This window comes from Heteronotia binoei, chromosome 1 (genome assembly GCF_032191835.1).
Source record: "Heteronotia binoei isolate CCM8104 ecotype False Entrance Well chromosome 1, APGP_CSIRO_Hbin_v1, whole genome shotgun sequence".
Classification (NCBI taxonomy): domain Eukaryota; kingdom Metazoa; phylum Chordata; class Lepidosauria; order Squamata; family Gekkonidae; genus Heteronotia; species Heteronotia binoei.
In genome coordinates this window covers 267,864,654-267,935,144 of record NC_083223.1, presented here as the reverse complement: position 1 = coordinate 267,935,144, position 70,491 = coordinate 267,864,654, and the positions used below count along the sequence as shown (strand labels likewise).

The 70,491-nt window shown below is 49.5% G+C and overlaps 2 protein-coding genes across 2 annotated transcripts in view; both read left to right on the top strand.

Annotated features, from left to right (window-relative positions):
* HAX1 (HCLS1 associated protein X-1) overlaps positions 1-15,174 on the top strand; it is a 20,663-nt gene extending 5,489 nt beyond the window's left edge. Inside the window, exons 3-8 of the mRNA XM_060255464.1 lie at positions 1,472-1,641; positions 3,244-3,298; positions 7,427-7,536; positions 13,361-13,478; positions 14,180-14,274; positions 15,032-15,174. Coding sequence (XP_060111447.1) covers positions 1,472-1,641; positions 3,244-3,298; positions 7,427-7,536; positions 13,361-13,478; positions 14,180-14,265 — 539 coding nt within the window. The 3' untranslated portion in view covers positions 14,266-14,274; positions 15,032-15,174. The remainder of the gene's footprint in view (positions 1-1,471; positions 1,642-3,243; positions 3,299-7,426; positions 7,537-13,360; positions 13,479-14,179; positions 14,275-15,031) is intronic.
* A 26,281-nt stretch (positions 15,175-41,455) lies between these two features.
* AQP10 (aquaporin 10) lies at positions 41,456-69,977 on the top strand. Its single transcript, XM_060253678.1, has 6 exons — positions 41,456-41,560; positions 54,312-54,438; positions 57,880-58,017; positions 63,200-63,318; positions 66,754-66,971; positions 69,692-69,977. Exons 1-6 carry the CDS (start codon positions 41,456-41,458, stop codon positions 69,975-69,977), a joined length of 993 nt encoding a protein of 330 aa, XP_060109661.1.
* Positions 69,978-70,491: the final 514 nt, after the last annotated feature.

The following is a 70,491-nucleotide window of genomic DNA, read 5'->3' as shown; positions in this document are numbered from 1 at the left end:
GAGTTCAATTGTGCTTGTCACACCCTTGCTCCTGACTCCACCTCCAATGTCTCCTGGCTCTACCCTTGAAGTCCCATAGAACCCACCCTTCAAAGCAGCCATTTTCTCCAGGGGAACTGATCTTGGTCATCCGTGATCACTTGTAATAGCAGGAGATCTCCAGGTGCTACCTGGAGGTTGGCAACTCTAGGGCTACAGACTTCCCACGCTTTTGGTTCCTGAGCTGCCGGTGCCAATAGGCTTTCAAGCTCTTTCTCTCAACAATGCGGACTAGAGACTTGACATCCTTTTGGGTTTGGACATTTTTGCAAGCCTTGGCAAGACGCTCGAATAAGCTAACAACCGCAAGGGCTAGAAACCTGCTGTTAAAAAAACAGAAAAGAAAAAAAAGAATACAGGGATTCTTCAGTTGCTTGAATTCCATGAAGCGGTACGATGTATTTTGTTCCCAGGGAACGGTGAGGATTCTTTAGGGGAACATTGGAGGGTGTGAATGAAGCTGCCACATTTTGAACATCCGAATTAATCCCGTACAGTTTTTCTCCCTCATATGTCTTGCTGTTTGACCTGCAATGGAGCCAAGTCTAAGAAACCCAGTATAAACATGGCAGTCTTTGCATAAATTGGCTTCCTAAATATAGTAAGACTTAAAACACCATCTTGTCATGCCAGGTTTTAAGGCTGGACAGCGGACTGAAATGGGTTGAAATTAAATCAAAAGAGTTTCTGGCTCAACATTAGGAAGAACTTCCTGATTGTTAGAGCGATTCCTCAGTGGAACAGGCTTCCTCAGGAGGTGGTGGGCTCTCCTTGCTTGAAGGTTTTTCAACAGAGGCTAGATGGCCATCTGATAGCGATGAAGATCCTGTGAATTTAGGGGGAGGTGTTTGTGAGTTTCCTGCCTTGTGCAGGGGGCTGGACTAGATGGCCCTGGAGGTCCCTTCCAACTCTAGGATTCTATGATTCTAAGTTTCCACAGGCTTCCTCGAGAGGTGGTGGGCTCTCCTCCCTTGGAGGTTTTTCAACAGAGGCTAGATGGCCATCTGACAGCGATGAAGATCCTGTGGATTTAGGGGGAGGTATCTGTGAGTTTCCTGCATTGTGCAGGGGGGGTGGACTAGATGATCCTGGAGGTCCCTTCCACGATTCTATGATTGATGACTTCTACTCTGTAATATCCGGGCATCCCTCTTAATCTACTGGATCCCTCCATCAGCTGGTTTTTCCCCCCAACTGTTTGCAGAGACGCTGCCTGGCAAAGGCCTCCTCAGTCACTCAGCAAGCTCGGTCAGGGAAGTCAAATTGATAATACCGTCGTTCAAGGGACATCAGCGAAGCCGGAACTGGTCACAGCAGAGGCCCAAACAAGAGCTTTATGGGGTGGGGGAGGAGGATTCGGTCCCCCAAGTGAGGGAGGCGGTAGGCCCAGATGTAGGAGAGTTGGCACTGATTTTTCCATCTCTGCCCACAGAGTTCCCTGGCGTAGAGGCGCCACCACCTGCCAGCCGCTCCCACGAAAAGAGGCAAACGCTGCGGGACTCGATGCTCAAATACCCAGACAGCCACAGGCCCGAACGAGCACTGGAGGGTGATTTGGGTCCCACGATCCCAGAGAGGCGGCCTTGGCACCCGTTCCAGGGGGTAGGTGCTCATACAAAGCCAGCTCTGACGATGCCTGACTTGTTCAAAGGGAAAAAGGAAAGGAAAGGTCCCCTGTGCAAGCACCAGTCGTTTCCGACTCTGGGGTGACGCTGCTTTCACAACGTTTTCACGGCAGACTTTTGACGGGGTGGTTTGCCATTGCCTTCCCCAGTCATCTACACTTCCCCTCCAGCAAGCTGGGGACTCATTTTACCGACCTCGGAAGGATGGAAGGCTGAGTCAACCTCAAGCCAGGTACCTGAAAACCCAGCTTCTGCCAGGGGTCGAACTCAGGTCGTGAGCAGAGCTTAGGACTGCAGTACTGCAGTTTTAACACTCTGCGCCACGGGGCTCTTGACTTCAAAGAACAGCGACAAAAGAAGAAGACTGCAGATTTATACCCCACCCTTCTCTGTGACTCAGAGCGGCTTACAATCTCCTATATCTTCTCCCCCCACAACAGACACCCTGTGAGGTGGGTGGGGCTGAGAGGGCTCTGAGAGAAGCTGCCCTTTCAAGGACAACTCCTGCGAGAGCGATGGCTGACCCAAGGCCATTGCAGCAGCTGCAAGTGGAGGAGTGGGGAATCAAACCCAGTTCTCCCAGATAAGAGTCTGCACACTTAACCACAACACCAAAACCACAGCTGGAAAGGGAGGTTACATGACCTTGGCTTATTCTTGCCATAAGCAGAAAGAATGGGGCATGTGTAGACAATATTCTGCAACACACCATTTCAGAGTACAGATCGGGTTGGCAACGTAACTTGCCGGATTTCCTTTATATACAGTTGAAATATTTATTAATGTTTATTGATAACTATGGTTTTATCTGTTTTTATCTGTTTTAAATGCTGATCCCTTTATATGTTTAAATATTGTAATTTTGCTGGATCTACTACTGGAAGCTGCCCTGAGCCACTCGTGGGAAGGGCGGGATATAAATCTTAAATAAATAAATAAAAATAAATAAATAAAAAGCTCTGTGTGAAACAATGGTGGTGTCAGGGGGTGTGGCCTAATATGCAAATGAGTTCCTGCTGGGCTTTTCCCTACAAAAAGCTCTGTGTGAAACAATGGTGGTGTCAGGGGGTGTGGCCTAATGTACAAATGAGCTCCTGCTGGACTTTTCCCTACAAAAAGCTCTGTGTGAAACAATGGTGATGTCAGGGGGTGTGGCCTAATATACAAATGAATTCCTGCTGGGCTTTTCCCTACAAAAAGCTCTGTGTGAAACAATGGTGGTGTCAGGGGGTGTGGCCTAATATACAAATGAATTCCTGCTGGGCTTTTCCCTACAAAAAGCTCTGTGTGAAACAATGGTGGTGTCAGGGGGTGTGGCCTAATATACAAATGAATTCCTGCTGGGCTTTTCCCTACAAAAAGCTCTGTGTGAAACAATGGTGGTGTCAGGGGGTGTGGCCTAATATACAAATGAATTCCTGCTGGGCTTTTCCCTACAAAAAGCTCTGTGTGAAACAATGGTGATGTCAGGGGGTGTGGCCTAATATACAAATGAGCTCCTGCTGGGCTTTTTCTACAAAAAAAAGCCTTGAGTCCAAGTTTGCTTTCTAACTTTTCCCCCTCTTCTTGGTTTTTGCAGCTGGAAGACAGGCCGGCCCCCACCGACCCACAAGACACACCTAAGGAGGACAGAGGTCAGCGGGTGATTGACAGGATGGGCTGGGAGGAAAATGTATACACTGAAATATCTATTTGGGGATTTTGAAATCATTTCAGGTCTTTGCATTGTGTGGGATGTGGGCAGGTCTCCTCCGCTGTCAAGGGCGGAATTTGCTGCGTTGCGCCGAATTCAATCGCTTAAGAGCCTTCCCTTTCTCACAAGACAAAACAAGTGTCTAGTTCCTATGGCTCTAAACATTTCCTTTCTCTGGAATGTCTTCTTTCCCAGATATCTGAGCTGGAAGCTCAGTTTCTAACTGTGTGTGTTTGGTGTAGTGGTTAAGTGCACAGACTATTAACTAGGAGAACCGGGTTTGATTCCCCACTCCTCCACATACACCTGCTGATGTGATCTTGGGGCAGCCACAAGTTCTTTCAAGGCTGTTCTGCTCAAGAGCAGTTCTGGCAGAGCTCTCTCAGCCCCACCTACCCCGCAGGGTGTCTGTTGTGGGGAGGGGAAGGGAAAGGAGATTGTAAGCTGCTCTGAGACTCTTTTGGCTAGCAAAGGGTGGGGTATAAATCATCTCATCTTCTACTACTACTTCTTTTTCTTCTTCTGTGTGTCAAGTACTCTCAAGTCACCGCCAACTTACGGTGACCCTGTATAGGGTAAAGACAAACAGAGGTGGCTTGCCATTGCTTGCCTCTGCGTAGCAGCCCTGGACTTTCTTGGTGGCCTCCGATCCAAATACTGACCCGGGCCGACCCTGCTTAGCTTCTGAGATCTGATGAGATCGGGCTAGCCTGGGCCATCCCAAGTCAAGGCAAGAGATTAACAGAGGTGCTTTGCCGTTGCCTTCCTCTGCGTAGCAACCCTGGACATCCTTGGTGGTCTCCCAACCAAATACTGACCGAGGCTGACCCTGCCTGGCTTCTGAGATCTGACGAGATCAGACTAGCCTGGGCCATCCAAGTCAAGGCAAGAGATGTACAGAGGTAGATCAGGGGTGGCCAAACTGCAGTTCAGGAGCCGCACATGGCTCTTTCACACGTATTGTGTGGCTCTCGAAGCCCCACTACCCCATTGGCCAGCTTGGAGAAGGCATTTCTGTCTTTAAATCACTTCTCCAAGCCAAGCCAGCGGGTGGTTTAGAGAATGCATTTAAAGTTAAAAGTTGCTTTCTTTCCACCTCTCCCTACCTCCTCCCTCCCCCATCTATTTTCCTTCCTTCCTTGCTTCCTTCCTTCCTTCCCTCCTTCCTTCCATTCTTCCTTCCTTCCTTCCTTCCTTCCTTCCTTCCTTCCTTCCATTCTTCCTTCCTGCCTGCCTGGCTCCCTCCCTCCCTCCCTTCCTCCCTCCCTCCCTCCCTCCCTCCCTTCCTTCCTTCCTTCCTTCCTTCCTTCCTTCCTTCCTTCCTTCCTTCCTTCCTTCCTTCCTTCCTTCCTTCCTTCCTTCCTTCCTCCCTCCCTCCCTCCCTCCCTCCCTCCTTCCTTCCTTCCTTCCCTCCCTCCTTCCTTCCCTCCCTCCTTCCTCCCTTCCTTCCTTCCTCCTTCCTTCCTTCCTTCCCTCCCTCCTTCCTTCCCTCCTTCCTCCCTTCCTTCCTTCCTTCCTTCCTCCCTCCCTCCCTCTCTCCTTCCTTCCATTCTTCCTTCCTTCCTTCCTTCCTCCCTCCCTCCCTTCCATTCTTCCTCCCTCCCTCCCTTCCTTCCTTCCTTTCCTTCCTTCCCTCCCTCCTTCCTTCCTTCCTTCCCTCCCTCCCTCCTTCCTCCCTCCCTCCCTCCTTCCTTCCATCCTTCCTTCCTTCCTTCCTTCCTTCCTTCCTTCCTTCCTTCCTTCCTTCCTTCCTTCCTTCCTTCCTTCCTTCCTTCCTTCCTCCCTCCCTCCCTCCCTCCCTCCCTCCCTCCTCTCAAACATCTGACATTTATGTCTTGCAGCTCTCACACGATGTACATTCTATGTGGCTCTTACGTTAAGCAAGTTTGGCCAGCCCTGATATAGACATTGTGGGCATTTCAGAAACTTGGGTGGGACGAGGAAAACCGGTGGGAAATGCAGTGTTTCTTGGATATAAACTATATCAGAAGGATAGGGAGGGAAGGGTCGGAGGTGGGGTGGCTCTACGTGTCAGAGGGCATGCAGTTCAGTAAGATGGAAAATGTCAGAGAAATAGATTCGCTTACAGAAGCACCGGGGGCGGAAATAGTGTGCCCGAAAGGAAAGCTTAACTCTGCGAGTTTGTTATCGCTCACCAGATCAGCACCTCTGAATGTCTCTTGCCTTGACCTGGATGGCCCAGGCTAGCCCAGTCTCATCAGATCTTGGAAGCTAAGCAGGGTCAGCCCTGGTTAGGATTTGGATGGGAGACCACCAAAGAAGTCCCAGGTTGCTACGCAGAGGCAGCCAATGGCCAACCACCTCTGTCTCTTGCCTAGACCTTGATGGCCCAAGCTAGCCTGATTCTGAAAGATAAGAAGAGCCATCCCTGGTTAGGACTTGGATAAGAGGCCACCAAGGAAGTGCCGGGTTGCTACGCAGAGGCAGCCAATGGCCAACCACCTCTGTTTGTCTCTTGCCTTGACCTTGATGGCCCAAGCTAGCCTGATTCTGAAAGATAAGCAGAGCCATCCCTGGTTAGGACTTGGATAAGAGGCCACCAAGGAAGTCACGGGTTGCTGTGCAGAGGCAGGCAATGGCAAAACGCTTCTGAACGTCTCTTGCCTTGACCTTTTTGGCCCAAGCTAGCCTGATTATGGAAGCTAAGCGTGGTCATCCCTGGTTAGGACTTGGATGGGAGACCTCCAAGGAAGTCCAGGGTTGCTACGCAGAGGCAGCCAATGGCCAACCACCTCTGTTTGTCTCTTGCCTCAACCTTGATGGCCCAAGGTAGCCTGATTATGGAAGCTAAGCAGGGTCAGCCCTGGTTAGGATTTGGATGGGAGACCACCAAAGAAGTCCCAGGTTGCTACGCAGAGGCAGCCAATGGCCAACCACCTCTGTCTCTTGCCTAGACCTTGATGGCCCAAGCTAGCCTGATTCTGAAAGATAAGCAGAGCCATCCCTGGTTAGGACTTGGATAAGAGGCCACCAAGGAAGTCCAGGGTTGCTACGCAGAGGCAGGCAATGGCAAAATGCTTCTGAACGTCTCTTGCCTTGACCTTTTTGGCCCAAGCTAGCCTGATTATGGAAGCTAAGCGTGGTCATCCCTAGTTAGGACTTGGATGGGAGACCTCCAAGGAAGTCCAGGGTTGCTACACAGAGGCAGGCAAGGGCCAACCACCTCTGTTTGTCTCTTGCCTTGACCTTGATGGCCCAAGCTAATGTGATCATGGAAACTAAGCAGGGTCAGCCCTGGTTAGGACTTGGATGGGAGACCACCAAAGAAGTCCCAGGTTGCTACGCAGAGGCAGCCAATGGCCAACCACCCCTGTTTGTCTCTTGCCTCAACCTTGATGGCCCAAGGTAGCCTGATTCTGAAAGATAAGCAGGGCCATCCCTGGTTAGGACTTGGATAAGAGGCCACCAAGGAAGTCCAGGGTTGCTACGCAGAGGCAGGCAATGGCAGAACACTTCTGAACGTCTCTTGCCTTGACTTGGATGGCCCAGAGTAGCCTGATCTCATCAGATCTTGGAAGCTAAGCAGGGTCAGCCCTGGTTAATCCTTGGATTGGAGACCTCCAAAGAAGTCAGGGGTCGCTATGCAGAGGAAGGCAATGGCAAAACCATCTCTGTCCATCTCTTGTCTTATCAGGGGTCTTCATAAGCTGGCAGCAGCTTAATGGTGCTTAATGGTGAGAGCCAGTTTGGTGTCGTGGTTAAGTGTGCGGGCTCTTATCTGAGAGAACCGGGTTTGATTCCCCCACTCCTCCACTTGCAGCTGCCGGAATGGCCTTGGGTCGGCCATAGCTCTCGCAGAGTTCTCCTTGAAAGGGCAGCTTCTGGGAGAGCTCTCTCAGCCCCACCTACCTCACAGGGTGTCTGTTGTGGGTGGAGGGGGGGGGGAGGTAAAGGGGATTGTGACCACTCCGAGACTCATTGTGTAGGGCGGGGTATAAATTCAGTATCTTCTTCATAAGTTGGCAGCAGCTTAATGGTGCTTTCCACCACCAAAAGGAAGCGAAGAGGATAACTTTCTCCTGGTAATATTGAATTGCCTTCCCCATAGATCTGGACTCGCGCGTCACCTCTGAGGGACTGGAGACAATTCTCCCGCCAGCTCAGCCTCGGTCTTATTTCAAGAGCATCTCGGTCACAAAAGTGGTGGCCCCGGATGGGGTGAGTACAGAGGCTTTGCCAAGGCAAGGGGGGATGTGTGCACTCCAGTCAGTGTTCGGTTTACAGGAGACAGAGGGTTGAATCTTGAATTGCAGGCTCTGGGTTGGGAAATCACTGGAGATTGGGGGGTGGGGGAGGGCCTGGGGAGGGGGTGGTTTTTGGGGAGGGACCCCAAGAAAGTATAATGAAGAAGACTGCAGATTTATACCCCCCCTGTCTCTCTGAATCAGGGACTCAGAGCGGCTTAAAAAGGTAAAGGTAGTCCCCTGTGCAAGCACTCACGGCAGACTTTTTTACGGGGTGGTTTGCCATTGCCTTCCCCAGTCATCTGCACTTTCCCCCCAGCATGCTGGGTACTCCTTTGACCGACCTTGGAAGGATGGAAGGCTGAGTCAACCTCCAGCCGGCTACCTGAGCCCAGCTTCTGCCGGGATCAGGTCGTGAGCAGAGAGCTCGGACTGCAGTACTGCAGCTTTAACACTCTATGCCACTGGGCTCCTTCAGAGAAGCTTACAATCTCCTCTATCTTCTCCCCCAACAGAAACCCTGTGAGGTGGGTGGGGCTGAGAGGACTCCCACAGCTATGGCTGACCCAAGGCCATTCCAGCAGCTGCAAGTGGAGGAGTGGGGAATCAAACCCGGTTCTCCCAGATAAGAGTCCGCACGCTTAACCACTACACCAAACTGGCTCCAAATGCTATGTGGAGAAACACCATTTTGGGCCCATGTTTGTCCGGGAGTGGTTGAAGGAGTCTGTCAAACTCTAGGCAGGCTTTGGGGCCTAGTCTGTTCCTCCTTCCCCCTCCAGAGCCAGTTTGGTGTAGTGGTTAAGTGTGCGGACTCTTATCTGGGAGAACCGGGTTTGATTCCCCACTCCTCCACTTGCACCTGCTGGAATGGCCTTGGGTCAGCCATAGCTCTGGCAGAGGTTGTCCTTAAAAGGGCAGCTGCTGTGAGAGCCCTCTCCAGCCCCACCCACCTCACAGGGTGTCTGTTGTGGGGGAGGAAGGTAAAGGAGATTGTGAGCCGCTCTGAGACTCTTCGGAGTGGAGGGCGGGATATAAATCCAATATCATCATCATCATCATCATCATCATCATCATCATCATCATCATCATCATCATCATCATCATCATCATCATCATCATCTTCTTCTTCTTCTTCTTCTTCTTCTTCTTCTTCTTCTTCTTCTTCTTCTTCTTCTTCTCCTTCTCCTTCTCCTTCTCCTTCTCCTTCTCCTTCTCCTTCTCCTTCTCCTTCTCCTTCTCCTTCTCCTTCTCCTTCTCCTTCTCCTTCTCCTTCTCCTTCTCCTTCTCCTTCTCCTCCTCCTCCTCCTCCTCCTCCTCCTCCTCCTCCTCCTCCTCCTCCTGGTCTCCCCCCCTCCAGTCTGGAAGCAGCACTTCTGAGGAAGCCTCCTAAAGAGACAGGAAGTCTTTCAGGCTGGTCTCCCAGAAGGCTGCAGAAGGGAAAGGGTTTTATATTAGTGATTTTTGGCAGGAAGCCTTCAGTTTGAATTGGACTTCATTCAGTTGGGTTGGCGAGTCTGTCTGTGCTGGATGGTATGGTCAGGGCAAGTACTGGATAATAGGGAAAGAAGGAGCGTTTTTCTCTAGTTTGATCTATTTCTTCCGTTCACTATTTTAAAATGCCTGCATATAGTTGTAAATTGTAAATAAATGTTGTGTCTTTTTAAATGGCAGTCCCTCTGTACCACATAGTTTCCCCAACCACCTTAGACCACACTACTGCAAGAGGGGAGTCCAGGGAAGGGGGAAGGCATACAGTTGTCAAGGATGCCAATCCTCCAGGGGTCTCCCAAAGAAGGACTGTCATAACCAGGTGCTGGGTTGGCAGAGGACCTTGAGGCCAGGCCTCCGAACTGGCAGGAAGGGGAATTGGGAGTCCTGTTCCTCTCAGTCTGGAACCCCTACATTGAGCAGGTGGCGGCAGCGTGCCCTAGTGGCGGGAAGAAGATTAGCTCCCTTCAGGAGTTGGCAACTCAGAAGGGAGATGACGGGACCGGGTCTGAAGGCAGAATCTGGGCGGTTCCGTCACACGCTATGCAACTCATGCTCCAAAGGAGCTGCCGTCTCCTGGGTAACTGATTGCTGTTGTCTGGCAATCAGCTGCAGTTCAAGGAAATCTCCAGGCCCCATCTGTAGGTTTAAGGCCAATACAGAGGCAGGAGATGCGATGAAGAAGATTAAAAAGTGCTATACCGAAAAAGCCAAAGGCTGTCGCATACGCCAGTTATTAAGAACCTTATCAGAAAGTTGAAATCACTGACACTCTGTTTGAAACCACTAACACTCTATGTTAATCTGACATGTACACTCTGATAACAGTCAGTCAAGATTTATTGCGGCATTGAGCCGTTTACAGAAATATAAAATACTGGGAGAATATGAAGTACAAAATTAAACATATATGGGAGAATATGAAGTACAAACAAACATTTCAGAACCAATATACTGTACTGTATTAATACAGCACCATGGAATGTTTGAAATAATTTAAGTATGTAATTATGTTTTATATGTTTTATTGTTTTTTTAATGGAAGTGATGTGATGTTGTGAGCCGCCCTGAGTCCGCTTGCGGAGAGGGCGGGATATAAGCTTAACGTAATAAATAAATAAATAAATACACACACACACACACACACACACACACAAGGGTCGTTTTGGAGAAAAATAGGTGGTGGAGTTCATCCAGGGATTGTTATGCAGCTGCAATACTATTCGATGGTCAAGGAGGTGGAACTCTCAGAAGGGTTCAGGAGCTGTGCTCCTGTGAGCTCCCACTGAATCCGAGGCCTGTACACACACACACACTTGGGTCTCTTGTAAGGATCTCAATTACATAAAAACTACATTAAAATCCACTTAAATAGGAGAGAGAAGATAAAACCATAACCCAAGTTGTTATTACAGAACTAACTGACTTTTCCTGATGCTGTAACACTCAAAGAGAGAGCCAGTTTGGTGTCGTGGTGAAGTGCGCGGACTCTTATCTGGGAGAACCGGGTTTGATTCCCCACTCCTCCACTTGCACCTGCTGGCATGGCCTTGGGTCAGCCGTAGCTCTGGCAGAGGTTGTCCTTGGAAGGGCAGCTGCTGTGAGAGCCCTCTCAGCCCCACCCACCTCACAGGGTGCCTGTTGTGGGGGAGGGAGATAAAGGAGATTGTGAGCCGCTCTGGGACTCTTGAGTGGAGGGCGGAATATAAATCCAACGTCGTCGTCTTCTAATAATAATAATAATACAGACAACTGTAATTCAATTTGTTGTATATATCACCTATGCAAGCATTTTCCAAAATGTTTACAAAGGGAAATAAAGTCCTGATTAATACTAACAGTCCATGATATACTGTGGCAATACTCCTGTAAGCATCAACGGAAATAGTCCCTCTTTAGCAAGGTATGCCTCTCTTTACATAGCTTTGTAAAGGCTGATGGATTCTCTTGCTGTATTGGCTTACAAGGGTGAGCCACTCTCCAAAACTGCTGCATAAGGTGTGTATTACCTGTGCGCAGTATGTATTATCTTGCTCTCGCTACACCATTAGTGTAATTCTATCTTTTGCTATTGTTATCGCACCTACTGCTCCGTTTTCAGATTTCTGTAATGCTAGTCCTATTACGACGTTTACCAGATGTTTTATTCTGTTAACTGCATTGACTCACACCATAAGAAGAACATAAGAGAAGCCATGTTGGATCAGGCCAACGGCCCATCAAGTCCAACACTCTGTGTCACACAGTGGCAAAAAATTTTATATACACACATACACTGTGGCTAATAGCCACTGATGGACCTGTGCTCCATATTTTTATCTAAACCCTTCTTGAAGGTGGCTATACTTGTGGCCGCCACCACCTCCTGTGGCAGTGAATTCCACATGTTAATCACCCTTTGGGTGAAGAAGGACTTCCTTTTATCCGTTTTAACCTGTCTGCTCAGCAATTTCATCGAATGCCCACGAGTTCTTGTATTGTGAGAAAGGGAGAAAAGTACTTCTTTCTCTGCTTTCTCCATCCCATGCATTATCTTGTAAACCTCTATCATGTCACCCCGCAGTCGACGTTTCTCCAAGCTAAAGAGTCCCAAGCGTTTCAACCTTTCTTCATAGGGAAAGTGCTTCAGCCCTTTAATCATTCTAGTTGCCCTTCTCTGCACTTTCTCCAATGCTATAATATCCTTTTTGAGGTGCGGCGACCAGAACTGCACACAGTACTCCAAATGAGACCAGAGACTTCCCGTGTGATGCTTGTGGCACCTTTCCTGGCACCTGCCAAGCGGGGTTAGAAAGTGGGCAGGGCCAGGTGGAGCTTTCGCTCAGCAAGGCTCCTGATTGACCATTGGAGATTTAATTGGCTGTGCACGGAGCTTTTTTTTAAAGCAGGAACGCAGTTCTGGCTGGCTTGGTGCCAGTGGGTGTGGCTTAATATGCAAATGAGCTCCTACTTTGCTTTTTCTGAAAAAAAAAGCCCTGTGTGAAACACTGGCAACACCAGGGTGTGTGGCCTAATATGCAAATGAGTTCCTGCTGGGCTTTTTCCTACCAAAAAAGCCCTGGCTATGCAGATTTTTTAAAATGATGCTTCGGCGGCAGCTGCACGAGGATCTTCGCTGTATAACTGAAGGGAGGCTACGGCAGCCATTTTATGGCTGGCTCCGCCTTCTGCAGTAGCCATCTTGTGACTCCGCCCATCATGTTGTGTCGGAATTCCTCCCCCCCCCCCCCAAATGGCATAAGCTTATTATTGTTACAGTTTTTTCAACAGACAAAACCAAACCGAACAACAGAGAGACAGCAATATTTCCATATAGGGGGCAGCAAGATCAGTCCAGAAGCATAAAAGTAATTACAAGATAAATTGGAAATATAGCGTGGTAGTCGTAAGGCAGATATGTACAAACAGTCAATATTGCAAACCAGCTTACATTGTTTTTAACTGTGACGAGCAGGCATTCCCAGAAAGACATAACTACTCAGTGCTTATGGACATCAAGCAAATCAAAAGTAAATAAGATTATGATAAAATTTGATTTTGGGGAGAACATTTTTTTTAGTCAGATACCTGTGTCAGAATTCCAACGGTGCCCACAGCCTCAAAAAGGTGATCCCCCTTGAGTCTCAAGGAAGGCGGACTGTAAATCATTAAAATAAAAGCAATAAAGTAATTGTTTAATTAATAATTAATAAATTAATAAACAGATGCAGTTCCCAACAGCAGAAGCTTCTAGCTTAGTTTTTCCAAACGGAAGAGTCCATGAGTGCAGCTTTTTAAGAAGAAGACCGCAGATTTCTACCACGCCCTTCTCTCTGAATCAGAGACTCAGAGCGGCTCACAATCTCCTATATCTTCCTCCCCCACCACAGACACCCTGGGAGGTGGGTGAGGCTGAGAGAGCTCTGACAGCAGCTGCCCATTCAAGGACAACTCCTGCGAGAGCTATGGCTGACCCAAGGCCATCCCATCAGCTGCAAGCGGAGGAGTGGGAAATCAAACCTGGTTCTCCCACATAAGAGTCCATGCACTTAACCACTACACCAAACCGGCTCTTTTTTGTCACTATTTTGTCAGCAATAGAGCTTGTTGTCCCAAGTGATTTCTCCTAAGGCAGAAATTTAAGACAAAACACATCAGAAACAAAGGATCAGCCCAGAGGCCTGTCAGTCGCTGCTTGCAGGAATCCTAAAAGTGTACCACTACGGACCATCACTCCATTCTAATCCTCTGGAAGTCCTGTGTAGTTATCTTTTTGCTACTGCCAGACCTCTTCTCTATAAAAGTGTCTCTCTACATTGTTGCTTTAGACCATGGAAGAACGCCGGACGGTCCGGGACAGCCATGGCCATGAAGAGACCGTTGTCACCCGGCAGGGCAGGGGGGAGCCGTACCAAGGTCTTGAAGGAGGCCAGCAAGGCGGGTCAGGTGAGTTACAGGAGGGAGAGCCCATCAGGGGGCGTGTTCTGGGGAGGGGCCTTGGAAACTAATAACCCCAAGAGGTTCTGCCCCACAGGCACTGATCAGCTGGCCAGCAGGGGGACTTTCCAGTAGCCTGGGCCACGTTGCTGGCGTCTCACAGGAAGTGACATCATCAAGCCAGCGACTTCTGGGTGACTCTTGGGTATTTGGGCAAAAGCTCTGTGGTAGAAGCTGCTTTTACCATAGAGTTTTTGCCCAGATTCCAGAGTATCGGCCAGAAGTCACTGGCGAGATGGCGTCGCTTCCTGCGAGACTCTGACAACGTGGCCTAGGCCAGGGGTGGCCAAACTTGTTTAATGTAAGAGCTGCATAGAATGAACATCAGATGTTTGAGAGCCACAATTCATGAACGTCAGATATTTGAGAGAAGGAAGGAAGGAAGGAAGGAAGGAAGGAAGGAAGGAAGGAAGGAAGGAAGGAAGGAAGGAAGGAAGGAAGGCAAATAGATTGAAGAGGGAGCATTTTTTTTAAATTGCAGAATCTAATTTAAATTTAAATTTGACAAATGGTGCAGGTTGCAGAATGCCAAGGTTTTGTTTTTGGGGTTTTTTGTCCCCTTGGGCCATGATCTTGGGAGAAGAAAATGATCAGTGCTTTCATCAGACCACTGGTCTCCCTTCCTGCTAATCAAGATATTTCTTCCCTAGGTGACTTGGCCCGCCCAGGAGAAAACATGGACGACTCCTCTTCCATCTTGAATGCTTTCTTCCGCCGCTGGTTCCAGGGTCGGTAGTTCATCCTGGTGAGTAGGATAGGGGTAGGGGGGAAATATGAGAAGGCAGGAGGTCCTTTTAGAATTAGGCCATCCTTTTAGAACTGGGGTGTCGAACATGCGGCCAGGGGGCTAAATCAGGCCCCAAGCAACTGGCTGTCATCTGCTTCCTTCTCCCTCTCTCTTGCTCCTTTCTGCATCACAGCTTGCTTCGCCAGGCTTGCTCAATCGCACAGGAGCTACAGAGCGAAACCTCTATTTTCTCCATTGGCTGAGGCTTCTCCCTTGGGGAGGAAGGGGGGAAAGCAGAGCTTGCTTTGCCAGACTCTCTCAGTCGCACAGCAGAGCTACTGAGCCAAGCCTCTCTTTCTCCTGTTGGCTGAGGCTCCTCCCCCTCCTGGTCCCCTGGGGAAGGAAAGAAAGTTTCCTGGGTCCCATGAGAGAAATATAAAGAAAGCATCTTTAAGACCGACAAGCGCTAATGATTTAAACGTGTTATTTTAAGGTTTTTTTTTAAATCTTTCATTGAGTTTGTGTCTGTTCTTTATAAAGTTTATATCTGTGCTACCTAATCTTAAATAGGATCACACACGGCCCAGCCTGTCACGGACCAACCCGACAAGGTCTAATTTATGTCAGATCTGCCCCTCATAACAAATGAATTTGACACCCCTGTTTTAGAACAATGGTTTCCAGCCTCTCCACATAGAGAGCAGAGCAGAGAAGCAAAAGGCGTGTGTCTGTGGGATTTCCTCTTTCCTTCATGGCCCTATGATTGTTTTTCTAGGTTTGCACGGAGTTTCCACGCAGGAGATAAACTGTAGCTGTGCCTCCCTGCCCCTTCTTAGAGGTCACTCGCTTCCTACCCTTCCGTGTGCTGGGGAAGACCTCACAGCCCAAAAGGATATAATAAAGTCTCTATTTATGCTTGAGGTTTGTCCGTGTGATCTTCTGATAGCCAAAGCTTTCTTCAGGAGTATGAGGAACTCAGCTTCCAGACCTTATTCTCTTCCCCTCCCTCTGCACCCCCTTGGCTCCTTCAATATCTGCAGTCCTGCTTCCTGCATCCTTTTTTATTATACTTTTAATAATAGCAAGACAATCTGGGTGGATGATGTTTCTCTGGTTTGTACAATGCATTCTTGAATGGAGCCTAACCCACCTCACAGGGTGGTTGTGAGGATCAAGAAAAGAGGAGAACGAGAGGCTGCTTTGGTTCCCCTTTGGGGAAAAAGGCAGGGTGTAAATGAAGAGGAAGAGATGGATTTATACCCTGCCCTTCACTACCCAAAGGAGTCTCAGAGCAGCTTAAAATCTCCTTTCCCTTCCCTTTCCCACAACAGACACCCTGTGAGCAATACTCCCTCTAAACTGTGGAGTCTTGTGAGCAAAAATTCTACTTTGTGATCTACTGGCATTGAAGTTGTGAGCAACTGCATCAGTTAATTTGCTCTGGGGCCATTCTTTCTGAGCTAAAACAAAAATGTGTGAGCTGGAAGCTAAAAAACTGTGAGCTAGGCACACTAACTCAGCTTAGAGCTGGGGTGTCAAACCTTTGGCCCATGGGCCGGATCCAGCCTGCAGAGGGTTCCAATCAGGCCCTCCAGCAACTGGCTATTGTCTGCTTCATTCTCCCTTCCCTGCTGTGTCCAGTCACCATTTTGTATTTCTCCCCAGCGATCAGCCTGCCAGCAAAGCAGCCTTTATTTGCTCCATCTCTCTCCCCTCTCCCTTTTCCCAAAGGGAGGAGGAGAGAGGAGGAGCCTTAGCCAGTGAAAGAGCCTGGCTCTATAGCTCTGCTGGGTGATTAAGTTTGCTAGACTCAACTAATCACCCTGCAGAGCTACTGAGCCCAGTCTCCCTTCCTTCCTGGCTGAGGCTCCTCCCTCTCCTTGTGCCCTGGGGGAAGGAAGGAAAGAGCTCCAGCTTCATTTGCCTAGTCCTCACCATCAGAAGAAATACAAACAGCACTTTTAAGACTAGCAATGTTTTATTGAAGTTATGAGCTTTTCGCCTTGCTACAGAGAGAGAAAGAGGGAGGGAGATTTGTTGGGCTTGTTATGGGTGCAGCTGGGTTCCCCTCATCTTTTTCATTGGAGCTTTTTCATGCCCTCCAGTCTTTCTCAATAGGAAAGTATGTGAACTATTTAGAAGAGAAATAACAACAAGCTAGCATTGGGCTGAATGTGTGTGTGTGTCTAGCCCAGGTTTACCCAGGAAATTGGGGATTTTGAATTTAGACTTCCCAGATAGTAGGCTGATACTAATCATTGTACAGGGCTGTCTCTGTTCTTGTACTGCCACATAGGGGTTGTAGCTATTTTTCTGGAGAAGGCTATTGTTTTGCAGACAAGCACATAGCCCTCAGCCTGTGCCATGGCGCCTTCACATAACCTTGTCCAGCAGTTTATGCACAAAAGCTCACAATGCCCAGCTGCTTCATGTTTTCCTCTGGGTCTGAGGCTCAAAGCATTGACTATGAGATCTTTGTAATGAATGTCAATAAATCAAAAGTAGGTGTCCAACTTACAGATGTGCACACTTGAACAGCATATTCAAGATTGGTACAGCACAGACATTGTCTGCCGTTTTTGATGCAATAATTCGTAGCAAGAGATGACATTTATCAGACTGTAAAACAAAATATTGCAAGAGTGCTAATGTTTTAAGTAAAAAAAAAATGTGTTTGTCTGCGCCCCCTTTATACAGTTTATATGTCCGCTACCTGGAATACATTTTATGACCCACGTGGCCCGGCCCGACAAGGTTTCATTTATGTCAAATCCGGCCCTCATAACAAATGAGTTTGACACCTCTGGTTTAGAGGGAACACTGCCTATAAGGTAGGTTGGGCTGACAGCTCTCCCAGAACTGCTCTTGAAGGAAAATGAATGGAACTTCAAGAAAAAGACCAGATGAATTTATGAAGGAGAAAACATCTCTCTCCTGGCTATTATCTGTGATTGCTAAATGGTACCTCCATGTTCAGGGACAGTATACCTGAATACCAGATGCTGGAAACAACAAGGGAGAGTTGATAACTCAGCGGCTTCCTTGTATGCTTCCTGGTTGCAGCTGGCTGACCACTGGATGGATTAGAATGCAGGACAAATTGAACCTCTGGTAAGATCCTGCAGTGCTGCTCTTTAATGCAAAGTAGGGTTGCCAAATTGGGGTTGGGAAGTTACTGGCTATTTCAGAGTGGAGCCCGGGGATAGGGGTTTTGAGGAGGGAAGGGACCCAACAGCATATAACGCCGTAGCATCCACCCTCCAAAGCAGCCATTTTCTCCAGGGAGCTGATCGCTGTTGTTTGGAGATCAGTTCTAATTCTGGGAGATCTGCAGGTCCCACTTGGAGGCTGAGCAGCCACAGAAATAAACACGGTGTACGACTCGCTTATATCGGTATGTTCTTGCATTATTCTCAAATACACGCTCGGCAATAGTATATTCTACACAGAATTTAGCAATCCCAATTAGTTCAGTAAGCCCTTTAGAAAGCATCTCTAACAAAACAAGAAAAAAGCCCATCTCAGGTAGGGTTGTCAAGATGGCAGGTGTGTAATTTTTATGCTCCCAATGCCTCCCAACCTTTTGCCGGAGCCTCTATTTTCTATTCATCACGGCTCTCCAGAACCAAGGTACAAGTTCTACTGCCCCGGACTTTTCACTGACATTTTGGCTTGCCTATTGATCTCTAGTCGGGTTGACTAAAAAAAGGCGGGAAACTACATTTGGCAAAATGACGATGAAGGCAAATGCTGTGACTAAACAAGAACTGACAACCCTAAAATCAGAGCTTGTCTCTACAATTTAACAGGTGGAAAATGAAATCCTGACTAAAATGTCTTCTCTGTCGGACCCACTGACAGAACAACTGAAGGAAATTAAAGTTTCCCTGGGACAAGTAAATCAAAAGGCTGAGAGGGCTTTAAATGTGAGTATTGCTGTACAAGAGGAGACCCAATCATTACAAAAAGATATGTCTGAAACAAAGGAAAGGCTTTTACTCCTGGAGTCAGCAGTTAAACAAAGAAACCTGAAATTTCGTGGGATGGCTGAGGGAACATTTGAGCTAATCTTTGTGGGCACCTGGATTGCCTCAGAACTGTCACTGCAGCAAGCCCCTACCTCTCTGATAATGAAAGCTTATAGGCTGGGCAGCCCACACAATCCAAGGTGAATTATGCCCAGAGACATCGTGATCATGCTTTCTGACCTACGGCTGAGGGAAAAAATTCTGGATGCTGCCTGTCTGAATGGCTCCCTCAAGTTCAATGGTGCTGACATCCAGGTTTTCCCCGACATACCAGCAGGAGCTCTCATGATTCGCCACAGCCTTAAAGCCACTATTGCTTGTTTACAAGAAAGAAATCTATACAAATGGCTAGCATCAGGGAAACTCTCAGTCATGCACCAGGGTCGACAGCTCTTAGCCTGGGATGAGGACAGTGGCAGGCATCTCCCTCGTGTGCTGCATCTGGATCCTGAGCCACAGTGTGTATATAGAGTGTTGGACTTGATGGGCCACTGGCCTGATCCAACATGGCTTCTCTCATGTTCTTATGGCCACTGTGTGAGACAGAGTGTTGGACTGGAGGGGCCATTGGCCTGATCCAACATGGCTTCTCTTATGTTCTTATGGCCACTGTGTGACACAGAGTGTTGGACTGGATGGGCCACTGGCCTGCTCCAACATGGCTTCGCTTATGTTCTTATGGCCACTGTGTGACACAGAGTGTTGGACTGGATGGGCCACTGGCCTGCTCCAACATGGCTTCGCTTATGTTCTTATGGCCACTGTGTGACACAGAGTCTTGGACTGGAGGGGCCATTGGCCTGATCCAACATGGCTTCGCTTATGTTCTTATGGCCACTGTGTGAGACAGAGTGTTGGACTGGAGGGGCCATTGGCCTGACCCAACATGGCTTCTCTTATATTGTTATGGCCACTGTATGACACAGAGTGTTGGGCTGGATGGGCCACTGGCCTGCTCCAACATGGCTTCGCTTATGTTCTTATGGCCACTGTGTGACACAGAGTCTTGGACTGGATGGGCCATTGGCCTGATGCAACATGGCTTCTCTTATATTGTTATGGCCACTGTATGACACAGAGTGTTGGACTGGATGGGCCATTGGCCTGATCCAGCATGGGTTCTCTTATATTCTTAAGACACTAACTCTCTGTCTGGGGCAGTGATGCCCTGTTTTCTTAGTGATTGGGGGGGGGGGGCAACAGAGGGAGGGCTTCTAGTGTCCTGGCCCCACTGATGGACCTCCTGATGGCACCTGGGTTTTTTGGCCACTGTGTGACACAGAATGTTGGACTGGATGGGCCTAGGGTGGCCAGACCGTCCCGGGAGCCCGGGAATGTCCCGGTTCTGGCCCCCTATTCCCGCCTCCCGGGCTGGCTATACCGGGACCATTTAGAGGTCCCAGTTTAGCCAGCCCCGGAGGCGGTGGGCCGCGGGCGCCGGCGGGGAAGGCGGCGAGTGAGGGAGGGAGCGTCCCTGCGCCTGCGCAGGGCCCCTGCGCACGCGCAGGGACGCTCCCTCCCTCACTCGCCGCCTTCCCCGCCCGCGCGCGGGGCCGGCAGCGGTGGCGGAGGCCTCTCCGCGGCCTCCGCTGGTCGCTGGAAGCCCTCCAGAGTCTCTGGAGGGCCTCCAGGGACCAGCGGAGGCCGCGGAGAGGCCGCGGAGCAGCCGGCGCTGGTCCCGGAAGGCCTTCCAGAGACTCTGGAGGGCCTTCCGGGACCAGCGCCGACCAGCGAAGGCCTCTCCGCGGCCTTCGCTGGTCCCGGAAGGCCTTCCAGAGCCTCTGGAAGGCCTTCCGGGACCACCGCCGACCAGCGAAGGCCTGTCCGCGGCCTCCGCTGGTCCCTGGAGGCCCTCCAGAGTCTCTGGAGGGCCTCCAGGGACCAGTGGAGGCCGCGGAGAGGCCGCGGAGCAGCCGGCGCTGGTCCCGGAAGGCCTTCCAGAGACTCTGGAGGGCCTTCCGGGACCAGCGCCGACCAGCGAAGGCCTCTCCGCGGCCTCCGCTGGTCCCTGGAGGCCCTCCAGAGACTCTGGAGGGCCTCCAGCGACCAGCGGAGGCCGCGGAGAGGCCGCGGAGCAGCCGGCGCTGGTCCCGGAAGGCCTTCCAGAGCCTCTGGAAGGCCTTCCGGGACCACCGCCGACCAGCGAAGGCCTCTCCGCGGCCTCCGCTGGTCCCTGGAGGCCCTCCAGAGTCTCTGCAGGGCCTCCAGGGACCAGCGGAGGCCGCGGAGAGGCAGCGGAGCAGCCGGCGCTGCTCCCGGAAGGCCTTCCAGAGCCTCTGGAGGGCCTTCCGGGAGCAGCGCCGACCAGCGAAGGCCTCTCCGCGGCCTCCGCTGGTCGCTGGGGGCCTTCCAGAGTCTCTGGAGGGCCCCCAGCGACCAGCGGAGGCCGTGGAGAGGCCGCGGAGCAGCCGGCGCTGGTCCCTGGAGGCCTCCAGAGGCCAGCGCCGGTAGCAGAGAGGCCCGGCGCTGGTCCCTGGAGGCCTCCAGAGGCCAGCGCCGGCAGCTCCCTCCCTCGCCGCCTTCCCCGCCCGCGCGCGGGGCCCGGCGGAGGCCAGGGAAGCGTAGGAGAGGCCGCCGCCGCAGGACTCGCCGCCGCCGCCGCTGGACTCTCCGCCGCCCTGGAAGCAGGTAAGGGGGCCGAAAGCGGGGGGGGCGGGGGGCGGCCTTCCTTTCTTCCCTCCCTCCTCCCTCCCTCCCTTCCTTCCTTCCTTCCTTCCTTCCTTCCTTCCTTCCTTCCTTCCTTCCCTCACTCCCTTCCCTTCCTTCCTTCCCTCCCTTCCTTCCTTCCTTCCTTCCTTCCCTCACTCCCTTCCCTTCCTTCCTTCCCTCCCTCCTCCCTTCCTTCCTTCCTTTCTTTCTTTCTTCCTTCCCTCCCTCCCCCCCTTCCTTCCTTCCTTCCTTCCTTCCTTCCTTCCTTCCTTCCTTCCTTCCTTCCTTCCTTCCTTCCTTCCTTCCTTCCTTCCTTCCCTCCCTCCCTTCCCCTTCCTTCCCTCCCTCCCTCCCCCCTTCCTTCCTTCCTTCCCTTCCTTCCTCTCTTCCCTTCCCTCCCTCCTCCCTTCCTTCCCTCCTTATGTTCTTATGTGACACAGAGTGCTGGACTGGAGGGGCCACTGGCCTGATCCAACAGGGCTTCTCTTATGTTCTTATGTGACACAGAGTGTTGGACTGGAGGGGCCACTGGCCTGATCTAACAGGGCTTCTCTTATGTTCTTATGTGACCAGAGTGGTGGACTGGAGGGGCCACTGGCCTGATGCAACAGGGCTTCTCTTATATTCTTATGTTACACAGAGTGTTGGACTGGAGGGGCCACTGGCCTGATGCAACAGGGGTTCTCTTATATTCTTATGTTACACAGAGTGTTGGACTGGAGGGGCCACTGGCCTGATGCAACAGGGCTTCTCTTATGTTCTTATGTGACGCAGAGTGTTGGACTGGATGGGCCACTGGCCTGATCTAACAGGGCTTCTCTTATGTTCTTATGTGACCAGAGTGGTGGAGTGGATGAGCCATTGGTCTGATGCAACAGGGCTTCTCTTATATTTTTATGTGGCACAGAGTGTTGGACTGGAGGGGCCACTGGCCTGATGCAACAGGGCTTCTCTTATATTCTTATGTGGCACAGAGTGTTGGACTGGAGGGGCCACTGGCCTGATGCAACAGGGCTTCTCTTATGTTCTTATGTGACGCAGAGTGTTGGACTGGATGGGCCACTGGCCTGATCCAACAGGGCTTCTCTTATGTTCTTATGTGACAATACTGACTTTGGTGGACCCAAGCACTGATTCAGTGTAAGGGAGCTTTGTGTTTGTGACTGGAGTAGATAATACTGACTTTGGTGGACCCAAGCACTGATTCAGTGTAAGGGAGCTTTGTGTTTGTGTCTTCTGGTGCAATTTTGTTCTCAGATCCTGTATTTACTTCATCAGTATATGGGATAAGGCACTTTCTCAACTGTGCTGCATAATGCAGCCTATTTATTTTGTCCTTTTGGCTCTGTCTGCGCCACCTTCATCACTTTCGGGGTGTGGATCCCCCAGTGGGGTGGTCTCGTGACTCCCTCCGCCGGCTGTTTCTGATAGCCCTGCGCCCCCTCTTTCATTTGATATGTGTCCCGTGCGGGTGCCACCCTCCCGCCGGGAGATGCCGCAAAATGAGCCCCCTTGAGGCTTATGGCGGCAGGGCTCGGGGGAAGCGAGCTAGACTGCTGTTCTTTTGAGGGGTTATAGAGTGTTTCGAGCCCGTCCCTGTGGCATCGGTCCCATCGTTGTGGGGCCCAGGGGGCCGGCGCAGCGGCACGCTGAAGCAGCCTGTCGGTCACTTCCGGGTTCCTGTCCTGCATCTCGACCTGTGTTATTAGTGACAGGCTGCTTCGGCGTGCCGCTGCGCTGGCCCCCTGGGTCCCACAACGATGGGACAGATGCCACAGGGACGGGCTCGAAACACTCTATAACCCCTCAAAAGAACAGCAGTCTAGCTCGCTTCCCCCGAGCCCTGCCGCCATAAGCCTCAAGGGGGCTCATTTTGCGGCATCTCCCGGCGGGAGGGTGGCACCCGCACGGGACACATATCAAATGAAAGAGGGGGCGCAGGGCTATCAGAAACAGCCGGCGGAGGGAGTCGGGAGACCACCCCACTGGGGGATCCACACCCCGAAAGTGATGAAGGTGGCGCAGATAGAGCCAACAGAGCAAACAGGACAAAATAAATAGCCTGCATTATGCAGCACAGTTGAGAAAGTGCCTTATCCCATATACTGATGAAGTATATACAGGATTTCAGAACAAAATTGTTTCCGGCGGTGATATTTGGGGGATTTTTGGGGATGTCACAGGAAGTGCTGTGAAGTCACTTCCTGTTTCCGGCAGTGGCATTTGGGGGAAATGATGTCATTTGGGGGAAATGATGTCACGGGAAGTGATGTCACTTCCCATTTCCGGCAGGTGATGCGGGGAAGTGATGTCACAGGAAGTGATGTCACTTCCTGTTTCCTGTGGTGGCATGACGTCACCGGAAGTGACATCACTTCCTGTTTCCGGCGGCGCGTCCCCCCCCCAACGTGTCCCTGGCTGGCCTTCAGACATTATGGTCACCCTAGATGGGCCATTGGCCTGATCCAACGTGGCTTCTCTTATGTTCTTATGTCATCACCCACTTCTTCACAGAAGAAGAGCACAAAACAACATGTCAGATAGACTTGCCTTTGTACAACCTTCAGAATTTCTGGTCATGTTACTGAGTGACTTTGGAGAGTCTGTGTAGCTTTATTTCTAACTTCAGGTTTCATGCAATTCTGTTACTGAGTTGTTATTCATAGTTCAGGCTAGGCAGGGAGGGGGAGGGGTTATTGAGACTATAGCCTCTGTTAGTTTGTTGTGGGATTCTTACACTTTTACAAGTTGTAAGTGTTGGGTTTTGACTAGCTGATCACATACTTAGTGTTTTATTAGGAAAGCAACTGTTGATCCACAGCTGATTGTCAGTGCGTGGAGTAGAAGACGTGTCTGAATTTTGTTTCATTTAGATTTTTTTAAAAAAAAAATTAAAGGGTATAAGGGGATTGGTGTTTCTGTTGTGAATGGGGTGGGAGGGGGTGGTTTAACTGGATTGGGAGTTTAGAATCAATTTTCTACAATAATTACTGCTGTGGGTTAATTCTGTTGTCTAGGAAGCAACTATATAATTTAACTGATCTCTTTCTACGTGTAGGACACTTCTAATCCAGTATTATCTGCTTTGGTGACTCCACATTTTGGTTTTAGATTGACAGCTTTAACTCTGCCATTCTCCAGAACACTGCTAGTGGAACAGAAATCTTATATATTGGCCACTGTGTGACACTGTTTTTGGGCCACTGTGTGACTGTCAAACTGTTATACACTCTTATCTTAATCATGGACGCTGCTTTAAAAATAACTTCTCTGAATGTCCGTGGCCTCAATAACAAATTTAAGCAAAAACGAATGACCACACACATTTTGAAGTCTAAACCTGAAATATTATTTATACAAGAATCGCATATTAGATCTGAGTCAGTGCCAGTTCTCAAAAGTGCTTGGTACACAGCACAATATCAAGCTCCCGGCTCATCTAAAGCCCGGGGAGTTGCGATTTTAATTGCCAAAACAATACCCTTTTCTGCTTTGTGATAAAATACAGGATGACCATGGTAGGTTTCTATTTCTCAAAGGTTCTATTAATGGTCAGACTTTGACACTGGCATCAATCTATGCGCCTAACTCTGGTCAAATAAAATTCTTGATATCTTTGAAAACCTCAGCCAATTTCAAGAAGGGGTCCTTATCATAGGTGGTGATTTAAATCATCTGGTAGATTTACATTTGGACAGGTCAGGCAAACCAGTTCAGCAGCAGCAACACAAAACTGATGCCAAAACTAAACTGTATGCTCTGTTGGAAAAATATAGACTCTGTGATGTATGGAGGCATTCACACCAGAGAGACAGAGACTACACTTTTTTCTCTTCCTGCTTTAACACTCACACTAGGATTGACTATGTGCTGATCTCACAATCCTTGGTGGATAATCTGGTTTCCTCTGACATAGGAATCACTATGTGGTCTGACCATGCCCCTGTGAACTGCAAAATAATAGGATTGGGGACTCAGCAGTGTGAATACAATTGGGTATTTAATAAATCTATTTTATTTTATGAAACATACAAAAACAAACTCCACTACAATTTAAAATTATTGGGCTGATAATATTGATTATCAAGTTCCTCTACCGACAAAATGGGAGGCTCTAAAAGCCATCCTCCGAGGCATGTCAATTTCTTTGGCTTCTCATCTAAAACAGGATAGGGAGCAGAAAGTTAAATCCTTAACACAATCCATAAAGTCACTAGAGGAAGCTCACAAAAAGACTGGTAGCAAAAAAAAATAAAATAAAAGACTCTTAGCAGAACGCAAAGTTCTCAAGACACTTGAGATGTCTCACATTCAAAAGAACTTTGCTCTACATGAAACAACACTTTTAGCAAAACACTCCCAGGAACTTAAAGATACTCCTCTGGAGGGTGAAGGAAAAAAGATCCATGAGGCATATTCACCAACTAAAAGACAGCTCAGGGAAGCTGCAGACTGGAACAAATAAGATTGTTAAGGTTATTGCAGATTATTATAAATCCCTTTATACAGCTACACAAATAAGATGCCCAGTCCATTAAAAATTATCTCCTTTCATATGCAAGTTTCAAAACACTATCTGATTCGCACAAATCTTTTTTGGACCAACCTATAACTAAACAAGAAATTCAGGATACAATAAAGCAATTAAAATCTCACACTGCCCCAGGCAATGATGGGTTTGGTCCTGAATTTTATAAAGTTTTCAATTCTGAGTTGGCTGATTCAATGGCATCTTTATGCAATTACATTTTAGAATATAAAGAACTCCCTTTGACTTGGTCAGAGGCCTATCTGATACTGATCCCAAAAGAGCACAAGGACCTGACAAACCCATCATCCTATCGCCCAATAGCTTTATTAAATGCAGATACTAAAATCTTTAATCCTTGCCAGTAGACTAATAATCCCAGACTATGTCTGTTCGGATCAAACAGGTTTTATTCCTCAGAGATCACTAACTGATAATGTCAGAAGAACCTTAAATATGATTAATCATTGAAAAATCATAAAATGGAAGCTATGATACTAGCCTTGGACATCGAAAAAGCTTTTGACTCCCTTGATATCAGTTACCTGAAATCCCTTTTATCGCTGATGAAATTTGGCTCTTTCTAAATGCCATTGAGGCAATTTATGCTAACCCTTCGACCACAATAAAAACAAATGGCGCTTCCTCACATAAATTTGTTCTTCAAAAAGGCACTCAGCAGGTTCCCCCCTGTCGCCTCTGCTCTTTGCCCTAGTCATGGAGCCTCTTGCAGAGGCAATAAGGAGTAACTCCCTTATTAAGGGAGTCAAGATAGGTAATACTGTGCATAAGAGTCTATATGTAGGTGATCTTGTATTATATATTCTGAACCCTAAAGATTCTATTCCAGCTTTACTATCCACTGTATCTGACTTTTCAGAGATCTCAGGTCTACACATGAACCAAAGTAAAACAGAATTGTTTCCAGTTGGACTTTCTGATACTGTTGCTGGCATCCTTAAATCCCAATATAATTTTCATTGGATTACAAACTCCCAGGAGGGAAGGTGGCTTAGTGGTAGAGCATCAAGGTCCCAGGTTCAATCCCTGGCATCAACTAAAAAAGGTCCAGGCAAATAGGTGTGAAAAACCTCAGCTTGAGACCCTGGAGAGCCGCTGCCAATCTGAGTAGACAATACTGACTTTGATGGACCCATGGTCTGATTCAGTATAAGGCAGTTTCATATATTCATATATGTTCATACGGCGTCATTTAGGGGTCCAGGTTCCCTTAGATCTTTCTAAACTGATCCAATATAATTTTGAGAAGGTAACACAGAATGTGAAGGCGCAATTGGAAAAATGGTCTAAGATGAATTTCTCCTGGGCTGATAAGCTACACTTGATAAAAAATGTTTATCTTGCCCAAATATCTTTTTCTTTTTTGATCCCTTCCAGTGCACATCCCGAAATCTACAATGCTTTCATGACAGAAACTGATAGTAGATTTTTTCTGGGCCTATAGGAAACACAGAATTTCTGCTACCGCTCTGTATAAACCAGCAAAGAAGGGGGGGTTGGATATGCCTAATTTAATGCTATACTATGAGGCCTCCAATTCTGCAAACATTATACAAGGGTTTTCTAATGAGCCTCCAAATGGTTGGAGACAAATGGAGGGTACTTACACTTCCCTATACTTCTGGGAAGACTATTTTTGGAATGTTCCTAAGCACAGGCACAAACTGCCAATAGCCAAAGCTTTTTTGGAGTCCTCATTAAACATCTGGGACAAAAACCGGAGACTTTTACTTCCTGGAATTTCACAATTCTCGTCCTTTTTGAACCAAGCATGGTTCCCGCCAGGTAGAGAATTACAGGCTTTTGAGAATTGGCGTCAGAAAGGCATAACTAGATTTATAGATCTTTTAGACAAAGGGAAAGAAATGGAAAAATTGGGGGAACCAATCCCTTGGTTCCATTATTTCCAACTCAGGCATCTGGTAATCACAACGGTTCTTCATAAAAACTCAATCAGACCCTTTACAGCAGCTTTTGAAATCCTGCTAAAGAATCAAAAATCTAATGAATCAGGACTGGTGTCAAAACTGTATAAAATACCCCTGGGTGATACCAAAGGAAAAAATACCACATTATTTAACATGATGGCAAGAAGACTGTCAAAATAGAATAACAGAGGAGGATTGGGACCAACTTTGGAATACCTTCAGTTTCACTTCAAAAAATTTTAACATACGATTCCAGGTTCTAAAAATGGCTGCCTGTTGGTATTATACTCCTAAACAACTCTATAGCATGAAAGCTATTAGTAGCCCTTTCTGCTGGGAAGATTGTGGACAAGGTGGCGACTTCATACATCTGTGGTGGTCCTGCCCTAAACTTCATAATTTTGGGGTTCTTATATTAAAAGAAATTATGGAAATCACTGGAGAATCTCTCCCCTTTCATCCAGAGACTGTTCTGTTAGGCTGGTGGCCCTATGCACCATGAAACAAAATTTCTGTAGACAGGACTGCCCTCTTGCTGGAAGTAGCACGAGTGGAGGTTGCTGCACACTGGAAAGACAAGGCTCTGCCTTCAATACATGCTTGGAGAACCGACTGTGGGATTATTTCCTACTACGTAAAATCTCAATTTATAGTGCTGATGCTTCGACAGAACGTACTCAAGAGAAATTTACCGTGTTCTGGTTCCAAATAGTAAAATATTTCACCAAACATAATATTCTCCCCAAAAACCCGTTTTTATCATGATATGCTCTATTATGTTCTGGGCTCATTTTCTCTCCTCTGGTCTGAATACAAAAAACTATTAGCTCTAATTAGTTGAGTTTGATTACCTGGATTTTTTAATAGACTATTGGGACAGTTTGTACATTCCTACAGTCGAATCAGTCAATAGAATGTATTTTCACTGGATGCTCTTCAGTATGATTGTATGACCGCTCCTTGGTTCTCTATTTTATGGATTACTCTTTCTTTTTCTTGGTTTTTTTTTTAAACTTGTTTATTATATCCTCAGTAAGGCTGCATTATTTGAGGTGATAGATTACAGGGTTCTTTACTGTAAACTGAAACTCTGTTAATAAAAATCCGATTAAAAAAAAAGTAGGGTGGTCAAATCCCCTGCGTTCTCTGGCGGGGGACATTCGTGGTGCATGACGCAATGACGTCACCTGGTAGTGATGTCATTGCGCTGGCAATATCGCTCGCTGCCGCTCAGCATTTCCAGGAAAAAACAGGGTTGCGCTCTCCTGTAACTGTTGTTCATCGACGTCTTCTGTGCAGACACACATTAGTTCCTTTTTTGCGGCCGGCCTGCGCTTGCGCAGTCCCAATGTGGGGCTGCACAGCAAGACGGACGATGAACTATGGTTTTCCCGGACACTCTAGCCCTTTGGGAGGGGAAAAATCTATAGTACCTATTGTAGCATAGAGTTTTCCCTCCCAAATGGCTAGAGCATCTGGGAAAACCATAGAGTTTTCCCGGAAACGCCGAGTGGCCGGCATGATGACATCACTTCCAGGTGATGTCCTTGCACTAACGTCGGGGGTGGTTCCCCCTGCTGGCCCAATTGAGAGCAAGTCAACCACGTTGTGGCCTCCAAAATGGTTGCGTGGAAAGAAAAGAAGGCCTGGTAGCTGCCTGCCGGATTAACCTCTCGCTCTGTAATTTGGGGGGAGAATCCCAGAAGGAATCTTGCCCCCACCCTCCCAAAGGAGCCCCTTTCATTAAGGGATGGGATGGGGTGGGATCCTGGCCTGACCGCAGTGGCCGTCTTTGACGTGACTTTGGGGCCTAGCAAGATTGGAAGCGATTGAAAGGCCTACCTGGGCACCGCTAGGCCCCGTTGTCATGACAGCAGGGGGAGAACAAAATGAAAATACAGCTTCTCCACCTAAAGGCTTGGCTGGAGTTCAAGGAAAACCTTCCCAGCAATTTTTTTTTTCTGATGGGGGTGGGGGAGATCTAGCCAGGCCTCCTACAGTTGCCCTAGGGTTGCCAACATCCAGGTAAGACCTGGAGTTCCCCCAGAATTACAAGTAATCTGCAGACTTCAGAGCTCAGTTCCCCTGGAGAAAATGGCTGCTTTGGAGAGGGACTCTGTGGCAGTATACCTGCTGAGGTTCCCCAGCCTCCACCCCCAAATCTGCAAGAATTTCCCACCCTAGCAACCCTCGGGGGCATTACTGGCTTCCACTGGGGTATCCTCATATCTTTTCAGGCAGGATTCCTTTGACCGGGCAGAATTCCAACTGGCGTAGCTTTTTTACACCAGCCGTGCTCCATAGCAGGCAGTGGCTGAGGCGGCTGAATAGTTTGCAAGCTGAGCAGCTTCCTTTTGCCTTGCGGAAATCCAACAACTCGCCGAGCTGCATTCCTTTGGCCAGGCAGAAATCCAACTAGCGAAGCTTTCTTACACCAGCGGTGCTCCACAGCGGGCAGCGCTGAGGCAGCTGGAATTGTCTGCTTGCCGAGCAGCTTCTGAAAAGACAGCCCTGGCTTGTGGAGCCTGGCCAGGTAAGCTTCTGGGCATCTATTGGAAGATCTCCCCATCACCGTGCAGAGATTTCTACTGCTTTTCCTGGCCCCAGTCCATAAAAGATGCAGTGGGGGGGGGAAGCTTTTCCTAGCACAAAGAAAAGAAAAGCACAGAGATACATGGGCAGCTAAGATGTTATTGTTGTACGTGGCAGTTAAGAAGGATATAGACAAGCTGGAACATGAAGAAGGATGTAGACAAGCTGGAATGGGTCCAGAGGAGGGCGACGAGGATGGTGAGGGGTCTGGAGAAAGTCCTATGAGGAAAGGTTGAAGGAGCTGGGCATGTTTAGCCTGGAGAGGAGGAGGCTGAGAGGTGATATCACCATCTTCAAGTACTCGAAGGGCTGTCCTATAGACCACTGGCCCCCAACCTTTTTGGCACCAGGGACCGGTTTTGTGGAGGGCAATTTTTCCACGGACCGGTAGGCTTGCCAATCCCCAGGTCCCAGCGGGGGTTCTTCTGCTCTCCCAGGCTCCTTCCCGCCCCCAGTCAGCTGGCCGGCGGGGGGAAGCCCCGCCCCCACAGCCACCATGTGACTTTCCACCTCCGGGAGCTTCAGTCTCCAACTGAAAGTCTTCCTCTTGGGATGGGGTGTCTGTGTTCCTTTGAAGAAGTTGGCAGCAACTCGTGAGTAGAGATACCAATCCCTCGCTTCAGAGTCGCCAGAAACGAGGTGGGGGGGGGGGAGGGAAACATCTGCTGAGCACTTCATGATTCCCTATGTGGAGATCGATTCTCATAGGGTATAATGGGGAATTGATCTGGAGGTATCGGGGACTCTGGGGGGGGCTGTTTTTTGAGGTAGAGGCACCACATTTTAAGTATGGCAGCCAGTGCCTTTCCCCCAAATACCCCCCAAGTTTCAAAACGATTGGACCAGGGGGTCCAATTCTATGAGCCCCAAAGGAAGGTACCCCTATCCATTATTTCCTATGGAAGGAAGGCCTTTAAAAAGGTGTGCTGTCCCTTTAAAGGTGATGGCCAGAACTCCCTTGGAGTTCAATTATGCTTGTCACACCCTTGCTCCTGGCTCCGCCCCCAATGTCTCCTGGCTCCGCCCCCAAAATCCCCAGATATTTCTTGAATTGAATTTGGCAACCCTAGGTGGTGGTGGGGGGAATGCTGGGGTTTTGCTGCCGCAGACTGCCCCCATGCCCACACCCTGTACCTGCCTCCCATGGGGGTCTTTAAATTAGGTGAAGGTTTCCGCCTCAGTCCGCGGCCTGTCAGGAAGTTCTTCCAACTCTATGATTCTGTGATCCCCCCCTGTTAAATGGGGCTGTTGTCGCCGAGCTTCTGGGAAAGGCACAAGAACAGAGGCAGGCGGAAAAGACAGCTACCCTTTTGCAGAGGCTAAGGCTGGTGGAGAGTGGGCTGTATTGCTGAGAAGAGGGTGATGCTTCCAAAGGGTTGCCACCAGCTCTGGGTGGAGAAATATCTGGAGAATTCGAGGGTGAAGGCTGGGGAGGAGAGGGACCAAGCAGGGTATAATGCCATAGAGTCCCCACCCCTCCAAAGCAGCCATTTTCTCCAGGGAAACTTATCTTGGTCAGAGATCTGTTGTAATAGTGGGAGACCACCTGGAGGCTGGCAGGCCTATGCTTACATGAAGTGGTGCTGCAGCGAGTTTGATTTTTGATTCCTGCAGTAGGTAAATAGGGAAGGAAAGGTCCCCTGTGCAAGCACCAGTTGTTTCCGACTCTGGGGTGATGTTGCTTTTGCAGCGTTTTCACAGCAGACTTTTTACGGGGTGATTTGCCATTGCCTTCCCCAGTCATCTACACTTTCCCCCCAGCAAGCTGGGTACTCATTTTACCAACCTCGGAAGGATGGATGGCTGAGTCAACCTCGAGCCGGCTACCTGAAAACCCAGCTTCCGTCGGGGATCGAACTCAGGTCGTGAGCAGAGCTTGGTCCGCAGTACTGCAGCTTTAACACTCTGCGCCACGGGGTAAATAGTCACCAGCTTTTCCTCCCTAGGACAGCTGCGTTATCATGTGGGGTTATTATCAACCATCAAAGGATGGCTCAGTGCTCAGCTTGCAGAAGGTCCCAGGTTCAATCCCCGGCATCCCTGCTTAAAATGATCACAAAGGGCAGGTCTTGGGGAAGATGTTTCCCTGCATGAGGGCCTGCAGAGATGCTGCCGACTGAGCTGACGAGTAGTCCCCAGCGTGGCGCACGTGGTGCGTTTGCTTCTACGAGCTGTGCATCAATATAAAACAATGAGCCATACATAACATATTCAGCATACCCTAGGAAGACATCTAGAACGGGATGAAACCATACCTTACACCAGGGGTCCTCAAACTACGGCCCGCGGGCCAGATGCGGCCCACTGAGGACGTTTATGCGGCCCGCCGGGTTATGGCAAAATCAGACCGGAAGTGACGTTCGACCTAAACTCGCGTTAGCAATGCACACTTCCGGCACTGGGCTAAGGCGGCGGAGGCAGAGTGTGAGGTGATACCGAGGTGAGGTGAGTTCCCAGGCCGGGGTGTGTGGTGCGGGGAAGGGAGAGAGATGCAGAAGACGGAGAATTGACGGCCCGCAGCCTTGTACAGTAACGGCAGTCCGGCCCTCCAACAGTCTGAGGGACAGTGAACTGGCCCCCTATTTAAAAAGTTTGAGGACCCCTGCCTTACACAAAGTTTTGTACAATTCAAACGCTGAATGTGCTATGTATGGTTCATTGTTTTGTATTGATGTACAGCTTGTAGAAGCAAATGCGAAACGTGGGATAAAGTACTACCGTGTATAACTCCTTGTGCCTTGCTGTACGGAAGAAATTGTTTGGAGCACGGATCTCCGTGGACAACTTTACCATTGGAATTACTACCTGCCCCTATCTGTTAAGAAATTTTGGACATTAATTTGTTTCTAAGCGACTTTGGGTGTGGGTTTGGACGTTCCTTATGTACTTTTCTTGTAGTAGTTATTGTTTGAGATAATCCTTAAGTATTTATTAAAGTAAACTGTTCATTATATGCTTTTGGAGGCTGGTTTTCGCGGAGGTTTTTGTAACCTTTCTCCCTGTCCCATTATCTGCATTGCTTTTTGTTGGTTGCATAATCCCCAGGTGGGGGCAGGGGATCCCCCGGTTTGGAGCCCCCCCCCCCCGCCTCAGGGTCATCAGAAAGTGGGGGGATGTCTGCTGGGCACTCCATGATTCCCTATGGAGACCAATCCCCATGACTGTGATCCACCCTGAGCCCGTAAGGGAAAGGGCGGAATAAAAATCAACCAAATAAATAAATAAATAAAAATAAACAATAGGGTCTCAGACCATCAGATAGTCTCCTTCCTCTCCGCACAAAAGACACCCTGTGAGGCAGGTGGGGCTGAGAGAGCTCTGACAGAAACTGCTCTTGAGCAGACAGCTCTGAGAGAACAGGGACTGACCCAAGATCACCCAGCCAGCTGCATCTGGAGGAGTGGGGAATCAAACCCGGTTCTCCAGAGTAAAGTCCACAACCGCTTCACCAAACTGGCTCTCCTGCTGAAATTCCTCTTCGAGCCCTGCTTTCTCCAAGTTCCACCCAAAATCTCCAGGTATTTCCCAACCCAGAGCTGTCCAATTTACACTTGATATAAAGCAGACATGCGGAAGACAGATTTATCATCAGTGAACTTTTATGGCCATCTACTACTTGAAGCCATCTCTCATAATCTAATGTTCCTTTTCCTTGGTCCTGAATGTTCCGCCAATCACTTCTGTCGCTGTGGTCCTCTGTGACCTGCTTTTGACTGCTTGCGCACTTCCTCTGAAGTAAGACCCGTGGATTAAAAGGGGGCTGAATGCTGCCGAAGCGTGCTTAGGATCTGCTTGGTTATAAATCAGGTTCCAGGAGTCCCGCTGATTTGGTTGTTTGGGGTGATCCATTGCCCACTCCTTTCACAACAAATAAAATTCAGTCTGAATCACACATAAACACTCCCTGTGGCAGCGTTAATGTAAATTTAAAAGCCATAAAAATATAATACGGAGAGACTTTAATGTAATATTAAATGGGCGACGGCCAGTGTTGTGGAAGCTGGCCGCATAGCAGTAATACATTTTCATTTGGAATAATTCCAAGTGTGTGTGTGTGTGGGGGGGGAGTAAACTGTGTCAGTCTTTCCCAGGACTTTTTTTTTGTAGCAGGAGCTCCTTTGCATATTAGGCCACACACCCCTGATGTAGCCAATTCTCCTGGAGCTTACAGTAGACCGTATACTAAGAGCCCTGTAAGCTCTTGGAGGATTGGCTACAGGGGTGGAATTCTAGGAGGAGCTCCTTTGCATATTAGGCCATACACCCCTGATGTAGCCAGTCCTCCTGGAGCTTACAGTAGGCCCTGTGCTAAGAGCCCTGTAAGCTCTTTGAGGATTGGCTACAGGGGTGGAATTCTAGCAGAAGCTCCTTTGCATATTAGGCCACACACCCCTGATGTAGCCAGTCCTCCTGGAGCTTACAGTAGGCCCTGTGCTAAGAGCCCTGTAAGCTCTTTGAGGATTGGCTACAGGGGTGGAATTCTAGCAGAAGTCCTTTGCATATTAGGCCACACACCCCTGATGTAGCCAGTTCTCCTGGAGCTTACAGTAGGCCCTGTAATAAGAGCCCTGAAAGCTCTTGGAGGATTGGCTATATAAGAGGGGGTGTGGCCTAATATGCAAAGGAGTTTCTGCTAAAAAAAAGAGGCCCTGGTCTTTCCAAAAGGAAACTGGAACATTGTGCCCCCAAATGTGGTCTGCCTCCTCATCCCCACACCATTGTCCCAAGCCAAAATGGCGATTTCTCACTTTCTGCAGCTGTATATGTACAGAATTCTGCATATGCAGCTCCCCATGGGTGTCTAGGAACCTGGACTCAACTCATTTTTTAAAAAGCTTCTGTTGTTTGGCCCTCAGGAGAAGGGAGGGATAAAAATGTGACAGCCATCTATCAAAATTGACAGGCTGCAGGTCACACGGCTTTAAGACTGATGATTATGAAACTGAAATGCAGCAAGATTTTCTATTCCTTGGCTTCATCGTCGACCCAAAGGGAGACTGCCACCAAGAAATCAAAAGGAGATTGAGATACGTTGCCGGCAACGAAGATCAAATCAATTCATGCCATAGCGTTTCCCATTACTACGTAGAAGAAGAAGATATTGGATTTATATCCCACCCTCCACTCCGAAGAGTCTCAGAGCGGCTCACAATCTCCTTTCCCTTCCTCCCCCACAACAGACACCCTGTGAGCTGGGTGGGGCTGGAGAGGACTCTCACAGCAGCTGCCCTTTCAAGGACAACCTCTGCCAGAGCTATGGTTGACCCAAGGCCATGCTAGCAGGTGCAAGTGGAGGAGTGGGGAATCAAACCCGGTTCTCCCAGATAAGAGTCTCCACACTTAACCACTACACCAAACTGCCTCTCTATGGATGTGAAAGTTGAACAATGAAGAAAGCTGACAGCAAGAAAGTAGATTCCTTTGAAATGTGGTGTTGGGGGAGAGTTTTCCAGGTACCATGGACTGCCAAAAAGACAAACCAGACTAGACCAGATCAAGCTTAAACTCTCCGTAGAAGCTAAAATGACTCAACAGAGGCTATTGTACTTTGGTCACATTCCGAGAAGACAAGAGACATTAGTCAAGACAATAATTCTAGGAAAGAAGGCAGCTAGAAACAAGGAAGATCCTACGGGAGATGGATTGACTCAACCTGTGTACAATTCTGGTCGCTGCACCTCAAAAAAAGATATTATAGCATTGGAAAAAGTGCAGAAAAGGGCAACTAGAATGATTAAAGGGTTGGAACATTTTCCCTATGATTAGAAGAAGAAGAAGATATTGGATTTATATCCCGCCCTCCACTCCGAAGAGTGGCTCACAATCTCCTTTACCTTCCTCCCCCACAACAGACACCCTGTGAGGTAGATGAAGATATTGGATTTATATCCCGCCCTCCACTCCAAAGAGTCTCAGAGCGGCTCACAATCTCCTATATCTTCCTCCCCACAACAGACACCCTGTGAGGTGGGTGGGGCTGAGAGGGCTCTCACAGCAGCTGCCCTTTCAAGGACAACCTCTGCCAGAGCTACGGCTGACCCAAGGCCATGCTAGCAGGTGCAAGTGGAGGAGTGGGGAATCAAACCCGGTTCTCCCAGATAAGAGTCCGCACACTTAACCACTACACCAAACTGCTCTCTTAAAGGGTTGGAACCTTTTAACCCTTTTAAAGGGTTGGATTAAAGGGTTGGAACCTTTTAACCAAGAAAGGTTAAAACGCTTGGGGCTCTTTAGCTTGGAGAAATGTCGACTGAGGGGTGACATGATAGAGGTTTATGTGTGGGACAGAGAAGGTTGAGAAAGAAGTAATTTTCGCCCTTTCTCACAATACGAGAACTTGTGGGCACTCCATAAAATTGCTGAGCAGTTGGGTTAGAACGGTTAAAAGGAAGTCCTTCACATAAATGGTGATTAACACATGGCATTCACTGCCACAGGAGGTGGGGGCAGCTGCAGGCATAGGCAGCTTCAAGAAGGGATTGGATAAACATCTGGAGCAGAGGTCCATCAGTGGCTATCAGCCACAGTGTATTGTTGGAACTCTCTGTCTGGGGCACGTGATGCTCTGTATTCTTGGTGCTTGGGTTGGAATGCAATACTGCAGCTTTACCACTCAGCACCAGCTTGCCAACCTCCAAATGGGGCCTGGGGTTCTCCTGAAATTACAACTGATTGTGAGATAAATTCCTCCAGAGAAAATGGCACCTCTAAAGGGTGAAGTCTATGGCAACAGCTCCATCCCCTGGCACCGCTTCCAGATCTCCAGAAACTTCCCAAGCTGGAGTTGGCAACCCCAAACCCCACCCCCAGCCTTGATCTAACTCAGCATCCCGGTTCCCAGATCAGCCAGCCAGATGTCTCCTCCTCCTCCTCCTGGAGACCCCTGTGTTCCAGCAAGCAGCATTCTGAGACAGACCGCCTTTAAATGTGGCGGTTCCATTGAGTTATGGCCGCAACCAGCCCTTGTTTGGTCATTTCTTGGTGAGTTTGTCTCATCCTTTCATCCAGGCACCCAAGATATGAGTTTGTAGGCAAATTTTGTCAGTCAGCTGGCAGATTTATTAGATTGAGGTTCCAGAATAGACAGGGCCTGGTGGTAGGCTTCCCAACCCTCCCGCTCTGGCGGGAGACTTCTGAGATCGCAGCCTCATCTCCCGCTCTTCAAAACTCTTGAAGCGGGGGTGGGGGGTGGAGGGGGGGGGAGAACATACCTGTAGGCTCCTGAGCCCTTTGCAAAACGTCCACCCCTTTAAGGCTGGGCAGGAAGCAGAAAGGGCTTGGGAGAACGGCCCCTCCCTTTCTTTTGCTTTCGTTTTCACAGCTAGAGTTCTCCGGAAGAAGATCTGGTAAGTGTGTGTGTGTGTGTGTGTGTGTGAGAGAGGGAGAGGGAGGGGGCAGGGGATTCCCTGGTTTGGAGGCCCTCCCCCCCTTTAGAAAGCGTGGGGGGGAGGAGGGAAATGTCTCACTAGGCACTCTATTATTCCCTATGGAGAACGATTCCCATAGGGAATAATAGGAAATTGATCCGTGGGTATTGGGGGCTCTGGGGGGGCTATTTTTTGAGGTAGAGGCACCAAATTTTTAGTATAGCATCTAGTGCCTCTCCCCAAAATACCCCCCAAGTTTCAAAACAATTGGACAAAAGGGTCCAATTCTATGAGCCCCAAAAGATGGTGCCCCTATCCTTAAATATTTCCTATGGAAGAAAGGAATTTTAAAAGGTGTGCTGTCTCTTTAAATGTGATGGCCAGAACTCTCTTGGAGTTCAATTATGCTTGTCACATCCTTGTTCTTGGCTCCACCCCCAAAGTCTCCTGGCTCCACCCCCAAAGTCCCCAGATTTTTCTTTAATTGGACTTGGCAACCCTAGCCGGTGGGGGTGAGGTCTCTTCTTGAGTCACCTTAAAGACAAATAGTTTTTGTTTTCTGCTAAAGCCCTTGTAGACTACGGCCCATTTTTGCATTGTCCCAGATTGAGTCACAAGGAGGAGGAGGAGGAGAAGATGATGATGATGATGATGTTGCATTTATACCCCGCCCTTCACTCTGAATCGCAGAACAGCTTACAATCTCCTTTCCCTTCCACTCACCCACGACAGACACCCTGTGAGGGAGGTGGGGGTGAGAGAGCTCTGAGAGAACGGCTCTTGAGAACAGCTCCGAGAGATCTCGGACCGGCCCAAGGTCACCCAGCTGGCTGTACATGGAGGAGGAGTGGCGCTCATACCTGGTTCTCCAGATTAGACTCTGCCATTCTTAACCATGACACCAAACTGGCTTTCTGGGTGGGAGACATTGAGGAAATTCAGGGGTGCTATGCAGAGGCAGCCAAGGGAAAACCACTTCTGAATGCCTCTCTCTCTCTCTCTCTCTCTCTCTAAGAATTGCAGATTTATACCCTGCCCTTCTCCCTGAATCAGAGACTCAGAGCGGCTTACAATCTCCTATATCTTCTCCCCCCACAACACACACCCTGTGAGGTGGGTGGGGCTGAAAGGGCTCTCACAGCAGCTGCCCTTTCAAGGACAGAGTCTCAGAGCAGTCGACGATCTCCTATATCTTCTCCCCCCACAACAGACACCCTGTGAATTAAGTGGGGCTGAGAGGGCTCTCACAGAAGCTGCCCTTTCAAGGACAACTCCTGCCAGAGCTATGGCTGGCCCAAGACCATTCCAGCAGCTGCAAGTGGAGGAGTGGGGAATCAAACCCGGTTCTCTCAGATAAGAGACCACTACACCAAACTGGCTCTCTTGCCTAGGAAACCCTATGGGGTTGCCATAAGTCTTAGCCAATTTGCCAGCAAAACCTAAAAAATAAAAAGCCCTCACCTTCGAGTTGCCAGGTCTGACTTGGGAAACACCTGGAGGTTTTGGGGGTGGAGCCTGAGGAGGGCATTTGGGAGGGGAAGGGCCTTGGAGGGATACAAAGCCATACAGTCCGGAGGGCTCCCTTCAAGCCTCTGAGCAACTGACTGTCATCTGCTTCCTTTTCCCTCTCTCTTGCTTCCTTCTGCATCACAGCTTGTTTTGCAAGGCATGCTCAATCGCACTGTAGTTTCAGAGCAAAGCCTCTGTTTTCTCCATTGGCTCCCCCTTGGGGAGGAAGGGGGGGGGGAGGCAGACCTTGCTTTGCCAGGCTCTCTCAATTGCACAGCAGAGCTACTGAACCAAGCCTCTCTTCTTTCTATTGGCTGAGGCTCCTCCCCATCCTGATCCCCTAGGGAGGGAAGGAAGGAAAGAGTCAGAGCTTCCTTTTCCCAGTTCCAGGATCCATGGGAGAAATACAAAGAAAGCACCTTTAAGACCAACGAGTGCTAATATTTTAAGCATGTTTTATTTTATCTTAAGTTTCTTTTTAAAAAAATCTTTAAATGTGTGTCTGTGTCCATTATAAAGTTTATATCTCTGCTTAAAAAAAAGTGTAGTCCCCTGTGCAAGCACCAGTCGTTTTCAACTCTGGGGTGACGTTGCTTTCGCAACGTTTTCACGGCAGACTTTTTACGGGGTGGTTTGCCATGGCCTTCCCCAGTCCTCTCCACTTTCCCCCCAGCAAGCTGGGGACTCATTTCACCGACCTCGGAAGGATGGAAGGCTGAGTCAACCTGGAGCCGGCTACCTGAACCAGCTTCCGCTGGGATCAAACTCAGGTCGTGAGCAGAGAGCTCCGACTGCAGTACTGCAGCTTTACCCCCTCTGCGCCACGGAGCTCTTTAGTATATCTCCGCTACCCAGTCTTTAAAAGGTACACATACGGCCCCAGCAACATGGCTCGGCCCAAGTAGGTCTCATTTATGTCAGATCCTGCCCCCATAACAAATGGTTTCGACACCCCTGCCCTTTGGGGGTCATCGTAAGTCAGCTGTAACTTGAGGGCCAAAACAAAACAAAAGATCCCCCGAAGGATAAGATAGCAGGGGAAAGTGTTTACGGCACCAAGAGGCTGTTTTTCCTGCCGCAGACTCACCCAGGGCCTCCCCACCCATCCCCACCCCTTGAATTCGTGGCTGATGTTTGACGAAGGGGAGCTAATGGTTAAGAGAGGGTTTCCTGCTGGGGTAGCTCGGTTATCCATCAGAGTTTGCAGAAGGTGAACCCTGCCCCCTCTGAGCGGGGCGGACGGGTGAGAGGGCAGGGTGACCAGTGAGCATCTGGGAAGAGTTGTTTGTGTTTGGGAGAGAGAAAGAGGCAGACAGAAAGCTGCGATTGGCAGAAAGCAATGAACCTTCTCTATGGGGCAGGGCCCCCTTCCTCCTGGGGGGCGGGGGGCATAATTTTGTAAACCTCTAATGTTTAGGTTGCCAGACCCATAGTGCGTTCTCATTTGGAATACTGTGTGCAATTCTGGTCACCGCACCTCAAAAGGATATTCTAGCATTGGAAAAAGTGCAGAAAAGGGCAACTAGAATGATTAAAGGTTTGGAACACTTTCCCTATGAAGAAAGGTTAAAACGCTTGGAGGCTCTTTAGCTTGAAGAAAAGTCGACTGCGGGGTGACATGATAGAGGTTTACAAGATAAGAGAACATAAGAGAAGCCATGTTGGATCAGGCCAACGGCCCATCCAGTCCAACACTCTGTGTCACACAGTGGCAAAAAAAATTTATATATACACACACACTGTGGCTAATAGCCACTGATGGACCTCTGCTCCATATTTTTATCTAAACCCCTCTTGAAGGTGGCTTGTATACTTGTGGCTGCCACCACCTCCTGATTATGCATGGGATGGAGAAAGTAGAGAAAGAAGTACTTTTCTCCCTTTCTCACAATACAAAAACTCGTGGGCATTCAATGAAATTGCTGAGCAGTCAGGTTAAAACGGATAAAAGGAAGTCCTTCTTCACCCAAAGGGTGATTAACGTGTGGAATTCACTGCCACGGGAGGTGGTGGCGGCTACAAGCATAGCCACCTTCAAGAGGGGTTTAGATAAACACACACACACACATATATATTGGCCACTGTGTGACACAGAGTGTTGGACTGGATGGGCCATTGGTCTGATCCAACATGACTTCTCTTATGTTCTTATGTCAAAGGGTGTAGAGGGAAAGAACTTAGTGGTCCAGTTCCTGGGAAGCTGCCAATCCTTAAATGGTCCCTGGAGCGAGAAGATGCTTTCCCGCAGTGGCATGTGTGAATCTCCAGCAGGATCTCACCCAGACCGACATCATTTGAACCAATGAAGCAGGCACTGTGGCTTTCTACAGAGGTCATCATTCCAATACTGGGAGGGGTTGAGCATCAGAACCTTGGCCCAAACTCTTGCCAGCTGCCCTCCAGGGTCTGTGTCCTTTTGTACTCTCCTTACGCAATTTGCCCCGGCAGTCAATCAGTGCGTGTCAAATGGTATAATTAGTGATTATCATCTGCAAGGATCGAGGAACGCTGGTATAAAAGCTGCGTTCAGGGCCCTTCGTTCTACACTGTCAGCTCCCTCCCTGTACCCGCTGGGCAATGATTGACGCCCGCTGCTTGGCCAAGGCCCGGGGCTGCCTCCGTCTTCGCAACCTCCTGATCCGCCAGTGCCTGGCAGAACTCCTGGGCGTCTTCGTGCTCATCGTGAGTTCCAGAAATGATTTGTTGATTCCTTTCGCTTATTTCTAGACCAACTTTCTCCCCGGTGAGAAGCCCAAAACGGCTTACGTTAGGATTGACCAAACTGTGGCTTGGGAGCCACATGTGGCTCTTTCACATATATTGTGTGGCTCTTGAAGCCCCCAGAGCCCTGTCCCCCAGCTTGGAGAAGTCACGTGACTCTTTGTATCACTTCTCCAACCAAGCCAACCAGTGGCTTGGAGAAGGCATTTAAAGTTAAAGTTGCTTTCTTTCCAACTGTCTCTCCCCTCGTCTATTTCCTTCCTCCCTACCTTCCTCCCTCCCTCTCTCCCTTCCTTCCTTCTTCCCTCCCTCCCTTGACTCTTTCTATCACTTCTCCAAGCCAATGCTTGGAGAACGCATTTAAAGTTAAAGTTGCTTTCTTTCCAACTGTCTCTCCCCTCATCTATTTCCTTCCTCCCTCTCTCCCTCCCTTCTTTCTTCCCTCCCTCCCTCCCTTGACTCTTTCTATCACTTCTCCAAGCCAAGCCAACCAGTGGCTTGGAGAACGCATTTAAAGTTAAAGTTGCTTTCTTTCCAACTGTCTCTCCCCTCATCTATTTCCTTCCTCCCTCCCTCGACTCTTTCTATCACTTCTCCAATCAAGCCAACCAGTGGCTTGGAGAACGCATTTAAAGTTAAAGTTGCTTTCTTTCCAACTGTCTCTCCCCTCATCTATTTCCTTCCTTCCTTCCTCCCTCCCTCTCTCCCTTCCTTCCTTCCTCCCTTCCTTGACTCTTTCTATCACTTCTCCAACCAAGCCAACCAGTGGCTTGGAGAACGCATTTAAAGTTAAAGTTGCTTTCTTTCCAACTGTCTCTCCCCTCGTCTATTTCCTCCCTCCCTCCCTTCCTTCCTTGTCTTGCGGCTCTCAAACATCTGACATTTGTATCTTGTGGCTCTCAGACCTCTTACGTTTATTCTGTGTGGCTCTTACGTTAAGCAAGTTTGGCCACCTCTAGCATTCTCCTCTCCTTTGGCTGATCCTCACTTCACCCCTGTGAGGCAGGTTAGGCTGAGAGTGTATGACTGGCCCAAGGTCACCCAGTAGGGATGCCAGCCTCCAGGGCGGGGCCTGGGGATTCCCTGGAATCTCATCACCAAACAGAGGAGATCAGTCCCCCTGGAGAAAATGGATGCTTTGGAGGTTGGACTCTGTGGCATCGTACCCCGCTGAGGTCCCTATCCTCCATCTCCAAGACTCCAGGAGATTCCCAGCCTGCATCTGGCAACTCTACCCCCCAGTCTTCAGCAACTGGCTGGGGGGGGGGGGTGACCTAGCATCCCTATCACTGGGTTGGAGAAGAGCCAGGGGTTCTGCAGCAGGCATTGAAGGCTGCGAGGACTGAGAAAGGGGTGGAATCAGAAAGATGGCAGACCGTGGTGGGTTCTGGGGTGTGCTCTGTCAACTGCCTGAGCCAGGGGTCGTTTTGTAGAAAAATAGGTGGTGGAGCTCATTAGCATAACTCATTAGCGTATGCTGCTGCCCCCCACCAGCCAAAAGCAACCCGACGGAAGAAATGAGAGCCCCAGGCGAGCGAGGCCTGCTTGGGCTGGCTAGAGATCCAGCCAGCCCGAGTAGGTCTCACTCACCTGGGGCTCTCCTTGGCCACCCCCCCCCCGCTCCCAGTCAAAAGGCCAGCAAGCCACCCGCTACCCACAATTACATCAGAAGTGGAGAAAGGGGGGTGGTGTGGGCTTCTACAGGATTAAATGAGGGCTTCTGGGGGTGTGGCAAAGGCCCTGGTGGCTGGCTGGCTGGCTGCTCTCCTAATCCAGGGATTGTTATGCAGCTGCACCTCCTATTCAATGGAGAAGGTAGGTGGGGAAGAGGAGAGGGGGGCAGCAGAAAGGTTCAGGAGCTGTGCTCCTGTGAGCTCCCGCTGAATTCAAGGCCTGAGCGATAAACTGCCTGTTTTGCTAGCAGGGGGCCCCTGACTGAATTCCCCGCGTCTCTCGCTGGGAAAGACTGGAGACTTTGGAAGGCCGACGCTGTAGGTAGTACTGAAGTTGTAGCTGGGCTGGTGGATTGAGCCGATACAAGGCTACTTCTGGTGTTGTTAGAGATATCCCTGCAGAGGCTGAGTCCCTCACTGCCCATCCCCCTGCCCAGGAAACAGCAAGGCAGAGCATCAGATCAGAAGGCTTCTCCCAGTGTCAGGAGTAATTCCATTGGGAGCTGCAGCCTTTCTAGACTGCTGCTCAGGTCCCTGAATGGAATGGCTGTTTTCTGATTCCACACCTCCACCTGAGAATCCTGGGGAGCTGCTGCTGGTCGCGGGAGAGAGTACTAGGGTTGCCAAGTCCAGTTCAAGAAATATCTGGGGACTTTGGGGGAGGAGCCAGGAGACTTTGGGGGAGGAGCCAGGAGCAAGGTTGTGACAAGCATGATTGAACTCCAAAAGGAGTCCTGGCCATCACATTTAAAGGGACCGCACACCTTTTAAATGCCTTCTCTCCGTTGGAAATAATGAAAGGTACAGGCACCTTCTTCCGGGGCGCATAGAATTGGACCCCCTGGTCCAATCTTTTTGAAACATGGGGGGTATTTTGAGGAGAGGCACTGGATGCTATACTGAAAATTTGGCACCTCTACCTCAAAAAACAGCACCCCTAGAGCCCCAGAGACCCGCAGATCAATTCTCCATTATTTCCGATGGGAATAAGTCTCCATAGGGAATAATAGAGTTCTCAGCAGACATTCCCCCCCCCCCCCGCTTTCTGATGACCCTGAAGCGGGGGGAGGGCCTCTAAACTGGGGGATCTCCTGCCCCCACCTGGGGTTTGGCAACCCTACTAGGAGGCCAGGCAAAACACATCCTGCCCCTTTAATAGAAGCTGGATGTGTGGAAATGGGTGGCTTTTCCTGGCATGCAGGTAAATAGCATCAGCTTGCAAATAACACCCATTAAGTCTCCATTAAAGGAACAAGGATTGTCCCAATCCCGTTAGGTCCTGTTGACTAGCCCCTTTCTGACCTAAGAGGCATGCCGAAGGAGAAGAAAGGAGGGCTGCAGCCGTCCTCCTGGCCTATGTGGGGCTGCCCCATAGCCAGATGAAGGTTTTAGTGATTAGGAGGTAAAGAGCATCACCTGGCAGATAATGTTCCCTTCTGTCTCTGATAAAGGGACATGACATTTCCCGCCCCCCCTTCCAGGCATAGGGCGTTTTGGAGGGTGGATGCTATGTAGGGCTTTTTTTTTTGTAGGAGGAACTCCTTTGCATATTAGGCCACACACCCCTGATGCAGCCAGTCCTCCTGGAGCTTACAGTAGGCCCTGTAATAAGAGCCCTGAAAGCTCTTTGAGGATTGGCTACAGGGGTGGAATTCTAGCAGAGGCTCCTTTGCATATTAGGCCACACCCCCTGATGTAGGCAATTCTCCTGGAGCTGACAGTAGGCCCTGAACGAAGAGCCCTGCAAGCTCTTGGAGGATTGGCTACAGGGGTGGAATTCTAGAAGGAGCTCCTTTGCATACTAGGCCACACCCCCCCTGATGTAGCCAGTCCTCCTGGAGCTTACAGTAGGCCCTGTGCTAAGAGCCCTGTAAGCTCTTTGAGGATTGGCTACAGGGGTGGAATTCTAGCAGAAGCTCCTTTGCATATTAGGCCACACACCCCTGATGTAGCCAATCCTCCTGGAGCTTACAGCAGGCCCTGTGCTAAGAACCCTATAAGCTCTTGGGGGGATTGGTTACAAAATAAAAGGCCTGACACTATGACATTACAGTAGGCTTGCCAACCTCCAGGTGGTAGGAATACCCAGGGACAAAAGATGTGAAACCTTACAGAATCAAAACACGCACACTCCAATCATTATATAATGGGGTGGAATTCTAGCAAGAGCTCCTTTGCATATTAGGCCACCCACCCCTGATGTAGCCAGCCCTCCAAGAGCTTACAAGGCTCTTTTTGGTAAGCTCTTGGAGGATTGGCTACATCATGGGGGTATGGCCTAATATGCAAAGGAGCTCCAGCTTGAATAACATTAAATATTAGAATAACATGCACGCACACAGAGAGAGATATATGAGAATGAAAGCACAATAAACATCAATATATAAGGCATAGTAAGGGAAAAATTCAAACTATTCCAAGCATGAAGACACAGTAAAGAAAACAGGCGATAGGTAAAGTTCATAAACAGTGTTCTATCAGGAACTCCAATATGCAATTCAGGAAAACAAATTCAAGTAAAGACCAATCTTTCATATACTTTTCCGGTTGCAGGCAGAAAGTGAGAGGTAGAGTTCATAGACAAGTTAGGTGGAGTTCATAAATGATGTTCCAGGAGGAACTACAAGGCTTTTTTTGTAGCAGGAACTCCTTTGCATATTAGACCACACACCCCTGATGTAGCCAATCCTCCAACAGCTTACTGGGCTCTTCTTACAAGGCCTACTGGGCTCTTCTTACAAACCCACCAGGAGGGTTGGCTACATCATGGGGGTGTGGCCTAATATGCAAAGCAGTTCCTGCTACAAAAAAAGCCCGGTCGTCCAGCAAATAAAGGACAGTCTCTTGTATTTTTCAACAGGTAAAGACCAATCTTTCATACGCTTTTCAATCGCAAGCAGAAACCGATGGGTAGAGTTCATAAACAAGCAAAGTAGAATTCATAAACAATGTCCCAGCAGGAATTCCTATCTATGATTCACCAAAGTGAAAAACAATCTCTTTCTTGTATATTTCCCCACGGTACTTTGTGCGATAATAGAACCATTTCGGATGAGTTCCGCTCTCAAGAGATGTATAAATCCAGCTGCGGTAGAATAACCGCTGAGCAGCAGAAAAATCAGATACAGCTCGTGGCGGAATGGCACGCCGTACAAAGGGCCGAAGAGCCCTGTGGCTCAGAGCGGTAAAGCTGCAGTACTGCAGTCTGAGCCCTCTGCTCACGACCTGAGTTCAATCCCAGCGGAAGCTGGTTCAGGTAGCCGGCTCCAGGTTGACTCAGCCTTCCATCCTTCTGAGGTCAGTAAAATGAGTCCCCAGCTTGCTGGGGGGAAAGCGTAGATGACTGGGGAAGGCAATGGCAAACTACCCCGTAAAAAGTCTGCCGTGAAAACGTTGTGAAAGCAACGTCACCCCAGAGTCGGAAACGACTGGTGCTTGCACAGGGGACTACCTTGACCTTTTTTTTTTTACAAAGGGCTAAGTTCTCTACAATTCATTCTCCATGTAACGACTGGAGTGTGTGCGTTTTGAGTCTGTAAAACCTCCAAGCGGTGGCTGGAGATCTCTGGGAGCTACACTAGGGTTGCCAGTTCCAACTCAGGAAATATCTGGGGACTTTGGTGGTGGAGCCAGGAGACACTGGGGGTGGAGCCAGGAGACACTGGGGGTGGGGCCAGAAGCAAGGTTGTGACAAGCGTAATTGAACTCCGGAGGGAGTTCTGGCCATCGCGTTTAAAGGGACTGCACTCCTTTTAAATGCCTCCCTCCAGACTTGGCAACCTTACGGGTTTGGGAAATATCTGGAGACAGCAGCCAGGGAGTGTGTAGCTTGGTGAAGAGATGTGATGCCATGGGGGCAGGGTTGCCAAGTCCCCCACAGTCTCTATTGTACCATAGAGTTTTCCCTCCCTAATTGTTAGAGCATCTTGGAAAACCATAGAGTTTTCCCAAAAACACCTAGAGTGGCCGGCGCGCGACGTCGCCGGCGCGACGATGTCACTCGTGGGTGATGTCACACCCCCAAAGTCCCCAGATATTTCTTGAATTGGACTTGGCAACCCTACAGAGATTCCGCAATGTTTCAAAAACACTCAAAGTCCTTATACAAAATTAGGGTGGAATCCCAAACTTCAGCAGTATGAACTTGCTCTGGGAAAGGCATTAGAAGGATCGCTCACTCAACACTTCTGTCAGCTAAGGACAGTGTTTCCCAGGTGGGCTTCCTCAGAAGTCGTTCTAGAGAGTAACTCCGGATGTCCTTCTTGTGCATTGGACTGCGTGAATGTATTCAAATTTCTGAAGAACGCTGAGGAATGACTTCTGAGGAAGCCCACCTGCGAAACCCTATCTTTAGCTGGCGGAAGTATTGAGCGAGTGAGCCTTCTAGTGCAAACAGCCTGGAGCCAGTTCGCCCATGCTGTAGATCTAGAGCCCCTTTGCGACTAGTTTTGTGTAATATTGAGATGACGTGGTGGGCAAAGTCCCACCATGTTTGAGTAAGGGGACTGAGCCTCACAGCTTGAGTGCTTTCCCTGTATAAAGTCCCAGGTTCAAGAGGCAATGGAGAAGACCCCCAGACCCTGGATAGCCGTAGTCCCTCAGAATTAGGGTTGGCAAGTCCAAGAAATATCTGGGGACTTTGGGGGTGGAGCCTGGAGACTTTGGGGATGGAGCCAGGAACAAGGGTGTGACAAGCATAATTGAACTCCAAAGGGAGTTCCGGCCATCACATTTCAAGGGACCGCACACCTTTTAAATGCCTTCCTTCCATAGGAAATAATGAAGGATAGGGGCAACTTCTTTTGGGGCTCAAAGAATTGGACCCCTTGGCCCTATCTTTTTGAAACTTGGGGAGTATTTTGGAGAGAGCCACTGAATATTATACTGAAAATTTGGTGCCTCTACCTCAAAACACAGCCCCCCCGCCCTGAGCCCCAGAAACCCACGGAACAATTCTTCATTATTTTCTATGGGATTAAAAATAGAGTTCCCAGCAGACATTTCCCCCCGCCTGCTTTCTGAAGCAGGGGGAGGGCTTCCAAACCAGGGGATCCCCTGCTCCCACCTGGGGACTGGCAACCCTACATCTCCAGGTTGGGAGTGCGGATTCTGAGGAGGGAAGAGTTTAGGGAAGGGAGGGGCTTCAATACTGCCCTAGAGTCCACCTTCCAAAGTGACCCGTTTCTCCAGAGGAATCGATCTCTCTTGCCTGGAGGGTGGTTGTAATTGTGGGAGATCTCCAGCCAGTTCTCAGATTCAGCAGGAAGCTCACAGGAGCAGAGCTCCTGAACCTTTCTGAGGGTTCCCCCTCCTCCTCCCCACCTACCTTGTCCACTGAATAGCAGGTGCAGCTGCATGGATTAGGACAGCGGGCAGCCTGCCAGCCACCAGGAGCTTTGCCACACCCCCAGCAGCCCTCATTAACCCCAGGAGCAGCCCACGCCACCCTTTCTCCACTTCTTATGTAATTTTGGGCAATGGGTGGCTTGCTGGCTTTTTGACTGGGGGAGGAGGGTGGCCCAGGAGAGCCCCAGGTGAGCGAGGCCTGCTTGCGTTGGCTGGATCTCTGGCCAGTCCAAGCAGGCCTCACTCGCCTAGGGCTCTCCTTTCTTGCATCAGATTGCTTTTGGCTGATGGTGGGGGTGGCATATGCTAATGAGCTATGCTAATGAGCTTCACCACCTATTTTTCTACAAAATGACCCGTCTCCAGCTATCACCTGGAGGTTAGCCTGGAGTGGAGAAGACTAGTCTTGGCAGACCAAATGTCTGTTTCCGTATAAGGCGGCTTCGTGAGTTCGAAAGTTTATTTCTTGAGACGAGTTTTGGAAAGTGTCAAAAGGGCAGGGCAAAAGGCCTGACTCTCAGGTGTGGAATGTTCCCGTGAAACGATAACGTTTCAGAGCAGTGTGAACATTTAATGTTTAACAGGGCAGTCCTTTACAAGAATCCCGCCAGCTGGCTGAAGACAGGATTGTGATAAAATGCCATTATCTCCAAGCAGGGCTTTTTTCTTTTTAGCAGGAATGCAATTTTGTCTGGCTTGGCATCAGGGGTGTGGCCTAATATGCAAATGAGTCCCTGCTGGGCTTTTTCTACAAAGAAACTCTGTGAAAAAATGGTGATGTCAGGGGGTGTGGCCTAATACGCAGGAGCGGTGCTCCGGAACCTCTAAATTTTATGGTGTTCTTTCTTTCTTACCCCCCCCCCCCCCAAATACCTGCTTCTGGGCTTATAATTCAAGAAGCATTCTGAGCTGACAGAATTTAGTACACCTTCTGGTGATGTCGTGGGGTGTGTGGCATGTGCAAATGAGTTGTGCTAATGAGCTCCGGCACCTTTTTCTACAAAATGACCCCTATGGATGACCAAAAACAGGACATAGTGGCCAAGGCCTTCCCCTCATAAGAATGTAAGAAGAGCCCTGCTGGATCAGACCAGTGGTCCATCTAGTCCAGCCTCCTGTCTCACACAGTGGCCTCAACCAGTTCCTCTGGTGGGTCGACAACAGGGCAGAGAGGCCGAGGCCTTCTCCTCTTAAGAACATCAGAAGAGCTCTGCTGGATCAGACCAGTGAGGGTCCATCTAGTCCAGCATCCTGCCTCACACAGTGGCCTCAACCAGTTCCTCTGGAGGGCCAGCAACAGGGCACAGAGGCCAAGGCCTTCTCCTCTTAAGAACATCAGAAGAGCCCTGCTGGATCAGACCAGTGAGGGTCCATCTAATCCAGCACTCTGTCTCACACAGTGGCCTCAACCAGTTCCTCTGGAGAGCCAACAGCAGGGCACAGAGGCCAAGGCCTTCCCCTCATAAGTGTATCAGAAGAGCCCTGCTGGATCAGACCAGTGAGGGTCCATCTAGTCCAGCCTCCTGTCTCACACAGTGGCCTCAACCAGTTCCTCTGGAGGGCCAACAGCAGGGCAGAGAGGCCGAGGCCTTCCTCTCATAAGAACATCAGAAGAGCCCTGCTGGATCAGACCAGTGAGGGTCCATCTAGTCCAGCCTCCTGTCTCACACAGTGGCCTCAACCAGTTCCTCTGGAGAGCCAACAGCAGGGCACAGAGGCCGAGGCCTTCCTCTCATAAGAACAGTTTGGTGTAGTGGTTAGCCAGTTTGGTGTAGTGGTTAAGTGTGCGGACTCTTATCTGGGAGAACCGGGTTTGATTCCCCACTCCTCTACTTGCACCTGCTAGCATGGCCTTGGGTCAGCCGTAGCTCTGGCAGAGGTTGTCCTTGAAAGGGCAGCTGCTGTGAGAGCCCTCTCCAGCCCCACCCACCTCACAGGGTGTCTGTTGTGGGGGAGGAAGGTAAAGGAGATTGTGAGCCGCTCTGAGACTCTTCGGAGTGGAGGGCGGGATATAAATCCAATATCTTCTTCTTCATCATCTTCATCAGAAGAGCCCTGCTGGATCAGACCAGTGAGGGGCCATCTAGACCAGCCTCTTGTCTCACACAGTGGCCTCAACCAGTTCTTCTGGAGGGCCAACAACAGGGCAGAGGCCAAGACCTTTCCCTCAGAAGAACATCAGAAGACTCCTGCTGGATCAGACCAGTGAGGGTCCATCTAGTCCAGTATCCTGCCTCACACAGTGGCCTCAACCAGTTCCTGTGGAGTCCAACAACAGGGCAGAGAGGCCGAGGCCTTCCCCTCATAAGAACATCAGAAGGGCCCTGCTGGATCAGACCAGTGAGGGTCCATCCAGTCCAGCCTCCTGCCTCACACAGTGGCCTCAGCCAGTTCCTCTGGAGGGCCAACAACAGGACAGAGAGGCCGAGGCCTAAGAACATCAGAAGAGCCCTGCTGGATCAGCCCAAACATTTGTGTTATTAATGTTACCCTTTGCGTTTGTGGGTTGGAACCTACCAGCCCTGTGCCAGAGGTACGTGCAAGGACAAGCTCCAGCAGGAAAATATGGCAAGATTTAACTCAGGGATGCGAAGTGGCCAGGCCTTCAGGTCTTTTGTTTTGTGAGGTTTTTTTTTAATTGATGTGTTTTCCTGTGAATACTGGGCACATGATATTCCGCAAACAGGGGCTATTGCTGCTGTATCAGCCGAATCAGTATATTCCATGAATGCATTTTATCAAATTTTACTGTCAGCAATAATTGTCAGTTCTGATAAAGAATTCAGTCGTATGCAACGAAAGGGACTGAACTTGGCGAGGGATAAAGATTTGAACTCCAGTGCCCCGAGTCACATTATTGCTTACTGTATTTGTTTCCAGGCTAGACTGGCATGTGTCATAATGTACAATACTCTCTCAGGGGTGTCAAACATGGGGGCCTAGGGGCCAAATCAGGCCCCCGAAGGGCTCCTATCAGGCCCCTGAGCAACTGGCTCTTGTCTGCTTCCTTCTGTCTCTTGCTCCCTTCTGCATCACAGCTTGCTTTGCAAGGCTTGCTCAATCGCACAGCAGAGCTATGGAGCAAAACCTTTATCTTCTCCATTGGCTGAGGCTCCTCCCTTGGGGAGGAAGGTGGAGAGGGAGAGCTTGCTTTGCCAGGCTCTCTCAACTGCGCAGCAGAGCTACTAAGCCAAGCCTCTCTTCCTTCCCCTGGTCGCCTGGGGAAGGAAGGAAAGTGCCAGAGCTTTCTTTGCCCAATTCCCTGGATCCCATGGGAGAGATACAAAGAATGCACCTTTAAGACCAATGAGAGCTAATGTTTTAAGCATGTTTTATTTTAAGTTTTTTTTTAAGAAATCTTTAATTGTGTTTATCTGTGTCCTTTATACAGTTTATATCTCTGCTACCTAACTGTAAATAGGTACACACACGGCCTGGCCCAGCATAGCTCGGCCCAACGAAGTCTCATTTATGTCAGATCCGGCCCTCATAACAAATGAGTTTGACACCCCTGCTCTATCTGGGGTGAGCCAGTGTGGTGTAGTGGTTAAGTGTGTGGACTCTTATCTGGGAGAACCAGGTTTGATTCCCCACTCCTCCACTTGCACCTGCTAGCATGGCCTTGGGTCAGCCATAGCTCTGGCAGAGGTTGTCCTTGAAAGGGCAGCTGCTGTGAGAGCCCTCTCCAGCCCCACCCACCTCACAGGGTCTCTGTTGCGGGGGAGGAAGGGAAAGGAGATTGTGAGCCGCTCTGAGACTCTTCGGAGTGGTGGGCGGGATATAAATCCAATATCTTCATCTACCTTACAGGGTGTCTGTTGTGGGGGAGGAAGGTAAAGGAGATTGTGAGCTGCTCTGAGACTCTTTGGAGTGGAGGGTAGGATATAAATCCAATATCTTCATCAACCTCACAAGGTGTCTGTTGTGGGGGAGGAAAGTAAAGGAGATTGTGAGCCGCTCTGAGACTCTTTGGAGTGGAGGGCGGGATATACATCCAATATCTTCATCTACCTCACAGGGTGTCTGTTGTGGGGGAGGAAAGTAAAGGAGATTGTGAGTCGCTCAGACTCCTCGGAGTGGAGGGCGGGATATAAATCCAATATCTTCATCTACCTCACAGGGTGTCTGTTGTGGGGGAGGAAGGTAAAGGAGATTGTGAGCTGCTCTGAGACTCTTCGGAGTGGAGGGCGGGATATAAATCCAATATCTTCATCTACCTCACAGGGTGTCTGTTGTGGGGCAGGAAGGTAAAGGAGATTGTGAGCTGCTCTGAGACTCTTCGGAGTGGAGGGCGGGATATAAATCCAATATCTTCATCTACCTCACAGGGTGTCTGTTGTGGGGGAGGAAGGTAAAGGAGATTGTGAGCCGCTCTGAGACTCTTCGGAGTGGAGGGCGGGATATAAATCCAATATCAGCAGCAGCAGCAGTTCTCAGTCAGAGTTCTCTGAGCCTCACTTGCCTCACAGGGTGTCTGTTGTGGAGAGAGGAAGGGAAAGGAGATTGTAGGCCACCCTGAGACTCTGAGTGAAGGGCAGGGTATAAATCCTCCTCCTCCTCCTTCTCCAGTTTGGTGCAGTGGTTAAGTGTGTGGACTCTTATGTGGGTGAACCGGGTTTGATTCCCCACTCTTCCACTTGCACCTGCTCAGGGCCGGCCTGACACCCTGGCGTGCCCCCCCCAAGCACTCCCCACGGCTCCCCCCTTGCGGTTCCATGCCACCTCCCCTCCCCCCATGTGCCCCTCCCCTCCCCCTGTCCACCCTCCCGCCCCTCTGCTCACCTGCCTGCTGCCACTCCGTTTGCTCGCTCCCTTCCCCCTGCTCGCCGGCGAAAAGTAAGCTTTGCAGGCTTTGCAACCTGCACTTGTGTGTTTTGTTAAGAGACAAAATGCGCAGGTGCAAGCTGCGAAGCTGGCAAAGTTTACTTTTAGCTGGCGAGCAGGGGGAAGGGAGCGAGTGGAGCAGTGGCGGGCAGGCGAGCGGAGGGGTGGGAGCAGGCGGGACGCTGCGCCGGGGGGTGGGTGGGTATGTGGTGGTGGCCCGGAGGGGACTAGCGGCGGCAGCGGAGGTGGGGAGGGAAGCAAGCGAAATGCTTGCCTGAGGCACCAGAGGGGGGGGCGAGAGCCCAATTTACCGCCCCCGCCTCTCGGTGCCCTAGGCAACCGCCTAGTTTGCTTAGTGGGCGAGCCGGCCCTGCACCTGCTGGCATGGCCTCGGGTCTGCCGTAGCTCTGGCAGAGGTTGTCCTTGAAAGAGCAGCTTCCGTGAGAGCTCTCTCAGCCCCAACCACCTCACAGGGTGTCTGTTGTGGGGGAGGAAGATAAAGGAGATTGTGAGCCACTCTGAGATTCGGAGTGGAGGGCGGGATATAATTCCAATATCATCATCATCATCATCATCATCATCATCATCATCATCATCATCAATCATCATCCTTTTCCTTCTCTTTCTCCTTCCTCATACAACTGATCTCCAGACGAAAGAATTAGGTTCACCTGAAGAAGATGGCCACTCTGGAAGGTGGACTGTATGGCATTAGACTCCATTAAGTCCTTCGCCTCCTCAAACCTGCCGCTTTCAGGTCCTACCCCCCAAATCTCCAGGTGTTTTCTTTTCCAGCTTAGCAACCCAAGATGGCAGGCAGGCGGTGGGTGAGATTCACATGGTGTTTTATTCCCATTTCCCCCTCTCAGGTGATAACAGTCAGCGCTTCGGCCCAGTCTGTAACCAGCGAGGGGACAAAGGGTGGCTATATGAGCTCGGCCCTGGCCAGCGGCATCAGCGTTATGCTTGCTATTCACACATCAGGCGGTATCTCAGGTGAGATTGTGGGGCGAGAGCTGTTATCTCTCCTGGAAAGGGTTCAGAGTCAATCTCTGCTGTCTCTGTGGCACTTTTATCACCTCTGGTGCTCTTATCTCTTCCAACCTCAGCTCCTGGTGTTACCCTGGCCATGACTCAGCCACCCCTTGCTAACTATTGAGAGCAGCAGTTCTGGCCTGAGAAATTCCTGGGGGCAGAGCCTTTGCGGGGGTGGGATTTGGGAAGAGATTTTAGAGAGTGAGATTTCAACCTAGTCTGGGACAGCTGTTTTCTGGAGAGCCAGTTTGGTGCGGTGGTTAAGCGCGGGGGCTCTTATCTGGGAGAAACAGGTTTGATTCCCCAATCCTCCACATGCAGCTGCTGGTGTGACCTTGAGGTAGTCACAGCTCTCTCAGAGCTGTTCTCTCAAGAGCAGTTCTCAAAGAGCTCTTTCAGCTCCACCTATCTCACAGGGTGTCTGTTGTGGGGAGGGGAAGGGAAGGCCATTCTGAGACTCCTTCGGGTAGTGAAGGGTGGAGTATAAATCCAATATCATCATCATCATCATCATCATCATCTTCTTCTTCTTCTTCTTCTTGAGAGATCCAGTTTTATGTGTTAAGTATGTGGACTCTTATCTGGGAGAACCGGGTTTGATTCTTCACTCCTCCACTTGCACCTGCTGGAATGGCCTCGGGTCAGCCATAGCTCTAGCAGAGATTGTCCTTGAAAGGGCAGCTGCTGTAAAAAAGTCTCTCAGCCCTACCCACCTCACAGGGTGTCTGTTGTGGGGAGGAGAAGATATAGGAGATTGTAAGCCGCTCTGAGTCTCTGATTCAGAGAGAAGGGTGGGGTATAAATCTGCAGTCGTCTTCTTCTTTTTCTTCTGAGCCACTCTGAGACTCTTTGGAGAGGAGGGCAGGATATAAATCCAATATCTTCTTCTTCTTCTTAGAATCATAGAGTTGGAAAGGACCTCTAGAGTCATCTAGTCCAACCCCCTGCACAATGCAAGAAACTCACAAACACCTCCCCCTAAATTCTTCTTCTTCTCTGATCTCTGTAGCCTGGAGATCAGTTTTAATTCTAGGAGAGTTGCAGCCCCCACCTGAGAAAGAAGAAGAGTTGGTTTTTATACCCCACTTTTCTCTATCGTAAGGAGTCACAAAGTGGCTTACACTCTCTTTCCCTTCCTCTCCCATATCAGGCATTTCATGAGGCAGTTGGGGCTGGGAGTAGGGTTGCCAAGTCCAATTCAAGAATTATCTGGGGACTTTAGGGGTGGAGCCAGGAGGCATTAAGGGTGGAGTCAGGAGCAAGGTTGTGACGAGCAGAATTGAACTCCAAAGGGAGTTCTTGCCATCACATCGAAAGGGACCGCACACCTTTTAAACGCCTTCCCTCCATTGAAAAGAATGAAGGATAGGGGCACCTTCTTTGGGGGCTCATAGAATTGGACCCCCTGGTCCACTCTTTTTTGAAACTTGGAGGGTGTTTTGAGGAGAGGCATCGGATGCTTTGTTGCAAATTTGGTGCCTCTATCTCAAAAAACAGCCCCCCAGGTACCCACGGATCAATTCTCTATTATACCCCATGGGAATCAATCTCTAAAGGGAATAATGGAGTGCCCATTAGGCATTACCCCTCACACTTTCTGATGACCCCGACGTGGGAGGAGGACCTCCTAACTGGGGGATCCCCTGCCCCCACCTGGGGATTGGCAACCCTAGCTGGGAGAGCTCTGAGAGAACTGCTCTTGAGATAACAGGTCTGAGAGAACTGGGGCTGGCCCGAGGTCACCCAGCTGGCTGCATGTGAAGGAGGAGTGGGGAATGAAACCTGGCTCCACGGTTTGGGGAGAGAAAGGACCTTAGTGGGGTATAATGCCCTTGAGTCCACCTCCCAAAGGAGCCATTTGCTCCAGGGAAAGTGACCTTGGTCACTGGGAGATTACATTGTAATAGTGGGAGATGCAATTAGGCTTGTTTAAAATCTAATTAGGGTCTTAGTGGAGCATACGCTGAACATGAGTCAACAGTGTGATGCGGTGGCTAAAAAGACAAATGCAATTTTGGGCTGTATCAACAGAAGTGTAGTGTCCAGATCACATGAAGTGATGGTATCGCTTTACTCTACTCTGGTAAGACCTCACCTGGAGTCTTGTGTTCAGTTTCGGGCACCACATTTTAAGAAGGATACAGACAAGCTGGAACGGGTCCAGAAGAGGGCGACGAAGATGGTGAGGGGTTTGGAGACCAAGTCCTATGAGGAAAGGTTGAAGGAGCTGGGGATGTTTAGCCTGGAGAGGAGGCAGCTGAGAGGTGATAGGATCACCATCTTCAAGTACTTGAAGGGCTGTCATCTAGAGGATGGGTTGGAATTGTTTTCTGTGGCTCCAGGAGGTGGGACCAGAACCAACGGGTTGAAATTAAATCAAAAGAGTTTCTGGCTCAACATTAGGAAGAACTTCCTGACTGTTAGAGCGATTCCTCGGGAGGTGGTGGGCTTTCCTTCCTTGGAGGTTTTTCAACAGAGGCTAGATGGCCATCTGACAGCAATGAAGATCCTGTGAATTTAGGAAGAGGTGTTTGTGAGTTTCCTGCATTGTGCAGGGGGTTGGACTAGATGACCCTGGAGGTCCCTTCCAACTCTAGGATTCTGTGATTCTATGAGATCTTCAGGTGCTACCTGGAGTTGGCAACCCTGGGGTCTGATCCATCCAGGCTCCTTTTCAGTTCTTAGTTTTTTTTCTAAAGAACTGCAAACGGGGCCGGCCCTAGACTGTCTGGCATACTAGACAAGGCTAACTTCTGGAGCTCCCCCCCCCCACACACACCAAGTGATAACATCACCATTCACATGGGCGGGTGCCCAATTTTGCGCCCCCAGAAGACTGGCTCCCTAGACAGTCACCTAGTTTGCCTAGTGGCGGGGCCAGCCCTGACTGCCGAAGATCCTAATTGGGGATCATCAGGACCGTACCTTATTTGTCAAGAATTTGTAAGATGAGCTCACTATTTGAAAACAATGGAATCAGTGCTATTTTGAAGAAGAAGAAGATTGCAGATTTATACCCCGACCTTCTCTCTGAATCAGAGACTCAGAGCCGCTCACAATCTCCTTTATCTTCCTCTCCCACAACAGACACCCTGTGAGGTGGGTGGGGCTGAGAGGGCTCTCACAGCAGCTGCCCTTTCAAGGACAACCTCTGCCAGAGCTGTGGCTGACCCAAGGCCATTCCAGTAGGTGCAAGTGGAGGAGTGGGGAATCAAACCCAATTCTTCCAGATAAGAGTCCGCGCACTTAACCACTACACCAAACTGGCTCTCGATCACAAACACAAGAAAAGGTTCCTTGGTTACCAGAAGGTTGGGGAGTGGGGTTAGGCCAAACTCCCCGTCTAGCTGGCTGCTTCCTGTCTTAACTTTTTGCCTCCTCCTGTCTGTTTCTCTCACTCAGGAGGATACCTGAACCCCGCCTTCTCCCTGGCCATGTGTCTACTTCGGAAGTGTCCGTGGTGGAAGCTCCCTGTTTACTCTGTTTTTCAAATCCTGGGGGCTTTTCTGGGCTCAGCTACTGTCTACGCCTTATACTATGGTAAATTGAGGCCCGCACAGAAAATCAGCTAGGGTTGCCAGCTCTGGCTTGGGAAATACCTGGAGATTTGGGGGGTGGAGGCAGAGGAGGGCGGGGTTTGGGGATGGGTGGGACTTCAGTAGGGCACAATGCAAGAGACTCTACCTTCCAAAGCAGGGGTTGCCAAACTGTGGGCTTCAACAGGGGGTTGGATAAACATATGGAGCTCTTAGCCACAGTGTATTGTTGGAACTCTCTGACTGGGGCAGTGATGCTCTGGATTCTTGGCGCTTGGGAGGGGCAACAGTGTGAGAGTTTCTAGTGTCTTGGCCCCACTGATGGACCTCCTGATAGCACCTGGGTTTGTTTTCTTTTTGGCCACTGTGTGACACAGAGTGTTGGACTGGATGGGCCATTGCCCTAATCCAACAGGGCTTCTCTTATGTTCTTATGTGATAGACTGTTGGACTGGATGGGCCATTGGCCTGATCCAACAGGGCTTCTCTTATGTCCTTCCTTCTTTCCTTAGAACATAAGAACATAAGAGAAGCCATGTTGGATCAGGCCAATGGCCCATCCAGTCCAACACTCTGTGTCACACAGTGACCAAATATATATATATATATACACACACACACACACACACAAATATATATATATATATACACACAAACACACACACACACACTGTGGCTAATAGCCACTGATGGACCTCTGCTCCATATTTTTATCTAACCCCCTCTTGAAGCTGGCTATGCTTGTAGCCGCCACCACCTCCTGTGGCAGTGAATTCCACATGTTAATCACCCTTCGGGTGAAGAAGTACTTCCTTTTATCTGTTTTAACCCGACTGCTCAGCAATTTCATCAAATGCCCACGAGTTCTTGTATTGTGAGAAAGGGAGAAAAGTACTTCTTTCTCTCCTTTCTCCATCCCATGCATAATCTTGTAAACCTCTATCATGTCACCCCTTCCTTCCTTCCTTCCTTCCTTCCTTCCTTCCTTCCTTCCTTCCTTCCTTCCTTCCTTCCTTCCTTCCTTCCTTCCTTCCTTCCTTCCTTCCTCTGATGGACTTCCTGATGGCACCTGAGTTTGTTTTCTTTTTGGCCACTGTGTGACACAGAGTGTTGGACTGGATGGGCCATTGGCCTGATCCAACATGGCTTCTTTTATGTCCTTCCTGCCTTCCTTCCTTCCTTGCTTCCTTCCTTCTTCCCCCCCCCTCCCTCCCACCCTCCCTTCCTTTCTGTCTTGTGGCTCTCAAACGTTTGACATTTATTTGTTGTGGTTTACAAGGTAAACAATTTTGGCCACTCTGTTCCAAAGCATCCAATTTCTCCAGGGGAACTGATCTTTTTTGCCTATGATTCTATTCTTGGAGAGCAGTTGTAATCCCAGGAGATCTCCAGCCACCACCTGGAGCTTGGCAACTGTAATACCACACCCTCTGGGGGGGGGGGGTCTGGACAGGAGGAATGAGTCCTTACATCACTGCCATGCCTTCCCCCCTTTGTTCTGTTCTCACAATCATGAAAGCAAGGAATTTATTTAGAAAATGTTATAACCCACATTTCCACAGCAGATGGGGATGCGGTGTTCTTCTGTCATGGCAAAATGAAACAGGAGTCCCGCGACACTTTCAGAGGCGAACGGCATTTATTCTAGCAAAAGGTTTTGTGACTCAGAGCTCGCTTCAACAGATGGATTGAGGGAATGCGCATCAAGCTTCCTGCTGCTGAATCAGACTCTTGGTCCACCAAGGTCCCACTGATGGACCTCCTGATGGCACCTGGTTTTTTTGGCCACTGTGTGACACAGAGTGTTGGACTGGATGGGCCATTGACCTGATCCAACATGGCTTCTCTTATGTTCTTATGGCCACTGTGTGACCCAGAGTGTTGGACTGGATGGGCCATTGACCTGATCCAACATGGCTTCTCTTATGTTCTTATGGCCACTGTGTGACACAGAGTGTTGGACTGGATGGGCCACTGGCCTGATCCAACATGGCTTCTCTTATGTTCTTATGGCCACTGTGTGACACAGAGTGTTGGGCTGGATGGGCCATTGACCTGATCCAACATGGCTTCTCTTATGTTCTTATGGCCACTGTGTGACACAGAGTGTTGGGCTGGATGGGCCATTGACCTGATCCAACATGGCTTCTCTTATATTCTTATGGCCACTGTGTGACACAGAGTGTTGGGCTGGATGGGCCATTGACCTGATCCAACATGGCTTCTCTTATGTTCTTATGGCCACTGTGTGACACAGAGTGTTGGACTGGATGGGCCATTGACCTGATCCAACATGGCTTCTCTTGTGTTCTTATGCTCTTGGTGCTTGGGGAGCAACAGTGCAAGAGCTTCTGGAGTTCTGGTTCCACTGGTGGACCTCCTGATGGCACCTGGTTTTTTTGGCCACTGTGTGACACAGAGTGTTGGACTGGATGGGCCATTGGCCTGATCCAACATGGCTTCCTTATGGTCTTACGTCTGGAGCAGTGAAGCTCTGTATTCTTGGTGCTTGTGGGGGGCACAGTGGGAGGGCTTCTGGTGTCCTGGCCCCACTGATGGACCTTCTTGATGGCACCTGGGTTTTGGCTACTGTGTGACACAGAGTGTTGGACTGAATGAGTCATTGACCTGATCCAACACGGCTTCCTTATGATCTTCTGTCTGGAGCAGTGTCTTCTGTTAAAAGATCTTAGGTCAGAGGGACTGGAGAAGGCTTTTCTCTGCCCGAGACACAGAAGAACACTTTTCCATCTGTGCAGACAAGCACAGGGCTGGATTCAATAGAAGGCTATTTCCTATCGTAATTCTCGAGATGAGGAACAACAATTAAAAAGATGCTCTCTGTAAAATCAATGAAGTGAATCCTCAGGAATATCACGAGGGGGAGGGGGGGAGGTGGAAACAACACCAGAGCCAGGAAACAAATTAAAATGAAAGGCCTTAGCTAATCTAAACAAGCGGGCCATTAGAGCTGGGTTTAAACGGGTCCAGATCTGCGCAGGCAGCTGGATGAGATGGGAGAGAGGACTACGCTGTTTCAGATAGCTGGTGGCGCGTATAATTTTTGAATGCTCCTTTCTGAACACTCCCTGCTAGAAAACAAGCATGAGCTACTTTTCTGTTTGCAAGGATTTCCTCCCTAATATTAAAAATGGCCTCGATCACCTGTAGTCCAAAGTGATATACTGTAGTCCAGGGGTGGCCAACGGTAGCTCTCCAGATGTTTTTTGCCTACAACTCCCGTCAGCCCCAACCAGCATGGCCAATGGCTGGGGCTGATAGGAGTTGTAGGCAAAAAACAACTGGAGAGCTACCGTTGGCCACCCCTGCTGTAGTCTGTTCTTTTGTATCATAGAATCACAGAGTTGGAAGGGGCCATACACGCCATCTAGTCCACCCCCCCCACCCCCCGCTCAGTGACGTAGAATAAACATCAGATATTTGAGAGCCGCAAGACATGAACGTCAGATGTTTGAGACCCACAAGACAGGAGGGCAGGCAGGTTGGCAAATAGATGGGGGGAAGGAGGAGAGGTGGAAAGAGAGCAACTTTAACTTTAAATGCATTCCCCGAGCCGCTCGCAGGCTTGGAGAAATGATTTAAAGAGAAAAATGCCTTCTCCAAACTGGCTGACAGGGGAGTGGGGGCTTTGAGAGCCACGCCATATGTGTGGAGGAGCCACAGTTTGGCCACACAAGGCCCAGAGCATTCCTGACAAGGGTTTGTCCAGCTGCTGCTTCAAGATCGAATAAAATAAATAAATAAAGCGTGAGGGAGCTCATTACCTCCCTAGGCAGCTGATCCCACTTGAATAAAAAAAAATTACTGTAAAAAAATTCCCCTAAGATCCAGCCGGTACCTTCTCACCCTCAATTTAAACCCATTCTTGTGAGTCGTCTCCTCCGCTGCCAACAGAGCAGCTCTCTGCCTGAACATTCCCAAGTCCCTCAGCTTTTCCTCACAGGGCTTGGGCTCCAGGCCCCTGGTCATCCTTGGCTCCTGGATTTTGGCCACTGTGTGACACAGAGTGTTGAACTGGATGGGCCACTGGCCTGATCCAACATGGCTTCTCTTATGTTCTTAGCCACAGCACATTGTTGGAACTCTCTGACTGGGGCAGTGATGCTCTGTATTCTTGGTGCTTGGTAGGGGCACAGTGGAAGGGCTTCTAGCCCCACTGGTGGACCTCCTGATGGCACCGGTGTTTTTTTGGCCACTGTGTGACACAGAGTGTTGAACTGGATGGGCCACTGACCTGACCCAATATGGCTTCTCTTATGTTCTTATGGCCACTGTGTGACACAGAGTGTTGGACTGGATGGGCCACTGGCCTGACCCAACATGGCTTCTCTTATGTTCTTATGGCCACTGTGTGACACAGAGTGTTGGACTGGATGGGCCACTGGCCTGACCCAATATGGCTTCTCTTATGTTCTTATGGCCACTGTGTGACACAGAGTGTTGAACTGGATGGGCCACTGACCTGACCCAATATGGCTTCTCTTATGTTCTTATGGCCACTGTGTGACACAGAGTGTTGGACTGGATGGGCCACTGGCCTGACCCAACATGGCTTCTCTTATGTTCTTATGGCCACTGTGTGACACAGAGTGTTGGACTGGATGGGCCACTGGCCTGACCCAACATGGCTTCTCTTATGCTCTTATGCCCACTGTGTGACACAGAGTGTTGGACTGGATGGGCCACTGGCCTGACCCAACATGGTTTCTCTTATGTTCCTTTGGCCACTGTGTGACAGAGTGTTGGACTGGATGGGCCATTGGCCTGATCCAACATGGCTTCTCTTATGTTCTTAGCCACAGCATATAGTTGGAACTCTCTGTCTGGGGCAGTGATGCTCTGTATTCTGGGTGCTTGTGGGGTATAGTGGGAGAGCTTCTAGCCCCACAGGTGGACCTCCTGATGGCACTTGGGGTTTTTTTGGTCACTGTGTGACACAAAGCGTTGGACTGGATCAGCCATTGGCCTGATCCAACACAACTTCTCTTAGGTTGCTCTCTTCTGCTCTTGCTCCATTCTGTCCACAGTAGGATCATGTCCCCTCATTAGTTCTGAGTTCTGGTGGGGTTAGCGGAGCGTTGCTTTAGTTCGGAAGGACAGAAGGAGAGTCAGGAGGTTATTAGATCCTTATTAGTCTTCACAATCACCTACCCTTCTTCCCACAGATGCCATCCACCACTATACCAACAGCAGCTTGACAGTCACGGGCCCTCGGGAAACGGCATCCATCTTTGCCACGTATCCAGCTCCCTACTTGTCCCTGCGCAATGGCTTCTTCGATCAGGTAGCTGGTTGTGGCCGGAAGTCCTGACACTGGCATAGGGTTGCCAATCCCCAGGTGGGGACAGGGGATCCCCCGGTTTGGAGGCCCTCCCCCCACTTCAGGGTCACCAGAAAGCGGGGGGGGGAGGGAAATGTCTGCTGGACACTCCATTATTCCCTGCGGAGACCAATTCCCATAGGATATGATGGAGAATTGATCTGTGGGTATCTGGGACTCTGGGGTGTCTGTGTAGAGGTAGAGACAGCAAAATTTCAGCATAGCATTCAGTGCCCCTCCTCAAAAAACCCTCCAAGTTTCAAAAAGATTGGACCAGGGAGTCTAATTCTATGAAGAAGGTGCCCCTATCCTTCATTATTTTCAGTGGAGGGAAGGCATTTAAAAGGTGTGCGGTCCCTTTAAATGTGATGCCCAGAACTCTCTTTGGAGTTCAATTATACTTGTCACAACCTTGCTCCTGGCTCCACCTCAGTTTCTCCTGGCTCCACCCCCAAAGTCCCAAGATATTTCTTGAATTGGACCTGGCAACCCTAAACTGGCAAGAAAGAATTCTGTTTAGGTCTCCTGGCTGCTATAGACCCAGGGCCGGCCCTAGACTGTCCGGCACCCTAGGCAAGGCTAACTTCTGGTGCTCCCCCTGCACTGAAAATGTCACCGAGTCACATGGGGAGGGTGCCCAATCCGGCACCCCAGGCAATTGCCTAGTTTGCCTAGTGGCAGGGATGGCCCTCCCCTTCCATGAATCTGTCCTATTCAGGCATCTCCAACACGGTGCTCATGGCGCCAGCCAATACTGTTCCTGGTGCCCATCAAGTATGTTTAGAAAATGGGTGGGACTTTTGGCCTGGAAAGCTTCTGATTGGCCGTTGGAGATTTGATGGGGCTGTGTAGATTTTTTAAAAACGTTAACTTTGGCAGTTGCTGCTATTGCGGGACAAGGAATGCTACTGCGTGACTTAAAGCAAGCCATTAAAGCAAGCCATTAAAGCAGCCATTTTGTAGTTGGCTCCACCTCCTACAGCAGCCATTTTGTGGCTGCACCAGTTGGGGATTAACTAACTGCAGTGTACGGACCCATTTAGGACTCTCCATAGTTGAACAACTCTGCAGTGACAGTAGGAATTCTTTGGTCAGGAGAAAGTTTTCTACCCCGCTGAAAACCCTTTCATGGAGACCTTCAACCAGGGCTTTTTTCCGAGCAGGAACACAGAGGAATGCAGTTCCAGCTGGCTTGGCATCAGAAGGTGTGGCCTAATATGCAAATGAGTCCCCGCTGGGCTTTTTCTACCAAAAAAAGCCCTGCATGAAACAATAGTGGCATCAGGGGGTGTGGCCTAAAATGCAAATGCGTTCCAGCTGGGCTTTTTCTGCAAAGAAAGCTCTGTGTGAAACAATGGTGGCATCAGAGGGTGTGGCCTAATATGCAAATGAGTCCCCACTGGGCTTTTTCTATAAAAATGCCCTGTGTGAAACAATGGTGACCGGGGGGGGGGTTAATATGCAAATGAGCTCCTGCTGGACTTTTCCTACAAAGAAAGCCCTGTGTGAACAACGGCGATGTCAGGGGGTGTGGCCTAATATGCAAATGAGTCCCAGCCGGGCTTTTTCTACAAAAAAAGCCCCCAGCGAACATTTTTATGCTGTGGGAGCAGCTGTTGTCAAAGCACCTTTTTTATTTAAAAAAAAATCTGCTCAGTTGAATCTCCGATAGCCAATCAGAACTCTTGTGTTTTAACCAATTTATTGATAGCATATGGTTACAGAACTTAATTTCCCTTCGTTGCTTCAATACTAACCCATATGACTTTTCAATCCCCCCTCCCTCCAATATAGACTTCCCCGAGGTTATAGATTCTAATTCAATACTAAAGATACATCTGACTAATCAAAATTCGTTATATAAATATTTCCCCCCCCTTCTTGCTTCTTCGTTGTTGTTTTTCCCCCCCCCCTATTATTACTAAAAAATTGTCCAATGTCTTCTTACATTCGACTCTTTCTCTATGTATTCTTTAAACTTCCTCCACTCTTTTTTAAATATCTCCAAATCATAGTCTCTTAATGTTCTAGTTAATTTATCCATTTCACTCCACGATAGAACTTTCATAGTCCAATCCCATTTATCCGGTATTTTTTCTTGCTTCCAAAGCTGCGCATACAATGTCCTAGCAGCTGATAGCAGGTACCAAATTAGAGTCCTATCTTCCTTTGGATATTTTTCTAATTGTAATCCAAGCAAAAATGTCTCTGCAATTTTCTTAAAATTGTAACCCAATATTTTGGAGATTTCTTGTTGTATCATCTTCCAATACTCTTTCGCTTTTTCACACGTCCACCACATATGGAAGAAAGAACCTTCATGTTTTTTACACTTCCAACATCTATCCGACATTTTCTTGCTCATCTTAGCCAATTTTTTCGGGGTCATATACCACCTGTACATCATCTTAAAACAATTTTCTTTTATGCTCTGACAAGTTGATATCTTCATTGAGTTCTTCCAAAGGTATTCCCATGCATCCATTTGTATTTCTCTATTCACATTGATTGCCCATTTGACCATTTGAGATTTTACTACTTCTTCTTCTGTAGACCATTTCAATAATAACTTATATACTTTTGATATCAGTTTTTCATTATCACCAAGCAGGACCCTTTCCAATTCTGTTTGTTCTCGTCTAATTCCTTCCAATTTTATATCATTTTCCAACAAGCTTTTAATTTGTTGCATTTGAAACCAATCATATTTATTGTCTAGCTCTTCTGAAGATTTTAATTCAATTTTATCTCCTCGAATCTTGAGCAGTTGGTTATATGACATTTCTCTTTTATCGTCGGATTCAGCTGTTATTTTTATTACTTCTGCTGGCACTATCCACAGCAGAAACTTATTTGCATATTAGGCCAAATCTCCTTATGTCAATCCAGCCAGAACTGCATTCCTGCGTGTTCCTGCTCAAAAAAAGCCCTCTCTGTGTATGCGTTCGTGTGTACGTGCAGGGCTGGCCCAAGGGCAGCAGGCCGGCTGCCCGCCGCACTCCTCTGTGACACTGCCCCCCTCCATGGCGCTACATCCACCGTCCACACCATGAGGGAGGAGAGATGGAGGTGGGGAAGGTGGCGTGAGAGTGAGAAAGGCGGCAGGATAGCAAGAAAGCTGGCATGAGAGTGGGGAAGGTGACGCAAGAGCGAGAAAGCCGGCGCAAGAGCGGGGAAGGCGGCACAAGAGAGAGAAGGGTGGCGTGAGAGTGAGAAAGGTGGCAGGAGAGCAAGGAAGCTGGCAGGAGAGCGAGAAAGCCAGAGCAAGAGCAGGGAAGGCCTCTGCGAGTCCATGGTGCCCAATTCAGCACCCCCCCAGGGCCAGCGCCCTAGGCAAATGTCTAATGGCCCTTGTGCGTGACGCTTTCTTTGACAAACGTGCCTATCTTGCCTCGACAGGTCCTGGGCACCGCGATGCTGCTGTTGTGCATCCTCGCACTCATCGATTCCCGGAACAAGAACATCCCCAAAGGTCTGGAGCCCCTGGGTGTGGGGCTGCTGGTCCTCTCCCTCAGCCTGGCCATGGGGTCCAACTGCAGCTGCGCCATCAACCCCGCCAGGGACTTGGGCCCCCGGCTCTTCACCTACGTGGCCGGGTGGGGCCCTCAGGTGTTCAGGTGGGTGCATGAATGGGTGGGGAGAGGAGGAGTAGCGCATTGATTCCCAGACGCTTTGTGTTCTCTCGGGAGGTGGTGGGCTCTCCTTCCTCGGAGGTTTTCCAACAGAGGCTAGATGGCCATCTGACAACAATAAGGATCCTGTGAATTTAGGGGGAGGTGTTTGTGAGTTACCTGCATTGTGCAGGGGGTTGGACTAGATGACCCTGGAGGTCCCTTCCAATTCTGTGATTCTACATTTCAACCCCTTGAATATTTGAACAACTGGAGACCCCCCCCCCCCCCAGGACCACTGTTGTCCCTCCCGGAGAGCTAGTTTGGTGTAGGGAGAGCTAGTTTGGTGTAGTGGTTAAGTGTGTGGACTCTTATCTGGGAGAACCGGGTTTGATTCCCCACTCCTCCACTTGCACCTGCTAGCATGGCTTTGGGTCAGCCATAGCTCTGGCAGAGGTTGTCCTTGAAAGGGCAGCTGCTGTGAGAGCCCTCTCCAGCCCCACCCACCTCACAGGGTGTCTGTTGTGGGGGAGGAAGGAAAAGGAGATTGTGAGCCGCTCTGAGACTCTTTGGAGTGGAGGGCGGGATATAAATCCAATATCTTCTTCTTCTTCTCCCAAGCACCCAGAAAACAGAGCCTCACTGCCCCAGAAAGAGAGTTCCAACAATATGCTGTGGTTAATAGCCACTGATGGACCTCTGCTCCATATGTTGATCCAATCCCCTCTTGAAGCTGCCTATGCTTGCAGCCGCTGCCACCTCCTGTGGCAGTGAATTCCACGTGTCTCCTTTGTTATGGGTTTTGCACTGGTCCTTCTCACACTCCGCGTCAAGACAAACAAATGAAACAGTGACAGATTCCTGCCATCCCAAAGTATCCATCTGCGCAGGAAGCTGCCCGCTGCGCCTCTGGATCAGTCCCTGCTCAGAACTTGTCCCCTTCCAATCAGCCTCAGCTAAGACCAACCAGTTCTGAGCCATTTCTGGGCCTGGCATGATCTGAACATCCCATCAATGCTGATGAAGAGATGCAGCAGAAGGGACTGAATCAGCCTCCAAGTGGGTTGGGAGAATCAGTTCAATCACTCCTGACGTAGAAATGCCACAGAATCCTTAGGAGGAGGCTGCCTGTCGTGCCTCAGAACGAGTCACGGCTCTGGGACATTCTTCTTTCAGCGAGGAGGCAGCGACTCAAGCAGAAAATGCAGAAGCTTCAAAGGACAGATAGTCCTCTCTCTTAACAAACACTCTGAAAATAGATACAGGCGGGTAGCTGTGTTGGTCTGAAGCTACAGAACAAAGTTTGTGTCCAGTGGCAACTTTAAGACCAACAAAGTTGGATTCTGGGTATAAGATTTCGGATGCATGCACACTTTGTATGCCAGTTTGGTGTAGTGGTTACATGCGTGGACTCTTATCTGGCAGAACCGGGTTTGATTCCCCACTCCTCCATTTGCACCTGCTGGAATGGCCTTGGGTCAGCCATAGCTCTGGCAGAGGTTGTCCTTGAAAGGGCAGCTGCTGGGAGAGCCCTCTCAGCCCCACCCACCTCACAGGGTGTCTGTTGTGGGGGAGGAAGGGAAAGGAGATTGTGAGCCGCTCTGAGACTCTTCGGAGTGGAGGGAGGGATATAAATCCAATATCTTCATCTACCTCACAGGGAGTCTGTTGTGGGGGAGGAAGGGAAAGGAGGTTGTGAGCCGCTCTGAGACTCTTCGGAGTGGAGGGCGGGATATAAATCCAATATCTTCATCTACCTCACAGGGAGTCTGTTGTTGGGGAGGAAGGGAAAGGAGATTGTGAGCCGCTCTGAGACTCTTCGGAGTGGAGGGCGGGATATAAATCCAATATCTTCATCTACCTCACAGGGAGTCTGTTGTGGGGGAGGAAGGGAAAGGAGGTTGTGAGCCGCTCTGAGACTCTTCGGAGTGGAGGGCAGGATATAAATCCAATATCTTCATCTACCTCACAGGGAGTCTGTTGTTGGGGAGGAAGGGAAAGGAGATTGTGAGCCACTCTGAGACTCTTCGGAGTGGAGGGCGGGATATAAATCCAATATCTTCATCTACCTCACAGGGAGTCTGTTGTGGGGGAGGAAGGGAAAGGAGGTTGTGAGCCGCTCTGAGACTCTTCGGAGTGGAGGGCAGGATATAAATCCAATATCTTCATCTACCTCACAGGGTGTCTGTTGTGGGGGAGGAAGGGAAAGGAGATTGTGAGCTGTTCTGAGACTCTTCGGAGTGGAGGGAGGGATATAAATCCAATATCTTCATCTACCTCACAGGGTGTCTGTTGTGGGGGAGGAAGGGAAAGGAGATTGTGAGCCGCTCTGAGACTCTTCGGAGTGGAGGGCAGGATATAAATCCAATATCTTCATCTACCTCACAGGGTGTCTGTTGTGGGGGAGGAAGGGAAAGGAGATTGTGAGCCGCTCTGAGACTCTTCGGAGTGGAGGGCGGGATATAAATCCAATGTCATTGCCTTCTTCTTCTTCTATTGGTTGGTGCCACTGGACTCAAACTTTGTTCAAACGCTCCGAAAGCCAATTTTTCTAGCATTAGACAAACAATTGGTGTCAGAAATCTGGGAATTGCTGTTTTTGCATATTCAAGGATTAAATCAAATCAATTGCAACCAATGCAGCTTCTGAAACACTTAAAAGCCTTTTGGCACTGCACAGGATAGCTTTGATGGCATTCATCCTTATTTCATCCTCTCTTTTCCAGTGCTGGAAACTATTGGTGGTGGGTTCCGATCGTGGCACCGATGGTGGGCTCGGCCACTGGCACGGCTGTATACCAGCTCTGCGTGGCACTGCACTACCCTCCAGATGAGGAAGAGGAGGAGTTCTCCATGCCTGTTACAGAGAAGGCCCACCCCGGGACTGAAAAAGATGTGGACATCCCAATTTATGCTGTCAACAAGTACGTGGTGAACACATGGATGGAAGGGAACTCTGTAATCCACCCGGCCACAGAGCTCGGCAAAAGGGAAACAGCACCTTCATCCTAAAGCCAGAGAGACTATGAAAGCCTCCACCACCCCCATCTGTCTCATATACGGGGTTGGATCCAGCCAGCTGTTTTACTGAATTTCACTCAATTCTGCTCCCTTCTACCTCCCCCATTGCCCAGGTCCTATGAGTCTCAGCATAGCTCAGGGATGCCCAAACCGGGACTCAAGAGTCACACGTGGCTCTTTCACACATATTGTGTGGCTCTTGAAGCCACCCCCACCTCCATTGGCAGGCTTGGAGTATGACTTCTCCGAGTCAATCCAGCTGGCGGCTTGGAGAATAGTTAAAATTAAAGTCGCTTTCTTTCCATCTCACTCTCCCCCATCTCTTTTCCTTCCTTCCTTCCTTCCTTCCTTCCTTCCTTCCTTCCTTCCTTCCTTCCTTCCTTCCTTCCTTCCTTCCTTCCTTCTCTCAAACATCTGATGTTAATGTCTTGCAGCTCTCAAATATCTGATGATTATTCTATATGGCTCTTACGTTAAACAATTTTGGCCACCCTAGAATAGGTTA

What these genes read in the sequence shown, in the direction of transcription:
- AQP10 (XM_060253678.1), top strand. Translation starts at nt 41,456, where the DNA reads ATGATTGACGCCCGCTGCTTGGCCAAGGCCCGGGGCTGCCTCCGTCTT. An exon ending in CACATCAGGCGGTATCTCAG is followed by an intron (nt 54,439 to 57,879) that starts GTGAGATTGTGG and finishes TCTCTCACTCAG; the next exon opens with GAGGATACCTGAACCCCGCC. An exon ending in TGGGGCCCTCAGGTGTTCAG is followed by an intron (nt 66,972 to 69,691) that starts GTGGGTGCATGA and finishes TCTCTTTTCCAG; the next exon opens with TGCTGGAAACTATTGGTGGT.